General features: G+C 45.2%; 1 protein-coding gene across 1 annotated transcript; it reads left to right on the top strand.

Annotated features, from left to right (window-relative positions):
- Positions 1 to 30,572: 30,572 nt before the first annotated feature.
- On the top strand, positions 30,573 to 57,460 carry C8H11orf42 (chromosome 8 C11orf42 homolog). Its single transcript, XM_086933218.1, has 3 exons — positions 30,573 to 30,644; positions 52,556 to 53,240; positions 57,317 to 57,460. Exons 1-3 carry the CDS (start codon positions 30,573 to 30,575, stop codon positions 57,448 to 57,450), a joined length of 891 nt encoding a protein of 296 aa, XP_086789344.1. The 3' UTR covers positions 57,451 to 57,460.
- The last annotated feature ends 14,629 nt before the right edge of the window (positions 57,461 to 72,089 follow it).

Here is a 72,089-nt window from a genome sequence, read left to right as displayed (position 1 = left end):
TGGAAATGCATCAGAATGGTATGCCACCTTAGGGGTGGCGAAGCGAGGCGCAACGAGGAGACATGTTTTATTTCTCCTACTTATTTTCCTCTTTCAACGCGTGCTGCATTCTACAAAATGCATTGGAATAGGAAATCAACTCAATTGATTGTTTTTATGCAGGAAGGAGAACTTCCTGCACAAAAACAATTAATTGAGGTGCACCTTCCTACACAAAAACAATCTCCCCACGACACAGGCATCCTTGCACCATGGTGCAAGGGTGCCAGCACCGTCGCATGGCAGCAGTTTGTGCGCCAGAGCAGGGAAAAGCACAGTGATGTAACATATTGTTGTAAATATTTTGCATCCCTGTGCTTCGAAACAAATGCATAGAGGTGCAGCAAAATTACTTGTGTCACCGCGCTGCATTATTTTCTCGTAAATAGGGCCCTATATTTGTAAGTATGTTTGGAGTTTACATTTACCTATGTGAAGAGGCGTACTGCCAAAAAAGTGCCTGTGCCATGCTTCATAAAACTGCAAATAATCATAAATACATTACTTACTCTCAGTCTCTAATCTGCCTCCACATCAGCACACAACAACACAGTGTGCCACAAAGCAATACAACATAAAATAAAACTCACTATTCAGGCTCGCTCGATATCAGACCACCAAAATTCCCATCATTTCACTCATACTTACAGAACTTCAGCACCACACCACACAAATCATAACACCTCCCTCATACCAAGCCTAGACATACAACAGCAAGTAAGGCAACCACAACACATCTAACCTCACTACCACGTACACCCACAATAGCATGCCCCCATCACATCACACACACGGATCTTAAACTACAACTATGCCCAGACGTGGGTCCCATGCTCTCCATGCCACTGGTGTCAAGCTATCCTGGCTGATGAGGACTGAAAGCCCGAAACCTGTCCTAGGATGCTTGTTTCCAGTCCAGGGAGGACCTGGCCTGGCAGTACGGGCTTGACTGTTCCCATTGGGCGCAGGGTCAAGACTGATTTGCATATGGCTGGGTCCAAACTGGAATGGCATGGTGAGCAAAAACACAATGGATTTAGGCCCAGATCTCTGTACTGGGATGAATGTGTGAAATTGTTCTGCATTCTGTCCATCAATTGTTCTTTTTGCATTTGTTACCCTGAGTGGGACAGGTATGCCCAGACGTGGGTACCGTGCTCTCCGAGCCACAGGAGTCAAGCTTTCCTGGCTGATGAGAGCGGAAAGCCCGAAACTGGTCCTAGGATGCTTGTTTCCAGTCCAGGGAGGACCTGGCCTGGCAGGTCCAGCTGTACTCTTCCCATTGGGAACTGCCAGTTCTTAGTGACAGTTCTTAGTGACGTCTTATGTCCAACCTTACGTCAAACACGGCACCTTCCACGTATAAATATACCAGCATTTGCCTTAAGCAACACACGGTGGTTTGCAGCAGAGCGGCTATCTACTTACCCAAAGCCCAGCTGATGCGAGTGCTGAAGGAAGCCGACCCTCCCATTTGACCCACTGAGAGACGCTGTCTTTTCTCCTGCTGAGAAATCCAGCTCCAGTGTTTCCAGTCACCCTTGCGGGTTGCTCCCAGATCGAGTCCTGAGAACGAGATACAAGACCTCCTTCATTCTAAAACCAAGGTACGGAGCTGATTAGATCCTTAAACAATTCTTGATTCAGATTCTTGGCAAAACTAACTTAACTTTAACTGCAGCTCACTTACTCCTTCCCACGTACTAGGCTTAGGTTAGGTAGACCGGGGTAGGCGTATTTTAGAAGCACCAGTTGAGTACGTTTAGTCAACTTTTATCATTGTATATAATTGAATATATTTTATCCGTTTTAAGTATCATATGGCTCAGAAACCATATAAATGCTTTTACAGTATTATTTCATAATACTCCTTTTACTGTACACACTTTACTTTATGACAAGTATTGCAATTGTGGCAATTCATTTCTCTTGCATGAGAAAGAAGACTGCTCAATAAATAACACCTTGTATTGAAAACGCCTGTCTCTCTATTTCTCTGCACTCTAGTGAAACTAATCATGCACGATTGACTGAGTGAAATAGCTACCTATTGTTTTCACACGACTCTGGAGATATACTCCTTATTCTGGAGGGAGCAAAGTTGTCATGTTTATGCGGTTGTCAGAAGCTAATCCCTTCTTGTCTAATCAGGAAAGTTAACTCCTTCCTGTTCATTCGAGAAAGTTTCTAGTGACCTCTGAGCTAGCTGGCATACCTAATTAAGTCTAACATATTCAGTAGAGACCTAGTCGACCTCAGTCCTACGTCTAAACTGCCGTTTATGTAATTCCAATGCGCAGAGCCTATTGGGAATATATGAACTACAGTACAATACTATGTAAGGCTCTGCCAAATGAGTTTGTCTGCTACAATCTATGCACATTTTGAAAACCTATTTTTACTTTGTATTAGAATGAAAAACTTTCCTTTTTAACAAAATTGTTTAAAAATGTTATGTTATGCACTGAATATTTGTGGTTCTCAGTGGAGAACTAAATCAAATAAAAATTAACTTGAACTTGCTATTTTACTCTGCTTTAAATGTTATATCCACACATTATGTTTTATTGATGTGGTTCAGTGCCAAGAAGCAATGTACTTGTAGCAAGTGCTTTACAAACAAAGCAAGCGTGCAGCACTGTTGTCTTGTCAAAACTGTTTTTTTAAATAGTGTCTCGCTCGGTGCGCCTGCTTTTATTCTCACAGGTGCTGAGATGGCTCTCTATTGGACTCTCCAAAAAAGCTTACTGCTGCGGCAGTACCACCCTTCACTGCTTTTAGAGAAACCTGTTATAGTTCTTTCACAGTCTGTCTCTTCATTGCAGAACTGAGGCATTTCAATGTTATGTACAGCAAAGCCAAAGTTGTTGCTTATTTCTCTTATGCAGCTAACTACCGTTGACAAAGCCAATAGTCCCGGCTTGTTCTAGGTGTGATGTTACTTGTTATATTGTTAACAAAGCCAATAGTCCAGGCTTGTTCTAGGTGTAATGCTACTCGTTATATTCTTGACAAAGCCAATAGTCCAGGCTTGTTCTAGGTGTAATGTTACTCGTTATATTGTTGACAAAGCCAATAGTGCAGGATTGTTCTAGGTGTGATGTTACTCGTTATATTATTTATCCGGATACAATGACAGAAGCAGCACATTTTTCGGGCGAGACGCTATGCTAAGTACAGATTTATTTAGCTTATGTGTTTTAAGCCACGTCCTTAATTACATTGGTCACACCCCTTGAGAGACACCCCCTCCCCCTGTTTTTTCATCCCACTTAAAGCCAGGAGTACTTCTGGCATGTTGCATTTTTGGACACCCCTTTTTTCTTGGCCCGCTTGATGTATTACCCCTAAATCTTCCTTGCACAAATTAATCAAAAGGTAGGGTTTTAAAAAAAAGTTTCATTGCGATACATCAAACAGTGCCAAAGTGATTAGCAACACAAAAATGCTTTTCCTATGGAACAACTGACCTAAATATAACCGACCCTGGGTAATATATGCGTATGTATATGTGTTCCAAAGTCATCCTGTGCCCTGGGCACCCCCCAACGTTTTGCTGAATGGTACTGGTGGTAACTGATTTTGACTGACCCTGGGCTCTGCCTAACCAGGCCCAGGGCCAGTGCGATGCAGAAATAGACACATTAGAATACAGTTAAAACACCTGCATACACTAGGGTACACAATGGTATGGTGTGGTACCCCTGTGATTGGCATGACCTCCCCTATTGGCCCCTAGTATATAATAGGGCAGGGGGATTGAAACTACTTAGAAGTCCCCAGTACCCAGGGCTAGGGCAGTTTAGAGGCCAGCAGCCTTTTTCTGCAATTGCATGTGTGCACTGCTGAAGCCTGATGTCAGTTTAAAAACAGCCCTAGCCCGGTTTTCTGTTTTGAGAATCTGGTCACCCTACTCTCTGTCTCTGGCTCGGCTCGTGTGTCCCCCACACCAGGAGGAATCTGCCTCGGAGCTGGCCCTGCTCCCCAGTTGTGCCCTCTCTGCCCTAGGCTTGGCTCGTGTCCCGCCCTCACCCCTGGAGGTCCCCCAGTTATGCCCTCTCTGCCCCTGGCTCGGCTTGTGTCCCTTCCTCACACCTAAAGGCCCGCCCCGGAGCTGGCCCGTTTCCATGGCCGGTGCACAGCTGGCTCCGCCGGTTCCTCCTGTGAGAGCCGGAACCTTGGAGCCGAATGGTTTTATTTGAGCGCAGTATTTGCTGATGAAATTCAGAGCAAGGGAAGTATTTACATTAGTGTCACCGCCTTCTGCGTTCAGTGGGATTGTGCATCGGAAGTGACCTACCTGTTCTGAACTGATGAGTAAACAGAGTGATAGTCAATTATCAAGTGTACATTTCCTGTAACATTTACATTTATTTTTATTAAATTCAGATTTCAACCGAGGTGGATTCTCGGCATAACCCGGCAGCACATGAGCCATCCCTCTGCCGACCCTTGACCTTCCGGAAGCTGCTTCAGACAGGACACGGCACTGAACAGCATGTATGTGCTCTGTGCACCATGTATGTGATGTAGGCTCTGTGCAGCAAATATGTGCTATGGGCTCTGTGCAGCATGTATGTGTTGTGGGTACTGAGCAGTATGTGTGTGCTTCAAGCACTGCACATGTTATATGTGCTGTGGGCACCGGCCAGCATATATGTGCTGTGGGCACCACGCAGCATATATGTGCTGTGGGCACTGAGCAGTATGTGTGTGCTTCAAGCACTGCACATGGTATATGTGCTGTGGGCACTGTGCAACATATATGTCTAGGAGCACTATACAGCCTATCTGTGATGTAGGCAATGTGCAGCACTTATGTTTCTTAGGCACTGTGCAGCATATATCAAACCCGGTATTTGTAAAGCGCAAACTAATCACCCGTAAGAGTATCCAGGCACTGGGGGCCGCCGGGGAGATTGAGTGAGCTATTGCCCAGAGTCACATGATGCTGAGCTGATCTGCCCCCGGCGCTGGGGATCGAACCCTGAGCCCCACGCTCCAGAGTCAGCCGCCGTGGCTGCTGCGCCAGTCCTGTCCCATCTATGTGCTTTAGACAGTGTGCAATAAACAAAGCAAGATGCCGGACAGTATGGATTGTTGGAAACAAATGCACACCTAGTACAATGAATTGCTAGGCTCACAAACCATTTGTGTTTAGTCACTTGTTTTTTTCTGAAAAGATTATAAGCAATTATTTTGGCATCAAGGGACACACCACCACATTTACAGAGGTTCACAAATACATTGAAAAACCATATACAATATATTCAATCAAATTATACACATATAACAATTGTGATAACAATGAATATAGACAACTGTGCAATGCCTCAAAAAATAATTTCGTCGTTGAGGCACCAATCCTGAATAAACAAGGAACAAGTGGACTGACAGAGTGACAGACTGGTCTACTTGTTTCCACCACCACTAGATACACATTCAATTTGTCATATGGTGCGTAAAAAAGGAAGACACAAAGACTATACAGCAGTGTGGAGTTGTGTAAATTCTATTCCTATTACGCCCTGCTAGTTCAGTATCTGGGTGGAGCAGAACGCCGACGCGTTTCGAACCCGTTCAATGAGTTAAGGGTTCTCCTCAGGACATGGATTGGGGAGGTCGTTGTCGCTGTGAATTAAGTTAAAAAAATGGTATCAATGACAGGCTGACTACCAACTCACTGAAACTCAAACATCGCTAAAAAAACGTGCAGGTACCTTAGACTTGGGATATCAGGATACTCCCTGTAAATGAGATTACATAATCCCAGTTATATTCAGTTTTGTGTAAAACCCAGAGAGCCATCATGTACACCATAATTAAATATCACCACATACCTCGATGTATAAAACACTGAAGAGTGTTTGGGGTGCCGGTGCGCCTAAAGTAAGTTTATAGTCTGATGTGCCTGTGGGAAGTAAACAATCCTTCTTGTTAACATCCCAGTTTTTTACCACGACTTGAATCTCAACGCAATACTAATAGTATAAATGGGTTTATAGATCCTACCTGTATTTGTAGGCTTGTGAGTCTATACATGAAAGCATGCGGCAGCCGCCGCGGCCGTTCGGCAACTATAAAATCAAAGGGAGTGCGGTTTTAGCGAGGAGCCGAGATCGCGCTCACTCGGAAATAACATTAGTGCGGTTTTAACGAGGAGCCGAGATCGCGCTCACTCGGAAATAACATTACTTTGTTGGGCTGAAAAGACTTACATTTCGGACGAGATATTCAAGCTCTACGACCGGCACCCAAGCGGCAAGAGAAATGGCAACGCTGGTCTGGTGGGGGCGTGTCCAATTGTATTTAACACGAAGAAGTTGGGAAATGCATCTTGGGATATGTAGTTTGAACGGAGCGTTACACACGCACTCCACTTGAAATTTTACTAGACAGAAGGGTTTTTACCAGGCAGCAACGAGAAGCGTGTTGCAGTATGTCGAAAGACAAGGGCGTCATGGCACATTCCCCAGTGACGGTGTGGAACATAAGATGTTTGTGTAGGCGGCGGGTGGCTCAGAAGGGGAGATTAAAACTTGAAAAACCTCATAAAAAGGTGTGTAAAGTGCATATACATTAAGTAATAATAGATTGTGCAGACACAGTAGCGGCAGACGGCGCAGACAGTGTGCAGCACATATGTGCTATAGGAACTGAGCAGCATATCTTTGCTTTAGGCACTGTGCAGGATATATGTGCTGTGGGCAATGTGCAGCATTTATGTTTCTTAGGCACTGTACAGCATATATGTGCTTTAGGCAGTGTGCAGCACATGTGCTATGGGCACTGCGCAGCGTGTATGTGGTATGGGCAATGTGCAGCATATGTGCTATGGGCACTGTGCAGCGAATATATGTGCTGTAGGCACTAAGCAGCATATATGTGGTATGGGCAATGTGCAGCGTATATGTGCTATGGGCACTGCACCATGAATGCTTTTACATGCTTATTCCATGGATCAAGAGGAGCCTGCACAGAGCAAAGGGCTCACAGAGGTGCTCTGCTTCGAAATAAAGGCAACTGCCTCCTTAAACACAAATGTGATGATAGCCTCATGTTTTAGGTGCAATCCAAGAGGCAACACAAGTGTGCACGGCACAGTCTGAAGAGTGTCTTGCCTCCTGTGTATTAAATAGCATTGGGAAGTCAATAGATCTTGTTTCCATTCTGAGTGCTGAATAAAACATTAAAGAAAAGCCTGCTGCATTAAAAAAAAACAAGCAATAGCAATGCCAGTGGCCAGAATTATAACTGAATGTGCCTCTTCAGTCATTGATGAATTTAGGCACTGCAATAAATAATCAAACAAGCACTTTTTCACTCATTTTTCACCAGTCATCCACCCAGTGACTAATGTTTGCAATCACTCTCTTTGCCATACACAATAATAGAAAATAGTCCCTAACAGGGGAAATTCACACAGAAAACAATGAATCTAGGCCTGAAATCAGTGCTATATGAAACCTGTCGAGCCGAACAGAAAATAATAATGTATCAAATCACATAAAACACTAGAGTGGGACACAATCCTGTGTCCAACGCAACATATATAACAAAGACACAAATGAACAGAAATTCGCTAATTCAGAAAAAGGCTCAGGCAGGACACAAAATGCTTGTAACTTGTATAAAGAAATGCAACAAGCAAACAATATGCAGAGACATCGTTACACATCAGTAATTAATTCAATTGCATTTACGGTGCATATAAGGTCAACGACGTTTCGATCCCGTAGAAACAATATTGGGATCATCATCAGGACATAAAAATTACATGCTTGAGGGAATTTTAGCCAAGCGTATTAGCAAGGGGCAAGCAATGAGGCAATCGCGATAACGCCAGGAAGGGATTACTGTGGTCGCACAGAGGTACGCTAGATCACTCGAGCACCTTGGCGCATAGCAAAGGAGGTAGGGTGAGATTTGGGCAAATCCCAATTGAGGGTACCGGTATGAAGAGGCGCGGTAATTTAATTACAAGAATAGCGGCAACCAATCCAATTTGGAAATATATGAAAGGTGCTGTGAGTTGCGCAACAATGATGTGAGTACTCCTGAGCCAGCACAATGACCTGTGTATCCTTCAGTATTCTGGTGAACACCCCAGTAATCCCTTCCTGGCATTATCGCAATTGGTCTAAAACCTTAATCAGCTCAACCTAACACTACTCAACAACACACAAACCAATTCATACACCACTTTCATATGCACCCACCAATGACTCTCGTCAAATCACTGATTTAAAGATCAGCAAAACTAGACCACCACCCCTTATTCATATCCCTTCCACTTTCAACAAACAAAAAAGAAAGATAAACACCAACTTTAGACCTGGCACCATTGGCTTTGGTCTCCCTACCATTTTTTGCTGTTGCCTCTTCTGTTTCAGCTGGTTTTAGATGCTTTTGGGCACTGTGCCACTGCTGTTCAGTGCCACAGTGCAAGTCCTCCCTACGGTAAATTGATGTATGGATTAGTGACTCCATGATTGGCTTGTTTGGTTTACTGTCAGACCCTAGTACAGTGCACTGTGTGTGCCCAGGGCTTGTAAATCAAATTCTGCTGGTGGGCTTGCAGCACTGATGGTGCCACCTACCGGAGCAGCTTGTAAAGTGTGTCTCAGGCCTGCCATTGCAGAGCCTGTGTGCAGTCTGGTACTGCCATGCTGACTGGGCAAGTGCACCCACTTGCCAGTCCCTAAACCTTCTCTTTTCTTCATATCAGACACCCCCATGGTAGTCCCAAGGGCAAGGTGCATAGTAAGTATAAGGTAGGACAAGCCCTGATGTGTGTGGCATGTCCTAATAGTGAATTACAGCCATTTTCTTTTTTCACTATTGCAAGGCTACCTGTTTCTCCATAGGCCAGAATGGGCAGTTAGATTATTACATTCTTATAATCATAACTGACTTGGGGAACTAGGTAGGTGTTCAAGTTTAGTATGCCTGAACTCAGAATTAAAAAATACATCTTTTAGTGGAGTTGGTTTTAACATTCTGTGTTTGAAAATACCACTTTTAGAAAGTAGGTATTTTCTTGCCTAACTATCCAGGCATGCCTCTGCTAGGTTGTGTATTCCTTGTCTGGAGTTTGAGTGACAGGGGCTGGGGGATTGCAGGAGACAGGGTGAGTCAGCACAGGGCTGAATAGAGAGATCTACATGTAGATGGGTGGGAGGAGTTGCAACTGGGACCTGAATAGGGCTGGGCCTTCCCTCCACAATGCTGGCTCCACCTTCTGTGGTGGGTCTGATGTCTCTGGCCTGCACTGTGAAAGGAAAGGAGACAAGTAAACAAAGTGCTGCAGGACTGACCAGAACTGGTTTGGACTAGGCAAAGTCCTCTCTTGAAGGCAGAGAGGAAATCATTTGTCTCTGAAAGACAAAGGATTTTGGTGTATAAAAGAGGGGACCCAGAACTTTAGATCACTTCTGGGAATCAAGACGAAATTTTGCTGCGGAGAAGAACCTGGAAGCTGAAGGAGGAGACTACCCCTGTGCTGTGTGGTTGGAGGTTGGCCTGAAGTAGTTGCTTCATTGCCAAAGAAAGGAGAAAAGGACCTAGGGCCCGATGTAGGTACCAAATACCGGTCGGAAACGGCCGATTTCGGCCGTTTCCGACCGGTGTTTGGCCTACTGAGATGTAGGGGACCTTTTTTTGTCTGATTCGGTATTTTACCGATTCGGTAAAATTACCGAATCGCAAAAATACCGAATCGGTAATTTTACCGATTTTTTAAATTTGGGATGTAGGTGGGACTACTTTCAGTCCCACAGGCCCTTCAGATTCGGTATTTTAACACCCAATCCAATTGGGTGTTAAAATACCGAATCCAGGTGTGCATGCACATGTGTGCATGCACCCCTATGCCATGTGACAGACAGACATGCCCTTAGGGCATGTCTGTGTGCCACATGGCTCACATGCCTTTTTTGGGGTGCTGGAGGGTGTCAAAGTGACACCCCCTGCACCCTTGCACAAATCGGTAATTACCGAATCGGTAATTACCGATTCGGTAATGCCCATTGATTCCTATGGGCTTCAAGGCCCATAGGAAGCAATGGGGGATACCGGATCGGTATTTACAGAATCGGTAAATACCGAATCTTACAGATTCGGTATTTACCGAATCTGAAATACCTACATCTCCCCCCCTCTAATTTACCACTTCATAAATACCGATTCGGTATGATTCGGTATTTATGAAGTGGTAAATGTAGATTTACCTACATCGGGCCCCTGAGTGTGCTCTCTAGCAACTTGAAGAAGAGTCTCCAAGGGCTTGAACTAGAGCTTGCCTCCTGCCTGAAGTCTCAGGGATACAAGACTTCACCAACCAGCTCCCCCCTGATTTCCCTTGCTGGGAATTGAAGTGCCTGCTGTTGTGCTGGGCCTTCTGAGAGACTTTGTGTTGCTAGGAGCTGGAAGCACGACACAACAACGAAAAGCATGTCTCCGTCGCTGTCATCGCATCGCCGAAGAATTGAACCGCGGCTGCCGCTGTCATCATCACAGTGCCGAAGCGCTGTGCATCACCGGAGAAGCGTGCCACCGCCGTACAGGTCGCCATCGCATCGACGAAGAAGCTCGTTGCAGGGCCTGTCACGGCTCCAAAGATCCTCGAGTCGCCGTCGGAGCTTGCACACATCACACCAACATTGTCGCATCGTGACCAAAAAGCCATTTTGACGCATTGCACGGGAGAAAAGTATCGCATCAAGGTGCCATCTTGTTGCATCGCACCAGAGAGCAGTAAGAAACCGACGCATCACCTCCCGTCACAGTAAGGAAGCGAGCATCAACTCCCCTGCACTGCAGTAAGGAACCAACGCATCCACTCCCCTGAGTGTAAGGAACTGAAGCATCAACTTCCCTGCAACCCTTTTGTTTTCCTTGCGTTACACATCAAAGGTACATGAAGAGTAAAGTTTCACATTTACAACATGAGAGAACTGAGCTATTTTATAACATTTTAGTCTATTTTTGAGTACAGTATTGTGGATTTTTTGTCGTTTGGTCTTGTGTTAATTCTATATAAAAATACTTATTTTTATAATACAACTTGTGTGGTGTTCATCTGTAGTGTTGTCACTGTATTACTGTATGTGTTCACAAACGCTTTACCACTGCCTCTGAGATAAGCCTACCTTCTTGTGCCAAGCTACCGAGGGGGTGAGCAGGGGTTATTTTAGGAGTATAGCCCCTTACCCTGACTAGACGCAAGGGTCCCTGTTTGGTCTAGAGCCCCCCAAATCTAACAACCACCAATCACACAAACTTTGCATTATCTTTAATATGTCATAATAGAAATCAACAGAAATGTTAACACATCACTGAAACAAAGTCCTACACCCACAACTCCCTCACAAACCCAATCTGACTCATACTCCCATTCCAACAAAAACCCCATCAAATCTCTAATATTCCTACTTGAGCAGGAAAGAGAAGGTGAGAAATGGCACGATCCCCACACTATCACTCCAGCAGCACTTACCACCTGGCAACAAGAAAGCCTCATGGTTCAACGATGATCTCAAGAAGTCCAAGAAACTCTGCCGCTCCCTTGAAAAAGCCTGGAAAAAAGACCCAACCACCAACACCAAGGAAGCCTTCAAAAGCGCCACCCGCACTCACCACCAACTGATCCGAAAAGCCAAGAAAACAGCATTCAAGGATCGACTTGACAACAACGCCCACAACAGCAAGGAACTTTTCAACATCGTCAAGGAATTTTCCAATCCCTCAGCCAACTCCAACGACATCACCCCCTCTCAAACCCTCTGCGACTCCCTAGCCTCTTTTTTCCACAACAAGATTGCAGACATCCACAACAGCTTTGACAACCAACCCGGAAACCAACCCACCCTACCATCTGCTGACCATCTTCCCCCAGTGAACATCCTTAACGCCTGGAACCCAATCTCCACTGAGGACACCATCCGTCTGATGAATTCCATCCACTCAGGATCCCCCACAGACCCATGCCCTCACCACATCTTCAACAAAGCAGACTCCGTCATAGCACCGCACCTCCGAGACGTCATCAACTGCTCCTTCAACTCCGCCACCTTCCCGGAAGACTGGAAACACGCTGAACTCACCGCCCTTCTGAAGAAACCCACTGCTGACCCCACCGAACTCAAAAATTACCGCCCCATCTCGCTTCTTCCATTCCCGGCCAAAGTCATCGAGAAAGCCGCCAACAACCAGCTCGCCGCCTTCCTCGAAGTCAACAATTCCCTCGACCCCTCACAATCTGGCTTCCGAGCAAAACACAGCACTGAGACCGCCCTCATCGCAGCAACAGACGACATTCGAACTCTACTGGACAATGGAGACACAGTCGCCCTCATCCTCCTCGACCTCTCTGCAGCATTCGATACAGTCTGCCACAGCACCCTTCTACAACGCCTCAATAACATCGGAATCCAAGGAAAAGCACTTGAATGGATCACCTCATTCCTCACCGGTAGAACTCAGAGAGTCCGCCTTCCACCATTCAAGTCCGAGGCCACTGAAGTCATCTGTGGCGTTCCACAAGGATCCTCACTCAGTCCCACTCTCTTCAACGTATACATGAGCCCCCTCGCGGCCATCGCACGCCAACACAACCTCAACATCATCTCCTACGCGGACGACACTCAACTGATCCTTTCTCTCACCAATGACCCCAGCACCGCCAAAACTAACCTACACGAAGGAATGAAAGAAGTTGCCGAATGGATGAAACAAAGCCGTCTGAAACTGAACTCAGACAAAACAGAAGTCCTCATCTTGGGTACATCCCCCTCTGCATGGGACGACTCCTGGTGGCCGGAAGCCCTCGGAAAAGCACCCATCCCGACAGACCACGCACGGAACCTTGGCGTCATCCTGGATTCTTCACTCTCAATGAACAGACAAGTCAACGCCGTCTCTTCATCCTGCTTCAACATTCTTCGCATGCTCAGAAAAACATTTCGCTGGATCCCCTCCGAAACAAGGAAAACAGTCACCCACGCTCTGGTCACGAGCCGACTTGACTACGGAAACACCCTCTACGCGGGGACTACCGCAAAACTCCAGAAGAAACTCCAACGAATCCAAAACGCCTCAGCCAGGCTCATATTAGACATCCCACGCAACGAACACATCTCTGGTCACCTTAAAGACCTCCACTGGCTACCCGTAAATAAGAGGATCACTTTCCGACTGCTTACCCACGCACACAAATCACTCTACGACATCGGACCAGATTGCCTGAACTCACGACTGTCCTTCTACACCCCCCCCCGCCAACTACGTTCTTCCAACCAAGCCCTCGCCACTGTACCTCGCATCAACAAGACCACCATGGGAGGAAGATCCTTTTCATACCTGGCTGCTAAAACATGGAACTCACTCCCCGCTTACCTTCGCCTCACCCAGAACCACCTAGAGTTCAGAAAACAACTTAAAACGTGGATATTTGACAAATAATCCTCCCCCTTCCTAAGCGCCTTGAAACCCTCTGGGTATGTAGTGCGCTATACAAATTCTATGACTTGACTTGACTTGACTCACATTCCCATTCACACAATCAACAAATCTTAACCAATACTACCCAAATATCTACAAACAGCACAACACATAAGACCAAGAATAACACAGGCGTATAACCCCCTATCAATAACAGAAAACTATCACATCTCAATTGTCTGCTTATAACCGTCCATACAACAAGCAAAAATAAATACATCTTTGACCTACTGACCGATACAGAACAAGGCATACTGTTCATCACCTGGTTGGAAAAAGTCGTGGCTGCAGAACTTCAGGAATCTTTACCCCCCTGCCTGGTTGTCAAGCTATTACACAACCGTGAAGGAAAAAAAGCGGGCAGACTAGCAATTTTATTTAAGGATACCATAACTACCACCAAGTTTGAAGAGGTACTTATACAAGGTTACAAAATTACTTTTGCAAAATGCCAACCTAGCTACACTTTAACCTGACACTTCCACTTGCTGTGAAAAACTCCTCTCAACAACAACGCTTTTATTGACCAAGGCATAAATATCTGTTTGAAAGATCAAATACGCCTCAGGCAAATGCTATCATATCAGGAATAAATAAACAAAAACGGACAACAGATCCAGTCCCTTGGATGAATGAAGAGCTGAAAATAATTAAAGGACAGCTGTCAACATTTCGGCACAGATGGCTCAAGTCCAAGAACACAAAAGACAAAACGTCTACACAGACATAACAGAATGTACAAATCATGCTTCAAGAAGGCCAACAAAATACTTGACTCAAGCAGGATTTACAAGGATAAATGCCTAGCAAAGGAACTCTATAAAATGTTATTGTAATTTTACAATCGCGAGAGCTGTCAAACCTCCACCTCACGTTCACAAGACTTCTGTAATAAACTAGCAACACATTATCTAAACAAAGTAGACATACTGGATTAATTCTAACCTAACAACTAAGAGAAACAACTCCTCAGTTTCCTATGCAGCCAACAGCAATCACAGAAGACAATCAACCTTTGTCTATATCTGCATTCCAAGAAATTACAACCTCAGAATTTGAAGACTTTCTAAAAGCTAGCAGCCAATCTAGGCAGACTTAAAACAGACTTAAGACAGACTTAAGACAGACTTAAGACAAACATAGGACAGACTTAAAACAACATCCTAACTTTACTACTACTAAATGCCTTCTGTGAATACCAAAAGTAGTACGTTTAGGATTTTGTCTTAAGTTAGTTCTGTGGATCGGGCCCTGTATTTTTCTTGCCAGATAAATTGTGACCCTCCCAACTCCAAAAATAGTCACACGTGTGAAAAATCTCAGGCTTTTCATTGACTCCACACTTACCATGAATACTCAAGTGGACAAGCTGCCCAATCTACCTTCTAGACAATGAGAAAAACTTAAATGTATCTTTCCACATCTTGGATTTCCTCAACTGGTACAAGAAACAACATCAGTCATCCTGTCAAAACCAGAATATGCTAATGGACTGTACAACAACACTCCACTCTCAACTATCAGAAGACTACAGTGAATCTAAAACACCACAGCAAAACTACTTCTAGGTGTAAAAACATACAAACCATCATCTCCGGTCCGGAAGGCTCTACACCGGCTCCCGATAGGAAAAAGATCCTCCTTCAAACTACTGTAGCACCCACAGAGCTATGAATAGCAAAAGACCAAGGATCATTCAAGCAAAAATCACAAAATATACACAATCAGTAACCTATTTTCTAGGCCGATACCGTGCTTAATTATTTCTGTTCATAGGAGGAAAACCACTGGTGGCACTCTTTTCTCATGCAAGTGGCAAGGCGTTAGAATTCCCTACCAGCAAAGATCAGAGCCACTGAGAATCACTGAGTTCAGAAGGATGGTTTAGACCTGGTTATTCCTAATGTGATCTAACAAAGAATCCACACATCCAAATTTCCTGGCCATAGACAGAAACCCTTCAGGGTCCCTTAAAACCAAGGAAGTCCTAAATCAGCAGAATCCCTTTACAATCCTAATACCAGGGAGACTCACGTCCTCTGCCCTAGAAACTCAACACACTACATCTTTCTTAAATGAATACGTAACAGTATGATCAATGCAAACCCCACCGATTGTCCACTCCCGAGAATAATAACGGATGCACCCTACAACCCATTATCCATGCATACCCCCAAACAAACCAAAAAAGTACAATGTGTGGCATTTTCAGTGATGTTTAATATCTATATGGAAAAGAACGGACAGTGTTGGTGGACAATGGTAGCGAGGTCCAGGAATTTTAGATAGAACAACGTATATCACCTGCCCACAGGTAACCAACTTTCAGCCGTTCTCTTCTTCTTACTTCCTCAGATTGCATCCTCCCACAACATTCCAAAAAACCCTGCATGAAAATAACCTGATTTATAGATAGAGACTAGAATCTATCCTGCCTTCTTATTGGAATGATGCTCTCCTTACACTCCATCGCCTGCATGCCTCAGTGCCTCTGAGTGGGAAACAACCTTTACAACGCAACTTTTACACCGCACCACCATTACAACGAAACTTTTACAACGCAACCATTACAACGCATGACAGTACAAATCACACCACTACAATGCATGCCATTACAACGCAGTCATTACAACGCATACCATTACAACACATAGTACCCTTACACTATCCAACACTTACCCTACTGTTGCACCCCCTGGAGTTAGAATAGTAATTTTAACCCTTACACTATCCAACACTTACCCTACTGTTGCACCCCCTGGAGTTAGAATGGTAATTTTAACCCTTACACTATCCAACACTTACCCTACTGTTGCACCCCCTGGAGTTAGAATAGTAATTTTAACCCCTACACTATCAAACACTTAGCTTACATGCAATGTAATGTTATGCGTTGTTATGGTATGCGTTGTAAAGGTAGTATGCATTGTAGTGGAATGCGTTGTAAAGGTAGTTTCAAAGAATTCGTTGTAATGCCATGCGTTGTAATGGTATGCGTTGTAATGGATGTTGCGGTGTAAAAATTGCGTTGGAAAGGTAGGCATTGTAAAAGTATGCGTTGTAACGTCATACATCCCCTCTGAGTTTACCCCACCTTTGCACATGCCATTGCATTAGAAGACATCTGTTTAATGGTGCAATCTGCACATCTTTCAAGGCTCGTATAGGACATAATACTAATGACCCAGGATCCACCCTGCCCCTTTACCAACAGCTCTACATTCTGCCACTCCACATGTATCATGAAACAGAAAAACAGAAGCTATCACCCCTGTCTTAACCACTTGCAAATAGCTTCCTGTGGAAGCCAGGGGGCTCTTTAAGCTAGCCTGTGGAGTTTATAGTGAAGACTTTTTTTTGACCGGAAATGCCTAACTTCAGAAAATGTTAACCTTGGATTAAGCCGCCACAAAGAATGGAGTTTCATCCTTACTAAAATCAGGACAAATCTCTCATATGATGTGTTTAACCCGTTGCATGCTTGTGACTGAACCGCTCCGTCACAAGCCACGGGTGAGCTGTGCTTGTGACGGAACGGTTCAGTCACAGCCCGCTCGCCGTGCCTGCGCGGCGCGAATTCCGCGCCTTCGCTGACTAATTATTGGGCGGGCGGGTTCCGTCACAAGCACAGCTTACCCGCGAGCCGTGACGGAGCGGTTCCGTCACAAGCACGGGACCGCCGCGCGACCGCCCCCTCCCCCCCCCTTAGCGCTGCGGCGGAATAGCCGCCGCAGCGAAGGGGTTAAGAAAGAACTCAGAGGTCAGCTTTTGTGATGTGACTTTCACCTTTGCCCCACTAACACATAATTTTCATTGACCTACATTCAACCTACGAAAAAATAGTCTGACAGGGTAGGGTGTAGATATTGATTGGTTCTGTTTTATGGTTATTTTGTGTAATATTTATTCAGAATCCTATTTTTCTCTCCAATGCTAAGCTGTCAAGTGGTATATTCATTGGGGCTGTGATGCGCCGGCAGCGCAACCTGCTGCATGATATTTACAAGCACACGTAAAGCCACCCTGCGTGGCTTTACGTGTGCTTGTAAATATCACCCCTTTTCCCGCAACACTTTGTGTGAAAGGGGTGTGCCATGGGTGTTGCTGTGGGTGTTCCCATGCAACACCCATGTCCACTGATGCACTTACAGATTTATGAGCAATCGTAAACCTGGAAATGCATCAGAATGGTATGCCACCTTAGGGGTGGCGAAGCGAGGCGCAACGAGGAGACATGTTTTAATTTCTCCTAGTTATTTTCCTCTTTCAATGCGTGCTGCATTCTACAAAATGCATTGGAAGAGGAAATCAACTCAATTGATTGTTTTTATGCTGGAAGGAGAACCTTCCTGCACAAAAACAATTAATTGAGGTGCCCCTTCCTACACAAAAACAATCTCCCCACGACACAGGCATCCTTGCACCATGGTGCAAGGGTGCCAGCACCGTCGCATGGCAGCAGTTTGTGCGCCAGAGCAGGGAAAAGCACAGTGATGCAACATATTGTTGTAAATATGTTGTATCCCTGTGCTTCGAAACAAATGCATAGTGGCGCAGCAAAATTACTTGTGTCACCGCGCTGCATTATTTTCTCGTAAATAGGGCCCTATATTTGTAAGTATGTTTGGAGTTTACATTTACCTATGTGAAGAGGCGTACTGCCAAAAAAGTGCCTGTGCCATGCTTCATAAAACTGCAAATAATAATAAATATTAATAAATACATTACTTACTCTCAGTCTGACATTCAAAGCTGTGTTTGGAACTTCTCCCGCCTTCCTTAAATTCTTGGTCACTCCCTACTGTCCGGTACGTAACCTGCGGTCCTCTCATCGTCAACTCTTAGCTGCGCACCCAATTAAGCTCAAAAAATTTGGCGGCTGCAGATTTGCTCACTTGGCTCCCAAACTCTGAACCCGCTGTCCCTTTCGCTTAAGTCTTCCAACTCCCTTCTGGAATTCAGAAAACGCTTGAAAACCAGTCTCTTCACACAGTCTGGCTAGTTCCCCTCCTTTACACCTCTCAGCACCCAATCAGCGCCAGGAAACTTATGGTGTCAGAGCGCTATAGAAAACCCCTTTAAGATAAGATAAGACAAGTCTCTAATCTGCCTCCACATCAACACACAACAACACAGTGGGCCACAAAGCAATACAACATAAAACAAAAACTCACTATTCAGGCTCGCTCGATATCAGACCACCAACATTCACATCATCTCACTCATACTTACAGAACTTCAGCACCACACCACACACATCATTACACCTCCCTCATACAAAGCCTAGACATACAACAGCAAGTAAGGCAACCACAACACATCTAACCTCACTACCATGTACACCCACAATAACATGCCCCCATCACATCACACACACGGACCTTAAACTACAACTATGCCCAGACGTGAGTCCCGTGCTCTCCATGCCACTGGGGTCAAGCTATCCTGGCTGATGAGGACTGAAAGCCCGAAACCGGTCCTAGGATGCTTGTTTCCAGTCCAGGGAGGACCTGGCCTGGCAGTACGGGCTGGACTGTTCCCATTGGGCGCAGGGTCAAGACTGATTTGCATATGGCTGGGTCCAAACTGGAATGGCATGGTGAGCAAAAAACACAATGGATTTAGGCCCAGATCTCTGTACTGGGATGAATGTGTGAAATTGCTCTGCATTCTGTCCATCAATTGTTCTTTTTGCATTTGTTACCCTGAGTGGGACGGGTATGCCCAGACGAGGGTACTGTGCTCTCCGAGCCACTGGAGTCAAGTTTTCCTGGCTGATGAGGGCGGAAAGCCCGAAACCGGTCCTAGGATGCTTGTTTCCAGTCCAGGGAGGACCTGGCCCGGCAGGTCCAGCTGTACTCTTCCCGTTGGGCGCAGGGTCAAGATTGATTTGCATATGGCTGGGTCCATACTGGAATGGCATGGTGAGCAAAAAAACTATGGATTTAGGCCCAGATCTCTGTACTGAGGTGAATGTATGACATTGTTCTGCATTCTGACCAACAATTGTTCTTTTTGCATTTGTCACCCTGAGTGGGACGGGTATACTCAGACGTGGGTCCCGTGCTCTCCATGCCACTGGAGTCAAGCTATCTTGGCTGATCAGGGCTGAAAGCCCGAAACTGGTCCTAGGATGCGTGTTTCCAGTCCAGGGAGGACCTGGCCTGGCAGTACGGGCTGGACTGTTTCCATTGGGCGCAGGGTCAAGACTGATTTGCATATGGCTGGGTCCAAACTGGAATGGCAGGGTGAGCAAAAAACACGATGGATTTGGGCCCAGATCTCTGTACTGGGATGAATGTGTGAAATTGTTCTGCATTCTGTCCATCAATTGTTCTTTTTGCGTTTGTTACCCTGAGTGGGACGGGTATGCCCAGACGTGGGTACCATGCTCTCCAAGCCACTGGAGTCAAACTTTCCTGGCTGATGGGGGGGGAAAGCCCAAAACCGGTCCTAGGATGCTTGTTTCCAGTCCAGGGAGGACCTGGCCTGGCAGTTCCGGCTGTACTCTTCCCATTGGGCGCAAGGTCAAGACTGATTTGCATATGGCTGGGTCCAAACTGGAATGGCATGGTGAGCAAAGAAACTATGGATTTAGACCCAGATCTCTGTACTGGGGTGAATGTATGACATTGTTCTGCATTCTGCCCATCAATTGTTCTTTTTTCACTTAAACTACAAGCAAGCACACAGACACTATCATCATCAATCTATGGCTCAACAACTCTTGCCCTTGTTTTGACCCATATTTACCACAGGTAAGTAAAATACCTGTACATGCAAATTAAGAAACTCCAAATTAAAAATAGGGTTAGGTGAAATAATTTGCAGAAAAAAAGAATAAGGTGCAATCCACCCTTTTTTATGGTTACCTATGGAGCAAAACTGGGCTGAAAAACTACCCACAGACGAAACAGGTAGATTTCCATTGCAAACTACCACAAATATACAACGTGACAGAAATCCCCAAAAGTCATAACCTATAATTCATAGCAGTTTGTGGACCACTGGGGAATTGTCATCCACATTTCACCTTTTTTGGTTCCTGTGTAGGCGGATCAAGTGAAACTGGAAGATTTGCACTCTGATTCAGATCCATGTACCTTGGACAAAATAAATTCTCCATAACCTACAAAAGAACTTTCTAAGTCTTATCTAGCACAGGACCTGTGATAGATGAGAAACCAACCTCCCTTTCTCCTCATTCAGTGGTAGAGAAGCTTGGTCAACCCAGCACCCTCATGTTGCACTGGACAAAGTACTTTATGAAATTAAGTTTGAAGGTCTAGACTTCCTCCTACCACGAATTCCCAACGCAGAACAACTGCAGGTCCCCAAAGTACAAAACATCACAGCTGGGAATAGGGGCTCAAGGAACCTACTTGAAAGATCACTCTGGGAAATAAAACTCCAAGGCGTAGAGTGGGAAACACATATACAGGAGCAAAGGCATATGGCTAGTTCAGAATCCTTTCCCATTGCTCTTCTGAAAAGGACACTTCCAGTACCACTTCCCAAGCTTCTCGAAAGTGCTCTTTTAGTGTATCTGCTGCTTCCAATAGCATCTTATGTATCCTAGAGACAATGTCTGTATCCTCCTCAATGCTTTGTAACAATTTATTGGATGGAGTCAGTGATTTAGTTACCTATTTCTTGTTCTATAGGCGCATGGCTCAATGTCGAATTTGGGATATCTTTATTTTCCTCTAAAATAAAGTCTGGCCCAATGTTTTCAAAATATTTTATTGCAGCTTTGTCAAAAATGTCCCCAACTTTACTACATCCTGATTTTTATCAATGTAGAAACTGCCTTCCGTCTAATCACGACGTAAACACCGGACTTTACATACAGTTCAGTTAAAGGTGAGCGGAAGTTAGTGGAGCCATGTCTGATCCCAGGCCTTCATTGCTTTCAGTGTGATCAGGGAAAGTATCATATTCGGCGCCCTATCTGTAGCTTCCAACCATGGGGCCTCCCATAGAAGTCTGCCTGCTCGTGTATGGTCGACGAGGCGCCATTCCATTTCTCCTCTGTTGCAATGTTAGATAACACATTGGTAAGTTTGAGATGGTTAAGCCCTCTGATTTGCCTTTTCAAAAACCTATTAGCTTGGACCCTAAGCTTTAGCCCCTCCCTCAAAAATGTCAGAACATATTAGTTGGAGTTGGTCAAGTCATTTCTGTTCAGCCATTATAGGCAAGGCCTGGAGCAATCTCAGCAGGATCATCCTCTTGAAGGCAGAGATCCACTCCAGAAAAGAAAGAGATTTGTTGTGCAAACTCAGGAGCTCTCACCCCATTGCCTTGATCAGCGGTGGGGAGTTCAGGGCATATGGTTTCGCGGTGGTGGCATATCGTGTGCTCTCAAAATCCTCATCAAAGAAGTGCACCATTTGCAAGGTGAGAGTGTTGAGAGCATCTCCACATGGCTAGCCTAAGGATTTATATTTTAGGTTTGACCCCGCCACTGAGCCAACCAATTTAAGCTCATTAAGCAGTGAAGGGAAGCACTCCATAGAATCAGTTAGAGAAACCAAAGTAGCATCCTGTCATCAAACTCTCTACATGTGCGCTCTCATGGACTCCTTGCCATTGACTCAAACACAGTGGTGTGCTCCTCCCTAAATGCCCTCTCAGGCATGTACTCTGTTCTTGCTACCCACATGGAAGTCATGCGTGATAAATGTGGGGAACAATGTAGCGATTATAGCCGAATATAATAGATTGTTCGACAAGCTCTAAGATTTCTTTGTCAAAACATTTTCTAGACCCGGTAGTGAATTCCACAAATTGATGGTTCACCCAAAGCTGTAGCGAGGCAAAGACCAAGCTCTTGAGAGCAATGAAAATGGGAGTTAGCCAAGAGATAGGGGAATGCGGAGCTCAATATCGACCTGAAATAAAGCAAGCTAAAGTTGCATGGCAATGTCAAAACTGGTCTGATCTTCTAGAAGCTTCAGCTAATAACGATCACAAGAATTTTTGGCAACTAGTTAATGAAGGCAGTGGGAAATCTAGGAAGCCAGCAGAGCCCTCTATCCTGCCCTGAGAATGGGTTGCCCATTTTGGGAATCTTCACTGTTGTGCTTAGGAATTAGACCAGGCGCACCCTGCCTGGAGGGTGTCTTTACGTCAAACTCTTACTCCACTCCAGTAGTCTTCTCTCCAGCTCTTGCAATAGCCTCATTGAAACAAAAAAAGGCCCCAGAGCTACAAGAAATCCCAGCGGACCGTTTTAAATCAGATACCTCGATTTGAGACCCTTTTAACAATGCGGCCACTAATGCAATTGCAGCTGGGGCAGCTATGCCTGCCACACGGAAAGGCGCAGAGATTGTCCCTGTTTTTAAGAAGGGGAGTCCCAGCAACCCATCGAACTATCATCCAATCAGCCTCTTAGACAACCAACAAAAAGTATTTTGCAAACACGTTTTGGAGAGGCCTTTGGATTGGTCCAATGAAAATCACATTCTCTCGCACTCACAGGCAGGCTTTAGGTCTAAGACTAGTTCAATTGACCGGGTCAACTGCTTCCTTTTGGTTAAGTGGAAGACTGTAGATATAAGAGGTGGAGAACATTTGGTAGAATTATCGGAAAAAAATTATGCAAGGTTCTACTTGGGATGGAAATCCATTGAAATGTGTTAAATATAATTATGTATCTCCATGAGGGAAATTATGCCAGGGGCATGGTGGCACAAGAGGGGAGCTTGCCCATACAATCTCTATTGATAGGAGTATACACCAGGGCTGTGTCCTGGCACCTACCCTTTTTCTTCTACATATTAACAACTGTATCAAGTATCTGGCTAATTGTGCTAAACGATTCTCCCTTCTTGGTAGGCCAGAAAGTTCCGGCCCTTGTTTCTGCTGACGACATCCTCTTACTGCTGTAAACTAGGAGGGGCCTAAAAGAACTTGAAGATAATTTTAGACTGTTCTGAATAAAGTCTTGAATTTAATGCTACCAAAAGTAAGCAGATAACAAAACCTAGGGGAAAAGGCTGAAGGGTACATAAATGTAGGAAAGGAAATTCTGGAAAGAGTTGGGTAGATTGATAATGTAGGAAATTGTTTACCTGATTCTGGGTCATGGGCCCCACAGTTTTCTAAAAGTTTGCATGTGGCTTCTTGGTTCCCAATCCTTCCAGCCATGGAAATCTATAAGATGCACATCAAGGATGTGGCACTGTATGGTATTGAACTATGGGGCCATTGTAGCACAGGTACCTTGGGCATTGCTGAAAATAACTTTATACGAGCCCTAACTGGTTTAGGGTGGGGGTTGCCATTGGTGTCATTATCACTGGGCCTAGGTATCAACTCTGTTACAGAGTTGGCTTCTATGAGGCTGCTACTTTACCGGGTGCCTATATGGGCCACTAGTCAATGACACCACGATAGGGAGGGGATTGGCCCAATTATAAAATCACAATCATCTGTGGAGATCAAGTAGCTCGCATATATAAAAAAAGGTTTTGATGGACCTTGGTTTAGCCAATTTTTGGGAACATCCTTTGTCCATCCAAACCAATTCTGACCCAATGGCAAAACCACGATTTCAGTAGAAAGTTGATGCCCATAATGAACTGTACAAATCTGCAGGCAGCCTCAACAGACTCTTCTTATTGCACACATCTCTCCCTAAAGCAGAGCCATTTTTAAATTATATTTTCGCGGTGCATGCCCGCTCATTGTTCTTGCAGTTTAGATATGGGACCTTACATGTTGCAGCCTACACTTCAACTTGGGATTCTGTTAAACCCGGGCACTCGCATTGTTTCTTCTGTATTCTCCTAGATGAAACAGAGGAAAAAGTGATGTTCTGCTGTCTACTATATACAAAACCTAAAAGTAAGTGGATTGCCCTTTTTACCGTCGCTTGAGTCTGACAGATAGAATACAATCCCTTAGGATTTGTAAAAGCGACTCTTCAACTGTAGTTGTGGTGGCCGTATCTCAATTTCTGCACACAACATGGTTTCTTAGACAAAAGCTGTTACCCCAATCCTAATGAACGGATGTATCTCAAGACTTTCTTTGTCTTTTGCTGCTTTTTAGCAATTTCTTAACTTTTTATTGAATTACTGTAAATATGTGAGAATCTTGGGGTTTTATTTATTACAATTAATTGAAATGTTTTATGTTGTATTGTTATTCTGTGACATGCTTTGATGATAAAATTATACTTTTGAACCATCAATAAACTTTTACTTGGACTCAAATTCAGGCTGTGGGTGCAGTCTAGCTGGCCATAAGCATGTTCATAAAGTTAAGTCCACAACACCTTGTTTTTAAGGCTTCTCTTAGAGAGGCCTAACCAATCTCATCAAATGATTTTTCAGCATCAAAATATAGGATATAGTTTTCAGCTTGTTGACAAACTATCACATGTATCCATTTCTGGGTATTGCCTCCCACCTGCTTTTCAACCATAAATACCCTGTGATCTGGGTGCAGTAGTTGGGGCATAAGACTTTCCAGCCATGCCAATTGTCATAATGGCCTCAATGGGTGTTAAGGTAGGACATTGGATGAAAACAGATGCATAGTTCTGCATCTTTGCCTGGTTTTATGGTAAGTGATACTCTAGTTTGTGACATTGAAGATGTCACTGCTGCAGCCTAGGCAAAGCTGTTGAATTATGCGGTGTGAATTCCCACCAGTCCCATCCTAAAAGGTCAATAGAATGTGGAGGTAAAGCCATCAGGGCCTGGAGCCCTCCCTGGTCTCAAACCTTAGGTCATTTAAATTACTTCCTCGCCGATATCAGAATTTCCAAGCATTCTACCTATTCCTCTTGTAGACCATCAAGTTTTGCCCGACTGACATACCCTAATACTTCATCAGTATTTTTCTCTTCTCCAGAATATAACTATGGGTAATGTTGTTTGACTACAGCAAGTTTGTCCCTTTCCCATATTTTAGGTAACCCTGGGCGGAGTTCGGGGAGTTGCACTACGCGGAACTCCGCGAAGTGGCAAAAAAACTCTGCAGCCCTGCGTGAAGCTCTGCAAGCCGCAGAGTTCCATAGAAAAATGCCGTTCGCTGTGATTGCACAGTGCGGATGCTTGTCCACACTGTGCAATCATAGCGAACGGCACCTTGTACAGCACAAGCGGTCCCTTCTTTCCCTTTTCTGCCGCACGAGTAGACTTTTACTCGAGCAGCAGCTTTCTCAATGCGAACAAGCAGTTTCTCATCGTGAGCATGCGCGACCACTCGCAATGACAAACCTGACCACCCTGCTTTGAAAAACTCGCCCGGATGTTTATTTACCATGCTCACGCTCGCCAACTTGATGTAGCGGAGCAGAGTTTTCCAGAACTACGCGAGCTCCGCATAATGCAGAGTGCCGCAAACTCCGCAAACTCTGCGAGCGGAACGTAGTTCACCGCCCAGGCTTAATTTTAGGTTTGCCCTTTTCATCTAAAAAATGTGTTACAATGCATTGCGCTTGCTTTTTTTGTAGCTTAGTCACCAGCATTCTCCCCTCCTTAATTCCCCTTCATAATATTTTTGCTCGAACTAGGGCTAATCTGCTTTGAGTTCTTTAAGCGTAATTGACTCTAAGAACTAAAAATCCGAGCCGTTGATACTGTGACTATGTTTATTTATTTATTTATTTATTAATAATATTTCTAGAGCGCGAACAATGGCCCTTGGGCGTCTCGGCGCTATGTTGACATGTATTGTTATTCCATGGCTCTAAGTTTCCTCTGGTCCCTTCAGAACCTTGTCTCCTATTCTCTTTAATCTAGCTGCTGCCACAATGAATGTGCTCCTGTGGTGACCGATACAGTTAAGAGGTGGTGGGGTGGTTGGAGGCAACATGGGGAAGATCAGGAGGGGCAACGCGTGAGGTAATATATATATTTTTAAAACCTCTTACCTTAACCTGCCGGCCTCCTCCAGCATCGTGCCTCAGTGAACTTCCTTGTCCCAGCAGGCACTGAGGCATCGTCACAGACTCACATCCAATCTCCCGCACTGCTCTCATGCCTAAGAGCAGCACAGGGATTGGCCTGAGCGGGCTGAGAAGATGCTCCGCTCAGGTCAGGGAGTCTGTGCGGTTTTCCAGCCCGGCTGCTCAATGCCACCGGGTTGGAAAAACCTAAGTGCGCATGTGTGTTTGGCAGGCCGGAGACGGCTGGCCAAACACACGTGCACTTAGAAGTGCACATAGCACTCCTTCTACCCCCTCCCATACCCCGCCCCTCCTTGCACAAGGTGGCTTAGAGCCGACAAGTGAAAAATAAAATGATAGTAAAATATTGTTTTATTTTTCGCTTGTTGGCGCTTAGCCAGTGGGGCGATGCTCCTCCGCTATTTCGGAGGAGCGGCCCCTGTGTGCCCCTAGATCACTGCTTTCAAGGAATCTCAAACCACAGACAAGCTACATTTCCCTTTGTCATTAGACAGTCATGCAGTATTTTTCCTGATGTGTGGTTCCTTAACAAGGGAATTATAAAAACACCACATTGAATTTGTATCAGGACCCAATGCTCTCCAGTTTAGGATGCAGATAACCGAATCCTGATCCGACATGGACTTCAAATGGAAGGTTCTAAGACAATGGTACAGTGTCTGGTCAAATAACCTAACATTTATTAATTCATACGATTTGTTGGTCCCAGCTAAATCTATAAAATTGGCCTCCCGGGGTTGTCCAACTCCTTCCCCATCTCCGATAGTGACACCTTACTGGCATATTGCAAGACCGACTTGTGATGATAAGTGATCCCTTTGAATGTGGGAGTAGTCTCTGAATTCTATGTTTAAAAACATTATCCTGGGCTTGATACTGGGGCACACACTAATGAAACCAATCTGTACTTCAAGGGAACATTAAGGAACAACTATCACCTGTCTTTGTTGGAACCAGGTATCATGTTCAGGACCCAGCGTGGTGTCCTCGCATGTTTGGCTGAGGTAAAAAATTGGGTGGAATACACTTGTGACCTACGTTTCTTGGTTTCTAGGTTTCTTGTGTGGGTGAGACTCCTGTTGGAAATATATACCCTTCTCTTAGCTCTTTTCATGGTCTGGGGTGTCGCTATTCACCTGTTGGGGAATTAAGGTTTACTAAGGAACTTATTCATGGATCAAAAAAGTAGTTTCTACTATGTGTCTCCCTCATATGCGTAGTCTTATTCCTCCCCCAGTTCTTCCATCCATAAAACTCCTGCGGGATATTCACAAAGGTAACTTACACTTGTGAGTAATTTAAATGTCTAAGTTACTCTAGCACTTTTGAGTAACTTTACTAGTTTTGACAAAATCCAAGTGTAAAGTTACTAAAAAAGGTATATTTACACCCAGTGCTTAATTTGTTAAACAATAAATACCAGGGCCCTCACCAGGAGGTCACTGCAGCTTGCACCACCCATTGCCCCGTCATTGCTGCCAATAACAGGACCTACACAACTACTAACTATTACACTCTTCCAGGTGCTATGATTCAGATTTTATATTAAACTAATAAACAGCTGCTATTGTGCACATCTCCAAATTACACAAACAGCCCTTTTATGTGTCAGACTGTTATAAGTGCTGGTGTTGACAAGTAAGTGCCGGTGCTGAGCTGCGAAAATCACTGGCACAAATTAAACACTGTTTACACCACCACATTTAGGAGTGTAAGCTAATGCTGCCAAAAATAAACAGTAGTAAGTCCAGCACCACCCATGGCCATCCACTTTTACTACTATACATTCCAATTGAAAACAATGGAGGTAGGGACTTAAAATAAAAGCCAATAGGATATAATGTTAAATTAAATTATTTAAACTACTTAACTGATAAATAAATGTAATTTAATGTCTAAAAATAAAACCTACATTATTTAATTATAAAATATTTAACACCCTTTTTTGAATTTATCAATCATGTAATTTTTTTTTAAATTACTTTTATTTTATTTTATACAACTCTTTTAATAATTATTCATGCATATAAAAATGCAATTTCTTTTTTGTGGGGGAAACGCATGTTTTAATTTGAACTTCACAAAAATATTTTTTATTTGATACATTTAAATGAATTGTTATGTTATATTATCCGTACTTATAGAGCACATGGCTGACCCAGCAACAGGGCATCCCAGCGCTAAAACAGATAGACGGGGACAGAGAGGCGGGTAGAATAAAGGTTGAAGAAAGCATTAAGTTAATAGTGCTGTATAATTTTTACTTGTGTTCTACATTTAAAATGTATTTATAAAATATTTCAATATTTAACATGAAAGTATTTATTATAACGTTTATTAAACGTGTTTTAATGTCTCCCATATTTGACCATTGTGAGATCTTCACCCTGCCAGTGAAGTCTCCTCAATGGTAAAGTTCAAGGAAAAGTGACGTTTCTTTAACTAAAAAAAATTGTAAAATATTTTAATGTTAAATATTAATGTAAGTTAGTTTTGCTACTGCATGCCATTGACTAATATGTTTGTTTGTATTGGGGTTTCATGTAAAACACAAACTATGCAAATACAAGCATTGCCCTAATTGCATCCAATCCATAACAGGTAATAAAATTTCCTACTGCACCCTGTCAAATGCCTTCTGTGTATCAACTGTTGATATAAGTCGGTGATAAGTCACCAAGGTATGAGTCTGGGTGGAAGGTATCTATCAGGCAAAAACCACTGCTGCTCCAAATGAATGACAGGGTGAGTAACAGCTTTTAAACTAATAGCTAAGATGCAGATATAAAGCTGACTATCCTCGTCAAATAGGAAGACCAGTCCTTATGCGCTACAACCTCTGAGGGATTTCAGTGCGGAGGGAATATTTCACAGTTTGCAGGCGTCTTTGCTAGCTCCCATAGTTGGGATTCCAGCTCATTGCCTCTACTCTTGATCTAAAGAGTCCTAGAGATTTCTTGCAGGGATCATTGTCCTTTCCATGCCTGCCGCCTGTACACTGGCGAGAAAACTAAGACTTAGATTTCGAGTTCTCCTGTAATTCCGACGAGACTACTAACTGGAGTCACTGGTCCCATCAGGATTACAAGGTCCATGAGAACACCAGACCCGATGTATTTGACAATGAGATTTCAGCTCTTGATTTATTTTTCTTATTCTGGGTAGGAAGTGATGAATAACCAGAGAAATCAAAAATTGACATTAACAATTCCCCCAGTAATTACCAATTTCTATGGGTCCCACTTGTAAAACCCATCAACTTCCCTCTCAGAGTTATCGGTACCATGGTATTGGTAACTCCAGGGGGGCTTCCGTGGAAACTTGGAATCACACCAGAACACACAGATAAAGCCCCAAGAGGTTTATTACCTAATATTCCTGAAACACATCACTACTAAGATGCATCTTCTCAGTATACAAGGAATGGCAGAAAGACGCGTCCAACGTCTCTTCAGTTTCTACAGTCAGTTCCTCAAAGTCAGGTCTCCTTAAAGTCATACTAGATTAGTTACCACTCAAGTTTTCCACTAAAAGGCAAGAGTGGCCCTTGAGATTCCCAGCGTAACCACAACAGATTATAGAGAACGTCCCATTGATTCTACATCTCAACACTAGCATCAGTTGTTGATCAATGTCCAGACCCCGCTTTAGTCGAAAAAAGAGTCAATACGAACACACATCACTGAATAAAGTATTGAAATACAAGTAAGATGATTAATAATTGAATTTTGGTGTAGGGGTCGTGGTAAATAATCGGTCATCCATTTCATATATGTGTGGAAAATGGCTTGATGGTTCCATTGGTGGAATCAACATTTGTGTCTAAAACAATGATGTAAGATAACATGGCCCTGGGTTGTGAGGAGAGTTCAGGGTGCTGGAGTAGAATGTTGGTGAGTCAGCAGTGAACCAGCCAGCTGTCTGTGACATCAGCCAAAGAACCTGAGAGCTGCTCACTCTGTTGCCAAGGTTCCCAGAACCATCCCCACTTTCCTAACTCATGGTGCTGATAAGGGTCCAATGTCCTGACTGACTTTGGTCTGGTAGGACATCCTAATGGTTACTCATCAGCATCAGGTACAGATCAGGAGAATATGGTCTCAAAATGACGCAGTGCTCGCCCACACCTCTGACCATCCAGGAGGCTGATACAAGCTGGGAGCTGGTCAGAGATAAGGTAAGAATGAGGGTGATTCCCAAAACAGGAAATGCCTGTACAAGATATATTCTGTGTGTTTGAATTTGTGAATCAATGCTAAAGTCTCAGTCCTTAAATACCAGCAACAGAAAATTGAGGACCTTGTTAGACTCCGGTGTCATACCGATGGATATTCGCAATCCCATGGCTAGGTATATATTTGTAAATGTTAGGCAGGTATGGACAAAAGGATCTTCAAATGGGGTAGAGTAGAAGAGAGTGCTGCCCCCATCCAAATAGGTATGTCTTTAGTTACTGAAAATAAAAATGAAAGGAACTCACCCATCATGTCTGCCCATAATCCAGAATCACCAATTTGTTGGTTCCCCTGGAACAAACATGTCAGCCTCTTCCCCAAAGTCAGTTCAGGCTGGCAAAGGTAGCAGTCCATTGTCTTGGATGAGATCACTGTTAAGATATGGTCTTGGGACTGGCTCCTGATTGGTTGAAATTGGTATAGTAGCAAGAGTGTTCCAGATGAGCTGAAGGATGAGTCCAGGTCAGGTGCTAGAGGAACAAGGTTGGTTGTTTACGAGTTGGAGATCTGTATATTGCCCGCCAATGGAAACACTGGGCATCAGCTCTACAAAAAAACATTATAGATGATACACCATGGTGTTGGGAATGATGTGGTTAAAATATAACCTGTCCTGCCCCTAAAAAATGGAGATACTGGAAAGAAAAGCTGTTTTGCATCCCTGACAGAGGAATGAAGTTCACAGAGGCAAAACCTTTATTTTGTTTTACAGACTGTTGTAACATATTTTAAAGTGGCCTTGTTCTTAGACTAGAAGAATCTACCTCTAGTGAACATTCTAGTGGTGTTTATGCAAAGGGACGCTTGGTCAGAAGGCAGATGTAAGAAGGTTGGCCAAAAGGATTATGTTGGCCATGAGTGTGATGCAAATCTCAAGTATATATACAAGCACAATAACGCTAATATTCAAAAGGGGAGGGAGCAAGAGGCTACAGGGCAGTCAGGGTAAGCTGGCCTCCAAGTGACACTTGCCTCAAGGTGCATCCCTCGTGATGCGCCTACGATCTGTCTCGTTGCTTCCCCACACCTTGAGGCAAGTGTGACAACAGGGGTCCCTCAAATCCTTTTCTTCCCATGGGACATCACTACCCCTAATACAGGGTTTTGAAGTCTCATAGTATAGTCTGACAAAGGTCAACCTACTTAAGTGGATTCATCTTAGTCTCTCAGATACTAGATAGGAGCCCTTTTTCTCACGTCCTGGTGAATGCCATGGAACCTCCTGGCATGGATGGCAGAAACATGCTGGCGACACTGATCGGGATGGGGTACTAAACCCCCAAGTCCCCTCTATTAGTTTTAATATTGAGCAAATTCTGCACAAATAAACGTTTCATGTAGCATTTGCATCGATTTTTATATCACTCACTCACTTTCCAAGCACGGGCCCCCACTAAGTTGCAGAAGTGCCTCCCTGTCTCCCGGTGAAGGCCCACTTTTTAACAAACGTGTTTTTTAGAGAGCGAGGATTGCCGATGATGACGCATGACACCTGGTGGTGTGTGAGGACAGTCCTTAATTTTTTTTGAGATGCCCAACACCACATAGGTAATAGGCATAGTGTGCCTCTACCTTCTTTAAGAATCAGACACCGAGCCAGGGTAGCTTCTTGTTGTGTGTTACATACCCAAATCCCAAGACCTCTCTTAACCTATGTAAGAACACATAAGCATACCTCAGGAACCGAAGGGTCAATATTGCCCTAAGGTATCTTAGGTATCACAGGCCCAGACACCATTCTTATCATGGGACTAAAGTCAGCAGGTAGTAGAGAGCTGGTTGATATTCAGTGGTGAAGGTGTACTATGATGGAGAAATTTGTAGTTTGATCTAATATTTGTGGCGATTGAGAACAAGGGCGCAATTACTTATAATAAACAATGCTTGGGTGACACTATTGATACAGACGCCCGTCTAAACCATTTAGCACCAGTGTGAATAGGGAGGAGAACAAGGATGGAGCTTCCAAGAGTTATCGTGGTTAACTATAGCTGAGGCAAAAAAAAGGGAACAGAGGTCTTATGCAATTTGTGGAATGTGGGTATGTTTTGGGTGGGATTCTTTTCTGGCCTTCTGTGGCAGCACACTTATCTTCTCTATTGACGGACAGTGGTGTGAGGATAGTCATCCTTTGAAGGTCAAGCAGATAGGTGCTTCGGTTAGGGATGGAAGGAGTGATCTTTATGGGGTGCCCATAGTAGAAACCTTCAAAGTGTTTCTTGCTCTGAGTGGAAAGGCTTTACTGCCTGCTTAATATTGGAAATAATCATTCAGCTAGATGCTTTGGAGACTCTCTCTGGTGGAGGATCACCTGGAAATCTGTAGTTCTGCTTAGAAGGGGTGACTTCTTGTTTATTTATTGTGAAGACCTTTTCATCGATTTTTGGTCAACCAGGAGGTAAAGCGGCCACCATTCCGCTAACAACAGTGTGAGGTATACCGGTCCGGATACATTAGTTGCAATAGCAGAACCACCATTCTGCACCTCTTAGGGCCAACTATTGAACGTTTCATACGTATGTAAACACACATTGATGTTACCCCGTTCCATGATAAAGCACCCCATTACAACCCCTTCCTCCTGGGACTCCCACTTGTGTCCTCTTTTAGGAGTCAGTTTCTTCTACACATTTCCTCGGGTGCCATATTTTCTTGAGCTTCCGTGGACAACCCCGTGCCTCGTACACTGTTTTTTTGGCACTCAGAGGCCGGTCTAAGTTGGACTCTCATGCCCACAGTGTTGGGGTCTTGTCTTGCCCCCATAGTCTAATTAGATGTTGTCTTACCACCATTAGGGCAGTATACCAAAAAAGAAGGGTGTAGCTGCCCTGGGTTTGTTCCCCCCAGATGCCCAGGGTTATTCATTGTGGGGTGAGCTCCAGAGTGATTTCCAGAACTCCCGTCAGTCCATGGCCTACATTCCCCCAGAATGTCTGGATCCTGGGGCATCTCCAGATCATATACCTTACTTTCTGCAACCCCTCAAACAGAGGTCTGTGTCATTCCTCCCCATTCCGATCCATCACATCCTCGTGAAGTAGGTTCTGTGGAGCATTTTTAATCTCTGGGGTATCGACAGGTCGGACCCCAGATGTTGTCTTCAAATCTGTTTAGGTCTTTTTCCCATTTTTCCCTGAGGCGGTATAGAGGGGAAGGCTGTTGTGTAGGAGAGTGGAGATAGGCAGGACACTGCATGGCTGGGCAGGGGAGCTTTCAAACCCCTATACTCAAGAGGCAACTCATCTGGGGCATCTATGTGGTCTCGCAGGAGGTAGCCCAGCTGCTGGCATCGAAGGTACTGTCCCCCAGACAACTCATACTCTCCCCTACAGTTCAGGAAACAGAATTATTTTGTTCCCTCACCAGATGTCGCCCACATTGGAGATTCTCAGCAAGTTCCACTTTCTGTGGCCTTCTACAATATGCAGTCCCTTCAGTACCTCAGAGGCCCAGAGCGGGGTTTGTAGTGTCAGCTTGCTCTTTCAGCCTAGGGCTTTAGTTGCTGTATGCCATATCTTGATCACCACAGCGGTGGGGGCCGGCGGGAGCGCCATCCCTTTCTCCCCGTATAATCGTCAGATGTACCCCTGCTGGTCCATGGACCGTCTGTCAGCCATCACAGAGGTCTCTTGTCAGAAGGCGAAGGCCCAGTCATTAATGACTTGCAGTTGTGTTGCCTAATAGTATATCCATTAATCGGCGAGGGCAATTCCGCCTTTAGGGGGTTTTCTAGTGAGGGATGGCTATGCAATCCTTGGCGTCCCACCCTTTCATAATAGACCCCATGTGACGCCCGCGACTGTCTGGAAGAATTCATCTGGGACCTCGAATGAGGTGCTCTGCAAAACATAGAGAAACTTCGGCAGGTATATCATTTTGTAAAGGGCTGCCTTATCCATGAGGGATTGTGGCAATTTTTTTCAAAGCTCTACATCCACTTTGTAGGAATCAAAGATTTGCCCCGGGTTCTCCTTAATAAACCTCGAGATGTCATGCTGGTGGATAGTGCCGTGCCTCCGACAGCGGAAATGCAATAGACTTATGCCAGTTGATCCTGAGCCCAGAGTAGGAGCCAAACACTGCCAGCATTTCCAGCATCCTGAGGACTGAGCAGCACGCGTCTGCTAGATACAACATTATTTTTGCGGCATACAAGGAGACGACGTACTCCCATTCAGGATCCCACCTCACTCCTTGCATCAACGCATCCTTCCACAGCCATCAGTCTTGGAGTTCAATCGCCGGTGCTCTTGAACACGTGCCTCTTCCCAGGGGCCTCTGCATTCTGCCCGATATGCTCTGCAGCCTACCCTAGGGCCCCAAGGCGTTCCTGATTCCCTCCTGCCCAGTAGATTGCCCTGGGGCTGCAGGGTAATTCCCGCCATGGAGTCGTTTACCAGACCAGAGTGCTCACGCGGCCATCTTCTCTGCAGCCAAGCCACACCCCTGTGGCATGTTCTTTTAGGGGGTGGGGCATCTGCTCACAATAGCTTGAAGGTACGTAGGGTAGGGTCTTCTGACCTCCATGGACCTAATGTGCTTTTGGCAGCGCAGACCTGACCTAAGAACTCCTACTGAGGCTCCCGTTGGTAGTTAAAGGTTCATCCCCACTACATCACCTTTAATGCAGTGCTTGACTTGACATCATCAAAAGTAACTTTTCATAAAAGAGGTTAAGAATTATTACATTAGAAAGGGGTAAGTGTAACAAGTAAAAGATATGGGAGTTCAGGGTTTCTCCGCTGACACCTTGGAATGTCAAAAGTCATGGAGGGGATATGGTGGTGGTGATATAGTAACATAAAATGTGGGTAACAGGTAGCTGAAGAAAGTATGTGGTGGACACCAAATTGAGGGAAAGGTGAACATCTGCCCATGACCTAGGAGTAGAATTTCAGTTACACTACTGTTAAGCTTTGGGTTTCACCTTCTCGCCCTTGCTTCCGTTGCCGTCACAACATGTTGTTTGGCAGTCAAGTCTATGTAAGCAGCCAAGGTTGTGAGTGGTTTTGGTCTGGGCCGTGCAGGTCTTGTGGAGTGTCTTGGTTTGCCGTTGGCAGAGGTTCAGTGTTACTCTTGGAGTCATCATCGTGTAGGGCCTCCCCCTGCCCCACCGTCTGTACACACCCGTCTTGGTCTCAGGACACTGACAATGGACCTCATGCTCTTTCTTGGACTCGAGTGTGGAAACACAGGAGTACAGAGTAGTCCTGCACCCTTAGCTAAAGCACGCACCCATCAACATAGGAGACTCACGCTGATAACTGGTTGTAGGGTTCACTCAAGTTTCTTTTGAATTGAAACAGTCTGGTGTCCCAGGGATCACACTTGAGCTCCTGGTACTTCAAAAGATAAGGGGGACAGAGGGGGGGGGGGCAGCACGGTTTGGGTATTTTGGAAGGTATTGTGATTCTTGTTCCTAGCATTTTACCCATCTAATCATTGTAGAAAAACACATATTGTACACAAAAGAAGACAAATCAATCAGGGCAACATAAACCTTCAAGTCAAGGTTGCAGTTCACCCAGTTTTCTGCTCCAAGCATGGGCTTTGCCTCAGGATCCTTTCTTATGTCCAATCATGGAAGGCCTTTTCTTTCATGATCGCTTGCTATTGTTCATCCCTGGTTAGTTCGGCGCTGTTAGAGTTGCGACTTTGCAACCGACTCCAGCACTTGCAAGCCTGAAGATCATCTCATCATACAACAGGCGTGGCTGGCGTGAAGCTGGAAGGCACTTAGCCTTACCCATGACCTCCTTGGTGGCCCCCACCACCTGATATTTGGGATTAGTGTTCAAAATTCTCCCCGGCTAGATGGGATGACTAGATTGGGACTGGATGGTAATATTCCCCTGTAACTCGATAGGCTGGTGAGTACATGCAGTGGGATCTGGGCTATTTTGGGCATTATTGCTGCTCTCAGATGTGCCCGCTATTGGCACGGGTTTAATTTGTGCTGCTAAACTTTGCTCTATCTTGTTTAGTTTAGACATAATCGGGGCCAGTTTTTCATCTAGAATGTGGGTTAGCAGGGATTTCATGGTTTCCAACAGAAAGTTTTCACCCGTGGGTAGAATTGGCCCCTGGGTGTCCCCCGCGGCAGGAGCTAATGGTGTCATATTATTAGGTTTTTTTTTTTTGCTTGGCTAGAGATAGTTTTACATTTTCTTTTATTAGTGCCGATGGTGCTGTGGTCATCCCCCAAGCCCTTTGTTGCAAACAGACCATTAAGGCCATCCTCAGGCACGGCAATATGGTTGCCAGTATGAGCACCCTGCATTAGTGAGTCGCTGTGCGCGGTGACCTGCCTGTTTGCAATTATTACTACGGTGGATAATGGCCTACACGTTCCCACCCCCACACCCTCTGGGCTACTATGGGGCACATCTTCTGCGGGTATAGCTCTATCCACATGTATAGAGGGTGAGGTGCGGCCTGGCTCTATGGTTAGATCATTGGGACCCTTGTTCGTGTCACTCTGTTTGTTGTGGCCCGCGCCTAAGTGGGATCTTGATTAACGTCTGTTAACCAGTTCAATTTCCTTGTTAATGACTTGTGCAGCCCTCGTCAGTAAAGCGTCCATCGTTGTTACTATGGGTTTAGCAATCCCATTAGTCCCTGGAATGTGCGTCTGGGTCTTTCTCCTCCCCATCTGTAACATCCCACGATATGACAACTCCACTGGATAGAACTAGTTGATTTTTTTTAAAAATAATTCTTTATTGACATTTTTTTGACAAATACCTTCCTTTCCCTTATTCCCACCCCCCTCCGGCCACATTTGACAGGTAATTTGAGCAACAAATAAAGAAAAAAAAAATAGGAAGAAAAAAGGAAATGAAAGCATAATACATTGCATTACTAAATAGTCAAATACAGCAAGAAATTAACTTATGTTGAAGTCACATAGAATTTCAAAATATTAGATGTTGTACTTTACATTTTATATTTCAGTGTGTTGCATCCACTGTATAAGAGGACCCCAGATTTCGAGGCCTTTTTTTTCCTCTTCACCCCTTTTCCTCCTATATATAGCTATTTCTAGGCTATAAGTAGCTAGTAGTCCCGCCCGCCACTGTTGAAAGGTTGGAGGGTTTAGATACAACCAGCTAGATGCTAACGGCCATGGAGATAAATATGAGACCCTGTATTTCCTTTGGCCTAAGATCTCCATCCTTTCCTAACATTATTTTGGCTATTGATATTTCGATGGTTGTGTTCCAAACTCCAGAGAGAAATGTAGAGATTTCGCGTCTAATGGGGCCTAATGTATCACATGTGGCAAATATATGTCTAATGTCGGCTTCATGTGATGCGCATCTTGGACACTGGGTGCCTTTACCTGTACTCCATTTCGCTATTTGATGTGGTGTATAATAAAGTTGAAAAAAGGTTTTGTAATATTGTGCTTGTAGCTTGGGGGACATTAGTAGTGTTTTTTGATGATTGGTATGCCAGTCGAACTGAGTCTGGATTTATTTCTAATTTGTTTTGCCATTTGAGGATGTGTTTGTCCATATCGTCTGGCAGCAGAGAAACTAGGTTGTTATAGATTTCCCCTATTTTGGCTGTGTTCTTACGGATAACAGCCTCTATCGTCTGGACTTTGTAGAACTCTGCATTACCACCCCTAGAACTAGTTGAGAGAGGGCCCAAGCACTAATATCTGAGGGTATTAATGGTGCAGGAAACAGACAAAGCACTAAGCGATCCCAGGCAGACAGATTACAACAGGTAAATATGAAAATAGCGTGTTTGCCCGTGTGTGTCCCGCGTCGCGGGAGTCCGCAGACGGTTAAATCCTCCCGGTGACGAGGGGGGAGGGGCTGCTGGACCGCTGACGGCCCAGCTGGTTCCTAGGGCTTGAGGTCTCAGTTCGTGCCAGCGTCTCCTCTCCTTCAAACGATTTGATACACTGAAGGAAAGCTGGTTTTTTTTCTTTCTTTTTACCCGTGAGAGTTCCAATGTGCCGCCTGCCTATGTTCCTGACAATCAAGATCACATTGAGCTCATGGAAACACCCGCTAGGAGCCTGTCACTGCCGCTGTTAGAGGGGTACGAAATCACGAGGTCACCTGGTGGAACACCTTAACCAGCCCCCCTCTTATGTTTTTTTTCTTCCCTTTGTCCTTTGATGAAGTTTAAATCTGCTAAAGTCTGTATGGAGTTCCTTGTTACTGCCCCTCTCACATGTCCACGCACTCCTTGATTTACTCAATGTAACAAATGTAACCATGTAACAATGGGCTCTGCAATACTCTTACTCGGGTCTCGAGCCTATGCTTGCTTCCGCAAATCCTACTCGGCCCTCCTCACCTCCCTTACAGACTGCTACCTCTTGGCTGCAAAATCCAGGGTTTTTCCATTTCTTTTCTGTTTCACCACCACAGCGTGTCTAGGTGAATTCTCCCTTTGCGAGACTCTCCGTTGTTATCCCAAAAACGGCCACCGGGGAGGCAGGACTGAGGTCCGAGGTAGGCCCGATTCAATCGCCCCTGGAAGATGTGCTCCCAAACCGGTAACACTGACCATGCCTCTCAGCTGCTTCGCCGAATCTTGCCAAATCTTGCTGAGCCTGATCGCGCCAAGCACCGCAGAGCCGCACGCACCGATCCTTCAGGTAACTCAGAAAACTACCAAGGATCCCCTCCTCACCGTGTTCCCTTTCAGAAGTCTCCGCCTCAGCTCATACTGCGTTCACCAGCCAGGCTCAGTATCCGTTGCCGTACACCACACGCGGTGCCGATGGGTTCAGTAGTAGTAGTGTTGTATCCTGAGTGGAAAGACACTAGGAGCCAGGATGAATATTCAAGACTAGTTTATTCAGTCTTCAGATCAGGTTACATCTTGGATGACTCCAGCCAGCCTAGTGTGGTACCAGCCCCACCAGGAGCAGCCTCCCTAGATGCTCAGCCCATCTCCAACTGCCACATTCACACCACTTAGTCATCCAGGCATTCCAAGCATCACAGGCACACCAACATTCTAATACCAAGACACACTCTGGCTGAGCAGATAGAGGCAGCAGGGCTAGAATACATATTAAACTAATATGTAGAATACAACAAGTAGCATACAGTTTAGAAGTCTGCTAAATCAAGCATGGTGCCGCGATGTGTCGAGCGCTGCGCTCACCGGTCTGCGGTCGGCGATAGGGGCGGGGCGGGTGGGTAGACCACTCATCTTGCTTAGAGTAATGCATATGGTGCTCAGTGCGGCCAACAGAGTGCTCATAAGGGTTCCACACTCTTTGCAATTCAGGGAGACACCATGACACCCCCAACTGGAAAAAGCCGGTCAGGATGTGGATCCAGACAGCCATGCCCGGTCTCTCTTCGAATGGCAGACTCTAATTCCTGGAGACCCCTTTCAGCTATCAGTCATGATACTGCACAAATGGGGTCTGGCATCAAAAGAGATCAAGGAATTCATGGCCTTCAATATTTAAGATTGCACTGAAAGCTTGTATGACTCCCACATACAACTGGCACATTGAATAGAGAAGACCATCTTTTTATTCCAAAACCAGAGGCTCATATAATGCAGTCTCTTTTCTTACTGTTGATTATGCACAGCACTTACATGTACTACAAGTCCACAGGCCCACCAGAAAGCGATGCAAGAACCATAACCAATCACACACAGTTTAGATAGCACAATCCCCACACCGCGTCTTCTTTTCTTGCTGCTGAGTGCTGATTGGTTTTTGGTCTGGTGCTTCCAGGCACTCTTTGGGGACAGAGCTAGTTGCAGTGTTTCTGTTAGTCCTCTGTATTGCTGGAAGCAGTGTTGTGTTGTGTGTGATGCTGAGAAAAAAGTCTGCCTGGAGGGAAGAACCGCGGAGGTGCAAGAGGGGCACGAATGGTGTGTTTTCGTTGGGTACTTTTGGATAATTTGGAGCCAGCTGGCGTGCCCTGGGAAAGGGGCCATCCTACCAGCTTGTTTCTTGAACGCAGTGGATACAAAGTATCTGTTCACTTTGTTTTTGTGATCCGAGAGAGTCAGTGCAGGCTCGGGGCAGCAGTTCCCACACACCAGCTTTAGAGTTGGTGTATTCAAGATGATGATTTGAAGCTAATTTGCAACAATTTAACACATCTTTCCTTCTTCCTTTTTTTTCTCTCTTTCACAGTGAAAGTGAATTTTTTGATCATTTTAATTTGAAAGTGCAGTCATTTCATATCCATGTATGTTTTACATGTTTTTGACTTTGTGCAAGAGATTAAATAGTTTTTGCTGCATTTATACAAAGGTGTGTCTAGCAAAACATTTGGGAGCAATATATATATGCTCCCAAATGTTTTGCTATATCTACCTTTCTTTAAATGCAGCAAAAAAAAAAAATATATATATATATATTCACTGAAAAAAACCATAGGCTTCACACCAGTTATAGTTAGCTGGAAATTTTACTGACATAAAACCATTGAAATTCCCATGTTATAGTTAGTTGGACTCACTATAACTTGCGCGTGCAATGCACTGCTGATGATGTCACATATTACATCACTCATGACATGGTCAGTGACATCACTCATGACATCACTGATGACACCATCCAGTGAATGTGTGCCTTTCGGAAAAATAAATATATTTTATATATGTATATGTAAAAGTCAATGGAAGAATAAATGTTTAAATAAGTGTCTAAATAGATGTTTTTAATAAAAAAAATTGATTGGTTAACTGGCTTATTCAGTGTATCTTAGTGAATACATATATTAGTGAGAAATATTTAAATATATGTATTAGTGTTTCACTTTGTGTATAAGTGGCTGCATGGGTTTGTGAGTTCCTACATGTGTGTGTATATGGGTTATTAGATGTTGTTTTTAGTATCAGTATGAGTGTCTGTATGGTTTGGTGGGGGGATGACTTAGCACATAGATGCATTAATGACTAACTCTCTGTTTGTATGTGTTTTTAACACAACATATGTGCAGGACTGTATGGGTGGATGAGTGTGTATGTGTGTGTGTTATTAAGTGAATGACGGTCTCACTAGTGTCTTTATCAGTAACTACATATGTTTTAATCTAGTATATGTGAATATTGATGTATATAAGTGAGTATATGTGAGAGTAAGAGATTGTAAGAGTTCCTGTTTAAATAAGTATGTGTTTCTATAAGTGATTGTTTAAGAGAGTAAGTATGTGTAAGTTTTCTTAGAAGTAAGGTGGTAGTGTGTGTATAGCTGTATATGCAAATAAATGGATGTTCAAAAGTTTATTTGCATGTGTGAGTATGTGTGTGAGTAACTTTTGGATGACTGTCGGTGTGTAACAGGATGTATAGGTGTTTCACTACATATGATGAGTGAATATATGTATGAGTGACTATATAGAACTGTTGGTGAATGAGTGGATGTGTATATAGATGGTGGTATTACTGAATTGGTTGTTGTAACTGGTAAGGGTATCTCTATTTTTTTGAAAATGTTAGTTTCTATTTTTGAATATGTGTTTCAAGGGTTACATTACACTGAAAGGAGGTCTGTCACTCTGTCACAAGGATGGTGTCATCAGTGATGTCATGAGTGATGTCACTGACCATGTCATGAGTGATGTAATATGTGACGTCATCAGCAGTGCATTGCAGGCGCGCAAGGTATAGTGAGTCCAACTAACTATAACGTGTGAATTTCAATGGTTTTATGTCAGTAAAATTTCCAGCTAACTATAACTGGTGTGAAACCTATGGTTTTTTTCAGTGAATTTAATAGGTTTTTTAAATGCTAATTCCTAACTATAACTGGTGTGAAACCTGTGGTTTTTTCAGTGAATTTCAAAGGTTTTTTAAATGCTAATTCCTAACTATAACTGGTTTGAAACCTATGGTTTTTTTCAGTGAATTTCATTGGTTTTTTAAATGCTAATTCCTAACTATAACTGATGTGAAACCTATGGTTTTTTCAGTGAATTTTATAGGTTTTTTAATAGCAAATTTCTATAGCTATGAAATATATTATTTTTTTAATGAATCCTATATTGTATATTTATGTAATACTATTTTTATATGTATATTCTTTATTTTAATTTTTTTTATTTTTTTGCCCTGGAGCGCTCCCGGTGCGCGTCCCGGTGAGCGCACCGGTAAGCGCAGTCTTGCGGCGCGCCCCAGGGCGCGTACCTGTGAGTGTCCCGTTAGCGCTATTGCCGCGAACGAAAACAACATCGTGACGTATCGCGTAGCCGCGTCCGCGTGATACGCACGGCGTCAGCGCACCCGGAAGCATCCACGCGCATACGAACGCGCTACGTAAGCGCCGCCGGGTGCGCCCGGGGCACGTAGCGTAAGCGCGTCAGGTCCTGCGACCTGAAAATAACACTTTTCATTGGTTCAGGACAGTTTTGGTTTCAAAATGATGAAAGCCCGGCTCATGTGACCTGAAAATAACACTTTTCATTGGTTCAGAACAGTTTTGCTTTCCAAATGATGAAAGCCCCCACCTTTTTTCCTCATTCTCACTTTATTCTTTGAGTGAGGAAGACCTGCTTCTATTGATAGAGAAATGGCTACAGTAGCAGCAGCAGCTGGAGCATCTGCACCACCACCACCACCACCACCACCACAAGGACCACCACAACATCACATTGGTGGTGAAGAAGAAGAACAGGAGGAGGAGGAGGAGGAGGAGAGAAGGCAGTTCCTGCCTGAAGACAATCCCCCACAGGCAGTTCCTGCCTGAAGACAATCCCCCATATAAACCTAAGGAGCACTTTATATGGGAGTTTTTTAAAATCCCAAGGGGTTTCAAAAAAGTTAATGCTGCAAAGGTGACCTGTCTCATCTGTGGCGCAGAACTTTCCAGGGGGAACCCTGCCAAAAAATATTCATTTGGGAATCACACAATGCTACGCCACATGCAACGAAAGCACCCCAATAACTATTCTGCAGCAGAGGTCAGAGAACTGACCCGAAACCCTCCCCAATCTTCTCCGAGCACCTCTAAACAACCCACTCCGTACAAGATTACTTGTATATTTTGTGGGACTACCATTTCATATGGGGAGCAGAGCATCAAACTTATAAACCGTGCTGGAGACAACCACCGGTGCCGAAAGAAGCCTTAATTTTTTCCTGGTTTTTTTTTGCTCCAGTTGAGCTGTTTAAAATTCCCTGTTTTTTGTTTGTCCCCATAAAAAATACAAAAAAAATATAAAACTGTTCATAAAACCCCAAAAAAGTATAACATGTTCCAAAAAAACAAAAAAAAAATATAAAACAACAAAAAGAAGAAAAAAACAGATCTTTTTAGAACTACCTCCAATTTATAAATGTTAAATGTCGTATACTTGTAAAGCGCACAGCTGCCCCAGCAAAGGGGAGTCCCGGCGCTGTATACCGCTGGGGAACCCGTCCTGGCTTTCCCTTTGGGATGGTCCCCTACTGGGAATCCCCAAGGTGGAGCCAGGCATCCCCGGCGTTGGTGGGGCCGTTGTGGAGATTAGGCAAGCTAATGCCCAGAGTTGCCGAGTGGGACCCCAGGTTAGAGTAGGCACCGAGGCGAGATTCGTCGAGTCCGCTGACCCTCGTCCACGACCCCTGCCGCGTCGGGAATTGAACCCTGGTCCCGGGCCGACTTCTGCTCCCAGGTCTGCCGCCTCTAACCAGTGAGCCACACCACTGCGGTGCAGAGTTTTTTAAAACTCTGTCATTCTTTTCCCCCCATGGTACGCTCCCCGGTATGTGTACCGGGCGCTCCCCCCGCGCAAATCAAAAAAAAAAATTAAAAAATGTTTGCCCCGCGGGGCCCTTTTATGGCCCCCACATCAAACCTAGGGGGTAGGGGGGTCTACTCTGCCCCTTTTGGTCATTTCCCCCTTTGTTTTTGCCACCTCTTGTGTCTCGATCCTACCGAGACACAAGATGGCGGCCGCTCCGGACTGTTTGGAATGTTGACAGACACCCGAGAGCCAATCAGCTTTCCGCGCGCAAACTCAAAATCCACTGGAGCACATATCTTAAGACATAGCAAAGGCACATCGGGCTATCAGTCCCTACAATTTTGCCAAGTTTGGTGGAAATCCATTCAGCCGTTCGGGCTAAAAGTGAGGTCGACCGCCCTATGGAAATTAACATGGGGAAAACACGTTTTTTGGACCCCCCTTTTATCTCTGCCCACGCTTGACGTATCCCCCCCAAACTTTCAGGGAAGGACCGGAGCGCCGCCAGACATTTTTGAGGAAATTTTCAGGCAGATTCCTCAACCGGCGCCAAAGTTATTTACAATAGAATGTTGTAATTTCCCTATTCAAAATAATCCTAACTATAACTACCTACTGGCGACCGCCAGTAGGTCATATATATATATATATATATATATATATATATATATATATATATATATATATATATATATATATATATATATATATATGACCTACTGGCGTCGGTAGGCCCTGATTTCTATTAAAAAGCTGTTTTTGATTTGCCAATAACTTTGCCGTTGTTTGATGTATTGTCACAAAATTTTCAAAACTATCAGTGAAGTCACTTCAGCGGCTGTCTTGAAAGTTTTGTGGTGATCCGTAATGCTGGTGCTGAGAAAAAGGGGGGTCCCAGAACGCTTTTTCTCCATGGTAATTTCCATAATAAACTTTAGACACAGGTACAGGCCGAACTGCTGAACGGAATTACACCAAATTTGGCAGAAAGGTAGCTCTTGGTCCAGAAAGTACTCCTTTTGTTAAATGGTGTAAATCCGTTTTGTAGTTCCTGAGAAATGAAAAGATTTCTCAGATATACAACTGTGTCTGCAGTAGATCTGCAACCCATCCTGATCTATTGACTGAGATCTGAGACCAGAAAGTGTCAGCAGCCATCTTGAGACTCGGTTGAACCGAGTCACATGAAAAAAAAAATAAAAAATAAAAGATAAGGGGACAAGGTAGAAACACCCTGACCCCATGGGCCTATTCAGGGAGTACCACAGGGCCCCAAAACGCATTTTTTAATGCTTTCGGCAGGAGTCCCGGTGGATTCGCGAATCCAGCCAAAAATCATTTTAAAAATGAGGAGCGGGCTCCCCCGCTTCGTTTATTTTAGGCCCCCGGGGTGGCCAGGTCCCGGGGCAATTACAAATAATGATGTGAGCACCCGTGCGGGCCCCGGAGACTGCCTCCTCCCCCGGGCTAATTGATTGAAATGCGGGGACTGCCACATCCCTGGGCAATATTAGGTTATAATACATGGGAGGGCTCCAGCCCCCCCTTGCAGCCCCAGGAACCACCACTTCCCCGGGCCTAATAGAATGAAATGCAAGGGGGCCAAGTGGTCCCCCTGCTGCCCTGGGAACCGCCACCTCCCCGGGCACACATTTTTAGGTCTCGCCTGTCGATGCGCATGCGCATCGAGCAAGGCGAGAGTATTGCGACTTATCCACTCTTTATCCACACTGCAAGGAATCGTGGCGATTCCTTGCAGTGCCCGTGACTTTTAAGCTCAATGCGCATGCGCATTGAGCTTAAAAGCGCGTGCACGTCCGTCTTTGTTTACCCGCTCCGCCCCCTCCCCTTCCCGCCGTGTCGCATTTCTCCTCCCCCCTCCCCTCGCGCCGTGTAGCATTTCTCTTCCCCCCTCCCCTCCGTCTTGTTTTATTTAAACCTTTGCTTCATCGATTTCATGCACCTCTTATTGGGTACATTTCGGAAATGCGTTCTTACCACAACACTACGCACATCGTATTCCCGTGCAGCTTCTCAGAAGCGGGAGGTAAGATTGACTTACACTGACGCGACAATCGGTCATAAGATGTTTGTCAGCGTCTTTGTGTTACTTATTGTTGGTAATTGACCTGAGCGAGAGCATGTATGCACTTTTTTTAATCACCAGGATTGCGATCTTGTGCACTTTTCTATTTTTACGAGACACGCCACGCCGAGTACCGTCACAGTTTAGTTTTTGTAAGCACCGCGTTTACTTGCTTTTCGGAGCCAAGACTTTGCTGCACTTTTTAAACATTCCAAGTGAGAGGTCTTTAAGGTTTTCACACAGTATGTGCATGAACGATGCCTCGTTACCACACATCTTTCCTAGGTGCGTATCAGACTAGGCACAGGCAGGAATGTGTGTCTGGAGGATCCTTGAGCCATATGTCAGATAGTACAGCTTCTTTAGCCCCCATCTGTTCCCCAGCCGTTCCCCAGCCTGCCGAGAGCAGCTCTTCCCGCTCCGCCCCCTCCCCACTCTCTCTCCCCGCACACCTCCGTTGCTTTATATCCTGCAGAAGTTTAACTGACTTTTCTGCCCTACAAATGCAGATTTGTTTTGTGCTTTGATATTTTGACCCCCGTACATATCCCTCTCGTTCAGCTGCAGTTACAGACGTTTCCTAGGTGCGTATCAGACTAGGCACAGGCAGGAATGTGTGTCTGGAAGATCCTTGAGCCATATGTCGGATTGTACAGCTTCTTTAGCCCCATCCTGAGCATTTGTGCTTGCTTACACAGTATGCAGAATCGCAGGTTTTATTCATGACCTGCAGTACTACGGTCTAGATGTTCCTTTAATCAAGTACAAAGTGGCATGTTTCACAACATGCTAGGGCATTACCATCTGTTCCCCAGCCTGCCGAGAGCAGCTCTTCCCGCTCCTCTCTGCCCCCTCCCCACTCTCTCTCCCCGCACACCTCCCCTCTCTTAATTGGCCCTGCTGCATCAACACATTGCAGGTGAGTGACGTGGCCTATATTGGATTATGCAATATTTTCCTGTACATGCTTTTTAAATTCAATGCTTAGGATGAACATTTAATTCGGACTCCTTTTCATAACACTCTATTTAAGAGTAACAGCATAACTCTTTGCCTGATGTCTGTTTTGCAAAGGGGCTCTACCGTCAGGTAGCACCGTTTACAGGTTTTATCTTCCTTGATGTGGGTGGGGAAGGCTCTCTCCTAAGTTGTTACAGCTAAATGTGGAACGAGCTATTTAAATAAAATCTTCCCAGACAATGAAGCAGTGTTTTCCGCCAAGGCTATTCAACTAACCCTTGTATGGTCCTGACTACACTTATAGAAACATATACATTGGTCTGGCCCAGTCCTACCAAACTGTGACTTTGGACATATATTAGGGTGTTATCAGGGTCAATAGTACTTACTATCGACAGTGGTTGTAATTTAAACAGTCTATAAGCAGTCCTCTGAAGTCATTAGATGTAGCTCACTCACCCTCACCCTCACTCACCCTCACCCACACTCACCCTCACTCACCCTCAACCCCTCACCCTCACCCTCACCCACACTCACCCTCACTCACCCTCAACCCCTCACCCTCACTCACACTCACCCTCACCCTCACTCACCCTCACTCACCCTCACCCTCACTCACCCTCAACCCCTCACCTACCCTCACCCTCAACCCCTCACCCTCAACCCCTCACCCTCACCCTCACTCACCCTCAACACCTCACCCTCACTCACCCTCAACACCTCACCCTCACTCACCCTCAACACCTCACCCTCACTCACCCTCAACCCCTCACCCTCACTCACCCTCAACCCCTCACCCTCAACCCCTCACTCACCCTCACTCTCACTCATCCTCACTCACCCTCAACCCCTCACCCTCACTCACCCTCACTCACCCTCAACCCCTCACCCTCACTCACCCTCACTCACCCTCAACCCCTCACCGCCTCACCCTCAATCACCCTCAACCCCTCACCCTCACCCACTCACCCTCACCCTCACTCACCCTCAACCCCTCACCCTCACTCACCCTCACTCACCCTCACCCTCACTCACCCTCACCCTCACCCTCACTCACCCTCACCCTCACTCACCCTCAACCCCTCACCTACCCTCACCCTCAACCCCTCACCCTCAACCCCTCACCCTCACCCTCACTCACCCTCAACACCTCACCCTCACCCACCCTCAACACCTCACACTGACTCACCCTCAACCTCACTCACCCTCAACCCCTCACCCTCAACCCCTCACTCACCCTCACTCTCACTCATCCTCACTCACCCTCAACCCCTCACCCTCACTCACCCTCACTCACCCTCACCCACCCTCAACCCCTCACCCTCACCCTCACTCACCCTCACCCTCACTCACCCTCAACCCCTCACCCTCACTCACCCTCAACGCCTCACCCTCAATCACCCTCAACCCCTCACCCTCACCCACCTTCACTCACCCTCACCCTCACTCACCCTCACTCACCCTCACCCTCACTCACCCTCACTCACACTCACCCTCACCCTCACTCACCCTCACCCACCCTCAACCCCTCATCCTCACTCACCCTCAACCCCTCACCCTCACTCACCCTCAACCCCTCACCCTCACTCACCCCCACTCACCCTCAACCCCTCACCCTCAACCCCTCACCCTCACTCACCCTCACTCACCCTCAACCCCTCACCCACCCTCAACCCCTCACCCTCAATCCCTCACCCTCACTCACCCTCACTCACCCACACTCACCCACACTCACCCTCACTCACACTCACCCACCCTCACTCACCCTCACCCTCACTCACCTTCACCCTCACTCACCCTCAACCCCTCACTCACCCTCACTCACCCCCACTCACCCTCAACCCCTCACCCTCAACCCCTCACCCTCAACCCCTCACCCTCCCTCACCCTCAACCCCTCACCCTCACTCACGGTCAAACCCTCACCCTCACTCACCCTCAACCCCTCACCCTCAATCCCTCACCCTCACTCACCCTCACCCTCACTCACCCACACTCACCCACACTCACCCACACTCACCCACACTCACCCACACTCACCTTCACCCTCACTCACACTCAACCCCTCACCCTCACTCACCCTCACTCACCCTCAACCCCTCACCCTCACTCACCCCCACTCACCCTCAACCCCTCACCCTCAACCCCTCACCCTCCCTCACCCTCAACCCCTCACCCTCACTCACCCTCAACCCCTCACCCTCACTCACCCTCAACCCCTCACCCTCAATCCCTCACCCTCACTCACCCTCACCCTCACTCACCCACACTCACCCACACTCACCCCCACTCACCCTCACTCACACTCACTCACCCACCCTCACTCACCCTCACCCTCACCCTCACTCACCCTCACCCTCACTCACCCTCACCCTCACTCACTCTCACCCTCACTCACCCTCACTCACCCTCACCCTCACTCACCCTCAACCCCTCACCCTCACTCACCCTCACTCACCCTCACTCACCCTCACTCACCCTCACCCTCACTCACCCTCAACCCCTCACCCTCACTCACCCTCAACCCCTCACCCACCCTCAACCCCTCACCCTCACTCACCCTCAACCCCTCACTCACCCTCACTCACCCTCAACCCCTCAGCCTCACCCTCACTCACCCTCAACCCCTCACCCTCACTCACCCTCACTCACCCTCAACCTCATGCTAAAGATTTACAAAAAACCCATAAACAATTCTAAAAGCACTAACTCTAATGCTGCGAGACCTATTGCATTTCTAATGCTTGTTTTTTTTAAGCGGGGGAAGCCCTATGGCCTCCCCTGCATCCCCTGGGACCGCCACCTCCCCGGGGCACAAATCAAATCACTAAAGGGGTCAGTTGCAGACCTCCAGGACCTGGGGACCACCACCTGCCCCGGAAAATGTGATGAAACGAGGGGGGTTGCATGGCCCCCCTCCAGGGGTTCTTAATGGCCCAGGGGATCACTGACCCCCAGGGCTGGCTCCAGCAATGTCCCTGGGTGCCTACCCCCAGGACATTGCAGCAAACTCCGTTCTGTTTCTTGGAAGAGAGAGCTGTAAAAATGCTTTTGCTTCCATGAAGTGGAGCACAATTTCTTTTGGAGAGAGGGAGCTGCATGTCAGTAGCTCCCTCTGTCCAAAAGCAGTGACGGTTCCCGCAGGAGGCAGGGAGCCGGCAGAGACTGCGGTGGCTTAGAGGCTCCCCCCGCGATCCTCACTGACCTGGCATGCCTCGGGGCTTGGGGTCCCCAGGGAAATATCAGCCAGGGGAGGGGGGCCCCATTAAAAAAAAATTATGGCCTTGCCCTAAGGGATGGGGTTCCCAGGGCCGAAATAGACCCGGGAGGAAGGCCACGCGACACCATCCCAATTTTTCATATTTTTGTTTTTTGAGGATCAGGAGGAGATTTCCAGGGCCCAAAATGGTCCAGGAAAGGACTAGTAAAAAAAAAAAGTAACTACTTGCAGGAGGCCCTGCCCCCTTTCTCCACTACTGTGCAAATGCGCCTCCTGGCACACTCCTGGTTGGGGGATGAAGTCCCCTTGGCTGCTGGGAATGAGCTTGTCTCTAGGGTCATGTGGAAGTTGTATTTTTCCAGTCACATGGAGAGGTAGTGTTTCCGTGCAGTGTCATCTCTATGTTTTTTGTAGGTGCATTGATATGTTAAAAGTTATTCTTCATTTCAATGAGTTGTACCATGGATGTGGAGTTCTATATTTTAGAGAAATATATATTGTTTATATTGTGAATATTCTAATTCTAATTCTAGGTAGTATCTGGCCAGTATGTTTGTTTACAGGGTTGTCTGGATACTGTGTTGGTGTGTGCTGCTATCTAGGGGCCCGATTCACAGAACTAACTTAAGACAAAATCCTAAACTTACTACCATTTTCATATTCACAGAAGGCACTTACTCATTTTGGTATTCACAGAAGACACTTACTCATTTCGGTATTCACAGAAGTTAGGAGTCCTAACTTTAGGACTCCTAAATGCCTTCTGTGAATACCGAAAGTCTTAAAATTAGGATTTTTCTCAGTTTAGTAGTAGTAAAGTTAGGACTCCTAACTTTAGGACTCCTAAATGCCTTCTGTGAATACCGAAAGTCTTAAAATTAGGATTTTTCTCAGTTTAGTAGTAGTAAAGTTAGGACTTCTAACTTTAGGACTCCTAAATGCCTTCTGTGAATACCGAAAGTCTTAAAATTAGGATTTTTCTCAATTTAGTAGTAGTAAAGTTAGGACTCCTAACTTTAGGACTCCTAAATGCCTTCTGTGAATACCGAAAGTCTTAAAATTAGGATTTTTCTCAGTTTAGTAATAGTAAAGTTGAGAAAAATCCTAATTTTAAGACTTTTGGTATTCACAGAAGGCATTTAGGAGTCCAAAAGTTAGGAGTCCTAACTTTACTACTACTAAATTGAGAAAAATCCTAATTTTAAGACTTTGGGTATTCACAGAAGACATTTAGGAGTCCTAAAGTTAGGACTCCTAACTTCTGTGAATACCGAAATGAGTAAGTGCCTTCTGTGAATACCAAAATGAGTAAATGCCTTCTGTGAATACCAAAATGGTAGTAAGTTTAGGATTTTGTCTTAAGTTAGTTCTGTGAATCGGGCCCTAGGTGTTGTACATGAGTATTGTGTTATTTCAATGCTGTATTTATGTACTGTGCTATCAAAAATCTTTCCCTTTGTAATGTTATACCAGGCATATGTCTTCATGCAGGTTGTATTTGATATTCAGGTACCTGGATGTTCGTTTTAAGTTATTTGCTTGTACAGATAAGTTCACAAGGTTTATGAAACCAGCTTTCCCTCCATTTCCTCACTGGCAGACTATCTTTGATTCTGTGCAGAGCTAAGCTGCCTTTTAGTTCTATTTATGCTATACAGATACCACATAAATACAATGATGATGAGTGAAGAATGCATTTATGATGCTTAAAAGGAAGCTGATTCAATATTATTCTACAATTCCTGACTTGACTGTACCTTCAAATACATCTGGAAAACATGCCACCCCTCAGTTGTAGCTCATGAAGATGGATCTGCTAAGCATTTACCATTTTATTCAAGACCAATGATTTCTCCTCCATTTTGCAGTGTAGTACATCGCTTTGCCCATTATGTTAGACAACTCTGTTTCTCTCTTGCAGGTCGTGGATAAGCTATTTGGAGCGAATGTGGTGGCTGTTCCGTATCTGGAAGATGCCTTGTCTTACGACCTGCTCTACGTTGTCATCAAGCAGTCTGAAATTCCTCGAAACCATATCCGTTGGGTGCAGAAGATCATTCCTGTGGGTCCCTTGCATAACCTGGTGGAGCATAACCATCACTTAGATATAATCAAGAGCAGCGTGGACCATGTTTCCAAAGTTCGCCCTGACTTCCAGTACGCGGAGAGCCACATCATCAAGGGTTCCACCAGGTACATCCACCTCACCTTCAAGAACATCAACAAGAAGATAGTTCTCTTCGTTTTGAACCCAGGAGAGCTCACCCTGAGGCCTGACCTTCCGTGGTTGCCCGTCAGAAGGATATACGTTATCTATGAGGTCTTTTACTGCTCTCACCTTCAACTTGTAGTGACCGATGGGAAGGAAAGGAAGGAACTCAAGCTAAGTCAACCTACACCCATCGGGTTCTCCTACTTGAAGTTCTCTGTAGGTTCAAAAAGGATGATTGGTCAGCAAAAGAACACGGGGAAGTCTAAGTTGCCCGGGAGAGGGTCGTGGGTACGGGTGTCAACTGTGTTGGCCCATCATCCAAGGAAAGGAAAGAGTGCGGGGTCGTCATATAAGCAAATAAAGACAATTCGGACTGTCTCAAGACTGTTATCTGGTAAGTTTCAAGTGATGGGTGTAGTGGGGAGAAATGGTATAAGAATAGTGTTTCAAAAGTTAGATGGAAAACCATTGTCTCTCATTTACAATTGCCTCTCTATTTTTGAAGTAAGAGAGTTTGGTCAGCCCCCGACTTGAACGTGGAGAATATTCTGGTAAATGTAATATCGTTTCAGGAAAAAGTTATACCCAGAGTTAGTCTAGCTCAAGGCGTTTGTCCTATGTATGTTTGATTAGTCGTGTGGTTCCATCAACAAGTGACTCCACAAATGATGGGCACAAGGCTTCTATCTTAACGAAGAGTCTGAAGGGTAGTGAGACTGTAGAATGGTTCATCTCACTCATGTAGGGAGTCACTACACTTCCAAGCCTTTGAGTTGAAGTACAGATGGGGCGGGGGTAGGGGAGGGTCTCCACAAGTTCCTTAAGTGCTGGCAGAGAAGGAACTGTCATTTGAGATCTGCGGCACACTTTGCTTCAATTTCAAGAGACAAATAAACAAATAAAGAAGGGCAACTTTTGAAGACAGGACAAACAAAGGACGTGGAGGGCTTCTCGACTCACTAGACCTGGTGTATTGATATACGTGGCATCTCAGCCAGTGCAGACCCAACACAAAGCCCAACCCTCTGCGCATACCCACGCTTAGCACACTCTAGCTGTGCTGGATGACCAGAACGGACCTCGCTATCCAGAAGACTATTGAAGACATCTTCCATCACTGGTGCCGCGTTGTCATGTCCATAAAACACTCATTGATTCAGTTGAGCCATTACATACATCCCTTTACTAATTATGCTACCCTAAGGGTATGAGGGCCAAAGGGCAGGGTGCAGTTCCTTGACCCCAGAGGTGGGACAGAAGTTGAGACATCTTGTGCTGCCTCACAGGCTTGGGTTTACCTTGTTGATAGTGTGTGGGGAACTGCCCACTGGCATTACCCATTATGTCATGACGCGTTTCACCACTCGGCTTTCCCCCTTACTGCTGGATTGCCCCAATGCCCACCCTCAAAGGGCAGCAAGGCACCCTGACTGATGATATTTCACTCACACACTTTTGTGTTTTGCAGTTGTGGGAGTGAGCCAGCGCAGCCATGGCACCCATGTGATGTGTTGTGTGAATAATGATCATGTTGCAGGGCATGATGCAGTACCCATCTCTATAGTAACAAACAGACCAGCTATTTGGACCCAGCTTTAGAGTCAGTAATCTGGGCCTTACTAAGCACAGGCCAAGAACCCCGGCCTTGTGCAGACATCATACCAGTGGCTGTTCATAGGAAGGGCTCTCTCTGCTCTAGAGTGGGGCTCAAGGGGCTGCCTTGTTTGACTCTTGAACTCCCAATCCAGTAGAGATCGCCTTCCTTAATCTTCATTGGGGAACTATTAACCAATCACATTTTAGGACTCAAGGATTACTTTTGAGCGATCAGGGTTCCACCAGAACAGTTCTGGAGTGGATAGTATTTTAATGGTGGAACTGATGACAGCTGGGTTAGAGAGGTTCAAAATGCGCATGTCTGGTTGGCCATAGCAAGACAGATGGCCAAAGAGGCATGTACACTTTAAACTTAAATGAGCTCACTGCTGCCACTCGGCAGCAATGGCCCGTACCGTCCTGACACCCAATTCAGGACGGGTTGCTAAAAAATACAATAATAATAAATAAACTTAATTACCATTTTATTTTTCAGCTCTGGGGCTTTTCTGGGGGGTTTTTATTAGAGGGGCGACGCTCCTCTGCTCTAATGGAGGAGACGCCTGCCATAATGCAAATAATATCATTATATTTCGTAGGGCTCTAACTGGCTCACAGAGGAGAACTAGCCTACTCTATGAGTCAACACCTCCAAAATAAACACTCCCAAGACTAAAGTCTTGTTTTTCTCTAGATATCAAACAAGCAGATTTGACTTTAGAAGGTCAGTAGGTGATGTAAAATTAGAAAAGGTAAACATGTTCCCAATTTGGGGTGGAAGGTTGCGCAAAATGTATCTTGTGAGCCACAGCTACAAAAATAGAACAATTTGCCCCTTTTATAATTTGTACAAAGCAGTAGAAAAAAGACACATTTTGCTGTAAAATGAAGTATGGCTTCCAAAGTGCTGCCTTCTGCACTGCACTGCATATTCTTTGACAGAATTACATAATATGAATGAATGGAGTGTAAAATTGGGAAGATTTTATTTCAAATAATTAAAGACACTTCTGTTCAATCAATACACCATGAACTGGATTGGGGAGGTAACCAAAGGCATACACAATAGTTGGCATTGCATTTCAGGTGAAATCCAATCATTCTCATAGATTTACTGTGTGTATAGCTCACTGGAGCTGGGGGGAAGAGAAGACCTTTATGAGAAATCTAAGCTTAGCTCTAAATAAGTTGAGAACATCTAACTGAGAACATCTAAGGATCATTTACAATAATGGTATCTAAATAAACTGAATGTTCCTCGACCATATTTTCAAATGTGGACTGACCACGTGGTATGTAGATTCATTTTCCAACAAACTATGGGACACATCCTGTATAAGGATATTTGAGAAATTTAAAACATATCCAAATTCAGAATCCATTGGGTCATTACATGAAGCAAGGATACAAGACTTGTCCCATCTTTCCATGTGCGGTGTCTCTGCAGTCATAAAGATACTGTTAATAAAATTAAACTCTTAATTTGCGAATACCAAAAAAATAGTAAGCTTGCACAAAAGTGTATGTTTACCTTTCTTAATCAGCCCATAGTAGCCGGCTGTATGCCTATTAGTATTGCTGATAGGAGGCCATAAAGGGTTAGAAGAGGACAAGAGAGGAACTTTGAGGCACCCTGCAGGTAACTTGAGTTTTCAATAGGAAGGGACCAAGTCTACCCAAGGCAGCTTCATGATTGGCATAGCACAACAAGTATTGTGAGATTTAATGCAATCAAATCAATGTTTACATAAATATATACAAGATAGGATCAATCTTATTAGCTACAAGTACCCTCACCCACATTTGGCCTTCGAGCCGATTGCAACCAGTGATATGCTTTTTGTCATATACCAACCCTATTTTGTGAGTCAGTAACCTGTTATCAACCTGCAAAATAGGATTTGCGAGTAGCTAATAGGAAGGTGCGTGTTAAGGACGTCCCATCCATATCGAGGACAGAATATCGACAGACAAAATATGGGAAGGTAAGTGAATATAGGGAAGTGTTGATTTACTATCTTAACTCCCCATCTAAATACCTTGAATATATAGGTACTGCATAGGTATATGTATGGAGATGAAGTCTAGACTTCCCTGTTGATATTTTATTTTCGATATTCTGTACCCAACATTGTGTTTCAATATGCAGGAGGCACGCTGACTTGGTGACAAACCTCAGTATTCAGGCCTCAGTTTGGTACCATGCTACGCTAAGGCTTCAGAATAGTGGAAAAACCAACCTACACCCTTAGAAGCCACCAGAGAACTTCTGGAGAACAATAAACATGAATGTGACAGATTTTCAAATCTAACAAGAGCCTCTATCTTTTTCCGACACATTATCATTACGACGCTTATGAGTCGGTCCTCTCCAATCGCCCAGCCCTAGTTGTGTGGCAGCTTCATCGTTGAGGTGGATAAAGTTAAATATAACTGAGAGACGAATAGTAGACGTTTACTAGCTTCAGAAGGATCAGCTACATCTCATGCCCCTTCCAGAGAGTGATCCATTGCATTGTTTAAAATGCGGATTGTGCAGTTTGATAAGTGACATCTATGGTGAGATACCAAAATGTTAATGACATATTGGGGGAATTTAGAGTACTTAATCCAAATACTGGAAATATAAGAATATGCTCCACCAACTAAGATATGGCTAGTTATCACCAAAGACCATGATCACATAAAGGTACTTTTCCTTCCAAGTGGTCTTGGAACAATTTGGTAATTAGCAAACAGCCTCCTGGTGATATACAGTTGAGGATATGTTATATGTTAGACTCTAACTGGCCATTGCATGCTGTTCTCCTCCTGTAACTTGTGTCTCCTTCTCAGCCCTAATGCCTCACCTTGATTCTGTCCACTTTCATTCAGAGACCTTGCCTTTCTCAAGCCACCGGGACCCTGAGACCATCGACACCCCCTCCAACTTCACGGCAGCTGAGATGCGCACCATGTCGCTACCGCTCCTCACGAGTGCGGCAACAGACTCGGACAGCGATGAGTGACCTGGCTGTTGACCCCAACTAGGGACAGTGAATTGTTCGGGAACTTTGAGAGCACATCTTATGTTCCGCCTCCTGCAGTTAAAAGCATGTGCTGCAAAGCAATTGTGTCCAAAGGTGTGCCTGTCTTACTCACAATTGTACAATGAAAACAGAGCTGTTACAAATATTGCAGGTTCCCAACAGAGAAGGTTATTTTCCATGTGTTTATACACTGAAGTGTGGAACAAACAAATTAATATGAGATAGCTGTTATCCACCCTTTCCCTCTCCTGTCCTGTGTGTTGGATTGCTTTTGAATGCTGGATTGCTCCCAGGGGCTCCTAGTGGGGGAAAGGTGCGGGGGTGGGGGGAGTTGATGTGGTCTGAGCATCAGTATCAAGGGGGGCCCTCAGGTTTATACTCTGGCTAACTTTTGTACATTTAATAAAACTGCAATTCTAGCCAGGGAGCACTGCATGAGGCCACCAGCACAGTTACCTTCCCCCTTACGAATCAATTACCACCCTCCCCAAATGAGGGGTCAGAAATTGATGAAAGGTTTGCAACTTCAGTCACAAGCCATTTATTACATCCCATTCCGATACACAAATAGAAGAACCTCCAGACACGCACCTTCCTGCACAAAACAATCTTGAGAGGCATATTTCTCTTTCTATGTGGGAAGCAGAATGCAGCACAAATAGAACAAGGACATACCAAGGAGAAATAAAGATATTTCCCCTCATTACGCCTCACCTGTGGAGGAGTGTGGCTCAATGGTTAGAGCGGCAGACCCTGATGCAGAGTTCTGGCCTGGGCCAGGGTTCGATTCCCGCCTCGGCGGGTCTCGGGCTCAATTTCCTCGGACCTGTTAATTCTCTCCTCGGTGCCTATTCTAATCACGGGCCCCACGCTGCAACTCTGGGCAATAGCTTGCTTAGCCTCCACACCGGCCCCAACAGCGCTAAGGGCGCCTGGCTTCACCCTGGGGGTGCCCAGGAGTGGACACTTCACAGGGAAAGCCAGGAGGGGTTCCACAGTGGTATGAGTATCAGCGCCAGGAAGCCGAATAGGCGACACCGCAAGGTGACTGTCTGGTGACAGTGCGCTCTATAAGTACCATGACATTTACATTTACCTGGGAAGGCGTAGCATTTTGGCGCACTCGCAAGTCTTCCAGCATTGGTAAATCTGGAATGTGTTCAAATCCATGGGAGTTGCGTGGGAACACCCAGGCAACACCGATGGAACGCCTTACCAGGGCACAGTAAAGCATTGCATCAATTTGCGTGGCACTGCGTTACTCTGGATTTATGAAGTCAATCAGAGCCATGCAAGGTGGCATTGCGTGGCTTCATAAATCTCATTTTTGGCTTGGGTCGCGCATGTGAAGCATTGCATGTTGCAAGCACGATACATCCCCACTCATAAATATGCAACTAAGTAGTTAAAGGTGTTTGCAACAAACGCTGCCTTAATCACCTACGGCATGAAATAGCGCCAATCACAATGTTTAATGATCCAACGCCAACTCCCTCCAATGACCTTCCTCTCATAGAACATTCTGGTCCAGGCAGACTTCAGCCCCGCCCATCCACCCGCCTGACTAATCATGTTCGCACACCAAAGAGATTGACAGCCAGGCTCCGCCTAGACTGATCATCAGGCCACCCTCCCACCTCCATGGGAAAACCTGTCAGTTAGTTCAATCACACAAAACAGTGTACAGCACTGCCACCTCACAGGACCAACAGCAGCAGGCACACCCTGCCTAGAATGATGTGTAACTCTGAGTGAATTCACTCATTCAGTTGGGTGGGGTTTCTACAGAGGGAAAAGAAATTTCAGGAGCATCTTTGGTGACATTGCAGATAGAAGTAGTAAACAAAAGACCTAAAAATCACATATAAAGTGAACAAAAAACAGCAGGCCAGAAAAAAGTCCACAAGGAGCAGCAGGTAGAACAGTGTGACTTAAACACACCTAGCGATTGTAGATGGGGGTCTGTATCTGTTTGAGATAGTGGCTTCACATCTCATTCCTAGCAAGAGACCCATCTTGTGGACCTTGCACCCATCTTTCGATGTCCGTCGACTGGAGTCCCTCTGGTGTCTAATGTCTCCCCAGCTCCTTACCCATTTGTGGGACGTCTTGCTCCCTTACGTGCCCACTCACTGTCACCTTAAGTGGCAGCTCATACGCAGAGAAGTCCCAGGAAAATGTGCAAAAGGAGGGAAAGCGAGAACCTGAGTCAGAACAATGCAAATTTAGGGATTATGGAGGGTGGGGCCAGTAGAAAGTAGCAAACAGCAGCAGTAACTATTGCACAGGAATACATTACGATGCTCATGTCAGTAGGGAACAGAGGACCTTAGGGAGGGTTTTTAATGGCCTCAAATCAAAATCATTCCACGGAAGAAGTTACTATTCACCAATGTTCACAGGGTGAAGCTAGCATGCATCTCAAAAGGCATTGTGGGAACACAGTGAAGCTAGCATGCATATTAAAAAGCATTGTGGAAACACTATCAAGCTAGCATGAATAGCAAAAGGCATTGTGGGAACACAGAGAAGCTAGCATGCATATCACAAGGCATTGTGGGAACACAGTGAAGCTAGCATGTATATCAAAAGGCATTGTGGGAACACAGTGAAGCTAGCCTGCATATTGAAAAGCATTGGGGAAACACTATCAATTTAGCATGAATAGCAAAAGGCATTGTGGGAAAACAGAGAAGCTAGCCTGCATATTAACAAGCATTGGGGAAACACTATCAAGTTAGCATGAATAGCAAAAGGCATTGTGGGAACACAGGGAAGCTAGCATGTATATCAAAAGGCATTGTGGAAACACTATCAAACTAGCATGAATAGCAAAAGGCATTGTGGGAACACCGTGAAGCTAGCATGTATATCAAAAGGCGTTGTGGGAACACAGTGACGCTAGCATGTATATCAAAAGGCATTGTGGGAACACAGTGAAGCTAGCCTGCATATTAAAAAGCTTTGTGGAAACACTGTCAAGCTAGCATGAATAGCAAAAGGCATTGTGGGAACACAGTGAAGCTAGCAGGCATATTAAAAAGCATTGTGGAAACACTATCAAGCTAGCATGAATAGCAAAAGGCATTGTGGGAACACAGTGAAGCTAGCATGTATATCAAAAGGCATTGTGGAAACACTATCAAACTAGCATGAATAGCAAAAGGCATTGTGGGAACACAGTGAAGCTAGCATGTATATCAAAAGGCATTGTGGGGACACAGTGAAGCTAGCCTGCATATTAAAAAGCATTTGGGAAACACTATCAAGTTAGCATGAATAGCAATAGTCATTGTGGGAACACAGAGAAGCTAGCATGCATATCACAAGGCATTGTGGGAACACAGTGAAGCTAGCATGTATATCAAAAGGCATTGTGGGAACACAGTGAAGCTAGCATGTATATCAAAAGGCATTGTGGGAACACAGTGAAGCTAGCCTGCATATTGAAAAGCATTGGGGAAACACTATCAATTTAGCATGAATAGCAAAAGGCATTGTGGGAAAACAGAGAAGCTAGCCTGCATATTAACAAGCATTGGGGAAACACTATCAAGTTAGCATGAATAGCAAAAGGCATTGTGGGAACACAGGGAAGCTAGCATGTATATCAAAAGGCATTGTGGAAACACTATCAAACTAGCATGAATAGCAAAAGGCATTGTGGGAACACCGTGAAGCTAGCATGTATATCAAAAGGCGTTGTGGGAACACAGTGACGCTAGCATGTATATCAAAAGGCATTGTGGGAACACAGTGAAGCTAGCCTGCATATTAAAAAGCTTTGTGGAAACACTGTCAAGCTAGCATGAATAGCAAAAGGCATTGTGGGAACACAGTGAAGCTAGCAGGCATATTAAAAAGCATTGTGGAAACACTATCAAGCTAGCATGAATAGCAAAAGGCATTGTGGGAACACAGTGAAGCTAGCATGTATATCAAAAGGCATTGTGGAAACACTATCAAACTAGCATGAATAGCAAAAGGCATTGTGGGAACACAGTGAAGCTAGCATGTATATCAAAAGGCATTGTGGGGACACAGTGAAGCTAGCATGTATATCAAAAGGCATTGTGGGAACACAGTGAAGCTTGCCTGCATATTAAAAAGCTTTGTGGAAACACTGTCAAGCTAGCATGAATAGCAAAAGGCATTGTGGGAACACAGTGAAGCTAGCAGGCATATTAAAAAGCATTGTGGAAACACTATCAAGCTAGCATGAATAGCAAAAGGCATTGTGGGAACACAGAAAAGCTAGCCTGCATGTTAAAAAGCATTGGGGAAACACTATCAAGTTAGCATGAATAGCAAAAGGCATTGTGGGAACACAGAGAAGCTAGCATGCATATCACAAGCATTGGGGAAACACTATCAAGTTAGCATGAATAGCAAAAGGCATTGTGGGAACACAGGGAAGCTAGCATGTATATCAAAAGGCATTGTGGAAACACTATCAAACTAGCATGAATAGCAAAAGGCATTGTGGGAACACAGTGAAGCTAGCATGAATAGCAAAAGGCATTGTGGGAACACAGTGAAGCTAGCATGCATATCAAAAGGCATTGTGGAAACACTATCAAGCTAGCATGAATAGCAAAAGGGATTGTGGGAACACAGTGAAGCTAGCATGAATAGCAAAAGGCATTGTGGGAACACAGTGAAGCTAGCATCCATATCAAAAGGCATTGTGGGAACCAGTTAAAGCTAGCATGCATATCAAAAGGCATTGTGGAAACACTATCAAGCTAGCATGAATAGCAAAAGGGATTGTGGGAACACAGTGAAGCTAGCATGAATAGCAAAAGGCATTGTGAGAACACAGTGAAGCTAGCATGTATATCAAAAGGCATTGTGGGAACACAGTGAAGCTAGCATGTATATCAAAAGGCATTGTGGGAACACAGTGAAGCTAGCCTGCATATTAAAAGGCATTGTGGGAACACAGTGAAGCTCGCATGTATATCAAAAGGCATTGTGGGAACACAGTGAAGCTAGCATGCATATTAAAAAGCATTGTGGGAACTCTATCAAGCTAGCATGAATAGCAAAAGGCATTGTGGGAACACAGAGAAGCTAGCCTCCATATCAAAAGGCATTGTGGGAACACAGTGAAGCTAGCATGTATATCAAAAGGCATTGTGGGAACACAGTGAAGCTAGCATGTATACCAAAAGGCATTGTGGAAACACTATCAAGCTAGCATGAATAGCAAAAGGCATTGTGGGAACACAGAGTAGCTAGCATGTATATCAAAAGGCATTGTGGGAACACAGTGAAGCTAGCATGTATATCAAAAGGCATTGTGGGAACACAGTGAAGCTAGCATGTATACCAAAAGGCATTGTGGCAACACTATCAAGCTAGCATGTATATCAAAAGGCATTGTGGTAACACAGTGAAGCTAGCATGCATATCAAAAGGCATTCTGAGAACACGGCGAAGCTAGCATCCATATCAAAAGGCATTGTGGGAACCAGTTAAAGCTAGCATGCATATCAAAAGGCATTCTGGGAACATGCTAAAACTTTATGAAGCATCCCACATATTTCTATGTGGCATGCTTCCTCATTGAGTCCTCACTCATTGTAGTTGTATGGCACCGGGTGGGCTCAACCCCTCTTTTTTTGGGAAGGGTAACTTAGATGTAATGGAGAGGTATGTACTCAGGACCAGGAACAACTTAAAATGCCTTCAGCTGTCTGTCAACAGTGCTTTATAGTACTGGACCACCCATGGAAAATTAAAAGCAACAAGAGGGTGATGTTAAGGGAGAGTCAATGGCTCCCTCGCCCTTTGCTCAACATGTTTCAGATGATAGTATAGCTAAATAGGTCATTCAGGTTCCATCAAGACTTACCTGGTTGCAAATACATTGTCTTGCCTAAATGCTTAACCTCTTCACTGGGCCGGTAACTCCGCCGCAGTGCTAGACATTCCAACCTCGGGCGAGGTCACGACGGCTCCCGGGCGTCATGAGCACACGCCCACCGTGACTCACGACAGCCGGGAGCCGTCATGAGCATTGAAGAGGTTAATGGACAACTAATTTAGTTATTACGACACGTAGGGTCTTACAAGGAGCATTTTATTCTACCAAATAAGTACTGCTCCCTCAAGGACAATTTAACAAACAATTTGTACGTTTGCTAGTATACAGAAAGAGCATTTAGCTGGTAAGGATGAGAACCCTCACTCACCCGAAGGTGACATGCTTCATCATGGGCTCCCTCCTCACACAAGGACCGCAAGGTACCACCTTGTGTGGGCTACAATTCCAGAATGCACTGGGAGGAGCAATAATAATCACACAATCCCATGTTTTTTTGTGTGAATATGCCTGTTGTAGAGATGATAGATTTTAACAGGCCGTCTGTGGGAACTAGAATTACGTGGTGAAAGCAGCACACTAATCGGACAGTTTCTATGTACCGCCTTGCAGTTTGTGAGTGCTTGCATGTAGTTCATTCCCCCCACCCCCTGCGCCACACACTCCCTCCTTTTAGGAATACCAGATAAATGTTTCCCTAAAAAATACTTGATATTCAATTGTGTGGAAAGAAACAATCGGTGATACTATTTTGTACATTTTTTCTACACCTTTTTTATATGAAGTTGCAGATAGGGAATAGTGAATTTTGTATGCAGACAGACATATCTGTGATAAGGTTCATCAACGATTGAAGTTTATTGTGGACCAGCACATACACTCACACCTTTCTGTTTTCTAGAACTGTTTTAATTTAGCTCTGAATACATTGATGGGGACTGAAAGTTTGAGAATGGAATAGGTTCTTATACATCGGGTAAAAATACTACTCCCTCTTTTTCTTTGTCCAGTTCACTATCCCTTCACGAGCGTGGTTGATGGTGATGGACAACTCGCTGTACACTAATTTACCCCTAAATTTGATAAATGGGGATAGCAATATATTTAAATATGAGCAAATGCTGTTGTTTTTCTTTTCTTTTCCAGCGCCATTGATTAAAACAGAGGACAAGAATAATTTACTCTGTAATTCACTGAGTCGAATGTATGGCTAATATTTGATTTCATTTTTGATTGCAGAGTGACAGTTTCACTCTGGTCCTGACGAATGCCCGTGAACTTTAGATAGTCATTAAGGGGCTGAAACATGTTGACCCATTGAGATAGGGTAGTTGTAACCCCCTGTCCTTGCAAATTTAAATCCTATCCGATGGGGGCACCAGAATAAAATTGCATTTTGCCCACCTGGACATAGTCTTAGAACACTGGGGAAAAAATATCCTTCTTTTTTTGCACTCTGTCCCTCTCTCATCAACATCACCATTCTGCTCATCAAAAAAACCTCCGCTCCTACCAGTGCATTTCGAAGTTGTAGCCCACACCAGGTATATTGGGGTCCGTGCGTGATGAGGGAGCCCATGATGAAGCATGTCACCTTCGGGTGAGGGAGTGTTCTCGTACTTAACAGCTAAATCCTCCTTCTGTATACTACCAAACGTACAAATAGTGTGTTATGTTATCAACTAATTTAGTTGCCTACTCCTAGTGTTCATGCATTCATTCACACCTCACTGGGCGTTCTTATTTTATTATAACTGGAGACTTCCTGGTGCCTTAATTAAGGTAAGGGTTCCTATTGTGCCCCATAGGTGAGTACGGACAGGCAGCCCACGGGTCATACCTGTATTAGAAGGTGTACCTGGTGGTTTTGCCTAATCTTTTCCTGTAACTCTTGAAAAATACCTTGGAGTATCGATATTATCGTACAAGACAACTTCAAAAAATTCACAATGCAGCAGCAAGACACCTTCTGGACACTAATATTCATGACCTCATCTCACCTGCTCTGAAGTTTCTACACTGGTTGCCTATTGCCTGATGATCTACCTTCCAATTCCTATGCATAACACACAAGGCAATTAACAGAAAAGGACAAATAGTGTTACAGATGAAACTCTAACAAAAAATCACATAAATGACTCTACTCTCTAGATTAGCCCCACAACTAACTGTTCTGCAATAAAAGAAGAACACTGCTGGTGGTTTATCCTGCTTTGACCAACTTGCCAAACTATGCAATTCACTCCCCTCTAAGATACTGGCTACCATACTTCACCTGAAGATCAGAAGGATGCTGTAAATGTGGCTATACCCCACTTGTGCCTTGGAATATAAAATAGAGTAAGATCACACTATCAATAGAAAGTGGGGACTTATTGTAACCTTCAGAACCTAGAAGGATCATATACTTCTAATAGAGAACTAAAATAAGTCGTTTTCATCAGGTTTTGCCCGCCCTTCGCTAATTCATAGAGAAGTGGGGCTTGATTGACGCATGGCGACTCCGACACCCTACGATAGATGGTTCACTTTCTTCTCGGGGTAGCATTGGTTTTCTCACTTCTGGATTATTTCCTCTTGCCCAAGTCAGAGAGTTTGAAAGGGAGGGATGTCCGTATTCTGACATGTGGCCTTTTGGATCACTCACCAGTGGAGTTGCTCAGGATGGGGCCAGAGGGAGGTCGGGCAAATTGCTGTCTTAGCACCTGGATGTTAAAAGATATGACTTAAAAGACTTCCTTAGCAAAGCCATAGCCTACATTTTTGGAGACAAACGTGAGTTCGGTTGACTCCCCGGGGACTCTGTAAGAGGTACTTAAAGCTACTGAAAGAAGGGAGATTATCAACTATCAAATGGGCAGAAAAAGACCGGTGAAAGATCTTAGAACTGGAGAAGCGCATCTTAGAGTTGGAAGCGCAATACCTCGATGCCGCCAACCTGTCCTTCCTTCGAGAGTCTGTACATACTCAACCAATCCTACAACAAACCTTGATAAAGGAGGTGCAGACTGCATGCCCCGCCACGCAAAGGCATATGTATCAATGGGGAGGATAAGGCAAGCAAAACACAGCACTGGCTTTTCCAGAAGATTTCCTCGGATACCCTATCTCCCATATCATGGACGTGCAAGGCATGTTATTCTATGGAGATTCATCTGTGGCTCACATCCTTGCAACTTATTATGCACGCCTGATCGGCCTCACCAAGGCTGGCCACGCTGGAATCTTTCTTGACCAATCTACTGGCCTGTAAACCAGGCCAGAGCAGAGATCCCTGCTCGAGGCCAAGATCACCGTAGAAGAGCTTGTTGAGGCCGTCTCAGCTTTAGTTGGGAAAGTTCACTGGACTGAATAGGATCCCGGCAGAATGCTGCAAGGCCACATTGTCGCACCTTGGGCCGCTATTAGTGGCAGCATTTCATGTAGCACTAAAATGGGGAATTGCTCTTGCTGGAGATGAGAATGGCAGACATTGTGGTAATCTGCAAGCCTGGTCAGCCCACATCCCAGTGTGACTCATACCGGCCTTTTTCCCTCCTCAATATCAGGGTGAAGATCTGGCTAAGGCCTTGGCGAATTGCTTACTCAAAGTGGTAGGCTCGTTAGTGCACCCAGACCAATCAGGTTTTATGCCTCATCGTTCCACTAGGTGTAACATTCATACAGTTTAAAATCCGATCGCTCTGTCGGAGTGACTGCCTAGACACCAGGCACTGATGGTTTACTTCTCAGTGGACGATCTCTTTTCCCTACTATGCAGGTTGCATTTTGGTACCCGATACATTGCCAAAGTGAAAATATTCTATATGGGTTTGTTTGCCAGGGTTCTAGTTGGGGACGCGGTGTCTGCACCCTTCCGGGTAGAGAGGGGAACACAACTGGGTTGTTCACTGTCGCCACTACTTTTTGCCCTTGAATCACTCGCAGAAGGATGCCCAGGTGAAGGGATTTGAGTGGACCCTGGCAATGCGGGCAGAATCTCTCTCTAAGTGATTGACGGACTCATATTTTTAGATGAGTCACAGTAGTCTGGTTCCCAAGCCTTACAGATCCCGCAGATATTCTGATACTTTTCCTGGTTGCAAGTGAATGTAGCTAAGTCATAGACGTATCCAAGTGGTCCAAGCCTCCTGCCTCTTACGTGTTCTCAAGAATGGATTCTTATACCTGGGAGTACATGTGACAGAGGACAGACAGAGGGCAAGAAAAAACAATTTACAGCCACAGCTTGACAGGCTGACATGGCACTTCAAGTTCTGAGCGTCACTTTCTCCCCCTCTCGCTGAAGGACTGGGTTATTCTAAGACCCAGCGGTGCCAGGGATAACACCTGAAACCTTCGTGGGTTACCTGTTCCGGCGTACAAATGACAGAGACACGGGACACTTCCTGCGGCGTCAAAGATTCGAGGTTTATTTACTGCAGGGAACACAGAAGTCACGAGAAGTACATAGCATGTAGGTTCGCGGAGACTGATTCAAATTGTATCTGTGGATCGCTCTTCTTATACAGTTTTTGAGCATAGGATAACGTGGTGCACAAAGGATTACAACCTGGTTCCCATCGTAAAGATCATATGGGGTCGCTTTCATGTATTCAGAGCCCGGAACATAATTACAGTAACATTTGGCAGTTCCCAACTGTAAAAGTACATCTTCCCACCATAAGTACATTCCGTTCGGCTGTAAACGAATCAAGGAAGGGACAGAAACAGGTGCAGAGGAAAACGAGGACAGTAACAGATCGAAGAGAGTGTAAAAGGGGTGGTATCAGGAAACACGAACTACAGGCATCAAAGGAGACGTGCCTAATGAAATGCACAACTAAGACAATAGACCGGCACGGCAAGATGAGCCTCGAGCGGGGCCATCTGCCTTACAGTGTCATCCCCCTCATCATAAAGACACCCTCAAAGGAACACGTGTCTTCCGCAAGAGTTTGGGAATCCCAGGGTCGCGAAGCGGACAGCGTCCGTTCGCTGGCTACTTGAGGGCAAGAAACAAAATGGATGACGTATCTAAGATGGAACCCGTGGGTTCAGATGAAGAAACCCACGGAACAAACGAACGGTTCAGGCTAGTACAGCGAAAACGCATACACCCACTAAACTCGTCATTTGCGGTTCATAGATACCAGACTCGACCATATTCGTGCGAGTCGAAAACACCACTTACAATTGTCACGGAACCTCAGACGCTCCTTTTGCCCTCATGTAGGCAAGCACTAGTCGGAATCATAACCGATCTCGATATTCATCAGACCATCCAGATGCTGCTGCAACATAATTCTATCCATCAGCGTTCCTTTGGTAACAGGCGGCCGCCTTATACACGTCGTAGCACAGAGGCCACATAAGCCAGGACCACACTGCACACAAAGACAACACGTGAACAAAAATGCTACAACAACCCCGATGATCATCAGAATTTTCCAACCCCAAGTCGACATCAGGCCCCAAAACCATCCTAGTAGCGTCCAATCCCCTACGTCCACGTGTATGGACTCGGAGATCTTATGCAACTTCGAGATGGCTTGATAGACAGTCGGAGCGTTGTCTGGAATGAAAATACAACAGCTCGAATGGATCACCTTACATACTCCACCTCGATCTGCTAAGACGACGTCTAAAACCATACGGTTTTGCAACGTCATAAGCCTGTCCGCCTGAAGCTCTGCTGTAATGTTGCCAAGGGCACTGGCAGTGATATTAGCAGTCGATTCCACCACTCGAGTCAACTGTCTCAGGTTCCTACTATTGACCATAGGTCCCCAAAATGGAAAGAAACCCTTGAAAGTCTCCTGCCTCTTGACCGGCAGTGTCATCTTTGCTAATCACGCCCCTCACAACTCTAGTCTTGTGGTAATCTGCAGCAACCATAAAGGTTGGTGGCAACAAGTTTGCAATATAACAGGTGCCCGCGAAGTCAAGGGGCAACCACGTATATGCACGGTCGTAACATACAAAGTACGTACCCTTGGCAGTTAGGAGAACAGGGGAAGAGAGCATTGGTAAAACATACGTCTCGGAGCAAGCACTCTCCCCGAGATGAGCTCTCGGACTTCGACCACGGCCTTTCAGGCAGAAATTACCAAGGTGGGGTACGATCCATATAGGAGATGAACTTTTTAGCTGTCTATCCCCCACTAGCACGCTATACTCAGCCTCACTCAGATCCCTGTAGGCTCGCACCTCTTCATCTGGGATAAGCGATGAATCATAGATATCCCTATCTAAATCAGCAATCGCTATTGCCAAAGACTTATGGTACGGGCCGGGACCAAAGTGTGGAGAACGTGGCTCTCGATTGGGGTAAGAATCTAGTGCGCTTCGAAACATTGTTTGGAATGCTCGAGCTGAACCCTGGGAGCTGTAAGGGAGGACCAAGTACGGAATTCCCTTATCTGTGGTATGTGGCATTAACCCACACACCCAACAGTTGGTAGTATTCACCACCAACTGATGCTGATGAAGGAGCTGAACGAAGGAATTGTTCATGAACTCCGCACGTCTAGCCTGCTCGTGTTGTGGTAAGATGTGGAAAGAATGAGGAGAAACAGTGGAGATAGGTTTAGGTTCAGAAGAAGGGGTAGGTGAGGCAGTAGGCAACAATGACTGTATCGTATAATACACCCCACCCACCAATAACAAAGAGACAGTTAGGAATAAAAGGAACACCTGAAACATGAAGCATTTTGTATAGGCAATTCTACGCAATTCAAATCTTTGAGCCTGAGCCTTTTCCAATTCCGACAGCTTCGAGGAAGCCATCCTCTAAAACCGTCCGCAACGTTTTTGACGCACTTCGTTCTGTGTAGCAGTAGTCAATCCCCAGGAGTTCCTAGGAACCGACGGTCTTCGACCTAGTGTCAAGACCTACTAACCAGAAGGAAGTACCCGTGCGGCCCTACGGTCCACCCAGATGTAAGGTACTTTAATCAACAATATATACAAGATCTGCTAGCTGTGGAAGCAAAAACACATACATGGAAGAAAAGACTCAAAATCTTCAAAATCACAACAATGCAAGTGTGTTCAAACTGGATAGTGATAATGGGGTAACGTGGATGTCAGGGGAGAAAGCAAAGGTATTTATTTATTTGTCTCTGGTATTGGAGCGAAGAAAATATCGGCTTCTCCCTGGACAAGTCTGATCATCAAACAGTTGGTCCGATGGTGAAACAGAGTTCCGTTGACCAGTCAATTGTTCAGATCTTGAGTTCTGTGATGACAAATGTTCAACAATATCGTTCTGCTGCACTGAGGTATCTCCGACAGGTTGAGCGTCGCTGAATGGAACAAAGTTCGGTAAAACCTCACCCTCAGATGAGGCGATGCCTTTCCTCACCCACGAGTCCGCTGGCAAAGGGATGGGTACCTTTTTGGTATGGGTGGCATGCACCCAATGCTTACGCCCCTCCAAACGAACAGCAGTCCTCGTGGCAAGGAGCACCTGGTAGGGACCGGTGAATCTTGGCTCCAAATTTCTTTTGCGGCCAAAATTTCTTGTGACCACCCAGTCTCCGGGCTGGAGCTGGTGGCCTGGACCCTCCGTCTGCGTCGGCAGTGCTTCAAAGACCTGTTGGTGAATTAACCTCAGTTTAGCAGTCAGATCATGAAGATAATCGATCAACATTGGGTACTCAAGATCAGAGAACACACTGGGTCTAGGGACCCCCCAAACATTGGCAGGTCGGCCGAACACAATCTCATAGGGACTGAGCCCTACTCGAGAGTGTACAGTCGCCCTGGTCGACAGAAGAGCTAAGGGTAAAGCGTCAGGCCACGAGAGACCAGTCGTAGCCTGAATCTTTGCTAGTTTCAATTTAAGGGTGCCATTATAACCTTCAACCAAACCTGCTGACTGGGGATGATTGGTGCTGTGGAATTTTTGTGTAATTCCAAGGCCCTTACACACATTTTTCATCACACTTCCCACAAACTCACTTCCGTTATCAGACCATACAATTCGTGGCATTCCATACCGAGGAAAGTATTCCTTCAGTAGGATCTTTGCAGTGGACAGAGCAGTGTTATCTTTAAGAGGGTAGGCTTCAATCCATCGGGAGAATGCGCAAACCACAACTAAAACGTATTTTAGGTTATTGCATCGCTCCATATGGATGAAGTCTAGCTGAATCACTTCAAAGGGACACGAAGGGGGAGCAAAGTGGCCAGGGGGTGTAGGAGTTCCCTTACCAGGATTGTACATCATACATATCATGCAATTCTTAACCAACCTCTCAGCACACTTAGCGATACCATCATTCTTCCATACAGGGGACAACAACTTACAGATACCTTTCGCACTAATATGTGCCAAGCCGTGTGCCATCGTTACAACAGCCAGCACATACGCATCCAGCAACATCCACCTCTTATTCTCCGACAAATCAATCCAGCAACCATTCGCATCCAACTTTCCCGTACTCTCTTTCCACTTTGTCTTTTCAGACTCGGTGGCCTCATTCTGAATCGCTTTCACACTCTCGATAGTGTCCTCACACATACCCGTTTCTGTAGGCCACCTTACCAAACTCGTCACATACATTCTAGTGCTAAGATTCCTGGCAGTCTCCTTAGCAACTTCATCAGCGAACGCATTGCCACGACCAACATCATCCGTCACCTTACGGTGTGCACTACATTTAATAATTGCCACCTGCTTGGGCAATGTAAGTGCATCCAAAAGATCATTCACAAGCTGTCCATGCTGAATCTTTGTACCATGCGACGTCATAAAACCTCTCTCTCTCCACAATCGTCCAAAACTGTGCGCAACACCAAAAGCATA

This window comes from Lissotriton vulgaris, chromosome 8 (assembly GCF_964263255.1).
Source record: "Lissotriton vulgaris chromosome 8, aLisVul1.2, whole genome shotgun sequence".
Lineage (NCBI taxonomy): Eukaryota > Metazoa > Chordata > Amphibia > Caudata > Salamandridae > Lissotriton > Lissotriton vulgaris.
This window is presented reverse-complemented; position numbering and strand designations above follow the sequence as displayed.

Coding starts and splice junctions, on each gene's coding strand:
- C8H11orf42 (XM_086933218.1), top strand. CDS start 30,573: ATGACGCAGTGCTCGCCCACACCTCTGACCATCCAGGAGGCTGATACA. Junction 30,645..52,555: donor GGGAGCTGGTCAGAGATAAG/GTAAGAATGAGG, acceptor TCTCTCTTGCAG/GTCGTGGATAAGCTATTTGG. Junction 53,241..57,316: donor TGTCTCAAGACTGTTATCTG/GTAAGTTTCAAG, acceptor ACTTTCATTCAG/AGACCTTGCCTTTCTCAAGC.